The following is a 58131-nucleotide window of genomic DNA, read 5'->3' on the forward strand; positions in this document are numbered from 1 at the left end:
TGCTCACAAATTGTATTGAATAATTGCGACATCACCTTACTTCCTCAGAGGTTAGACTGCCCCAATCTAGAGCTTTTGGTGCTCAACAGTTCAACGTTTCTTTTAGAAATTCTAGAGGTGTATGTTTTTTTCTCTCTTTAATTTCATAAACTATGTTTTGCTGACTAAGTAGAAATTTTGTGTGTGTGTGTGTGCGCATGCGTGCGTGTGCGCGTGCATGCGTGTGTGCGCGCGTGCGTGCATGTGTGCGTGTGTGCGTGCGTGTGCGTGGACATGAAAAACTTGAAGACAATATGGCACTTCCAATTTGACAAGGTGGAGAGCTTGATGGTCGAGAATTGTGAATCCCTCGTGGTGGTTTTTACTTCTTCAACACAAAATACAATTTGTCCATTTACTATTTTTTGGTCCAATATTTGCTTTTTATTTTTTTTGGTCTTACTCTATCCAATATTACTATGTTATTTGGTTTGTTTTCTTATCCTGATGTCAATTCACTAGTTTAGTATTTCTTGTTACATTTAAGATGATATATGGTCCACTTTGACTTTTTATGCAGCTATGTTAATCATGCATATGGCATGAATATTAAACTGCATTATATAATATTGTTGTACTTTTATCCTTGTGTATTATAGAATATTGATATGTATATGTGGCTTTGTGCAGAATGATACAAAGCTTTAGTGGACAAGCTCATGCCATTGCTACTTCAGCATATGCTACAAGTTATGATAAATGGAATCAAAAGCAATTGTATCATGTAAATCAGTTTATTCGTTAGGGAAAGTTTGTTTAAGCTTAATTTTACAGTGAGCATTTGGCTTCTATTTTACATGAAGGTTGTGTTTAAGACTATCCATGTAACATTACTCATCAGCAAGTAACTTCTTTTTTCTGGTCTCTATACATTTTATTTAGTCTGAATGGAATGCTAAATCATGGTTAATGATACAAGAGCAATCCAATTTGTTCTTTGATTTTGAGAGTGCTTCAATGTTTGATTTGGTGGACCTAATTGCTTTAACTTTGATATAAATATTTTGCTAGATACCTGTTTTTTAAAATTTCAAAAATCGGTTTTAATTTTTCTTTATACCTAAGCAAATTTAATGCATTACAATTTACAAGTATATATCAATATCAATACTAGGAGGGTTGTAATAAATAAAAAAAATGAAAAACAATGAGAAAGGGTAGTGTTTCACCCAAACTAAGTCATCTGCAAAGAAACCTACATTAACAATTCTATTTGCACAACCCATTTTGGCCTAGTGGTATTGGTTTGAGACTTGGGAGTGTGCTCCTCCTCGAGGTCTCAAATTCGATTTTCCCTAGTGCCAATTTAGATGGACTAATTTAACTTCTTAAAAAAAAAAAAACAATGTAACTTCACTAAGAATAAAAAATTTAGTTCAAGGATGTAACATTTTTATGGTTAAATGACCTACTTAAATAGGTTAAATGATCTATTTTAAGGGGTCTTGCTTTAATTCTATTTTTAAATCCTTATCTTAACGGCACAAGTTAACATTTTTCTAAGTTTAAACAACCCTGGTAATTTTGCCTAAAATTTTGCAAGACTTATGGTGCATAATCTTTAAATTCTACACTTACCGCAACCGCACATTATAATGCTAACCAAATTGACATACAAAACAATGACAGATTTCATAATAATTTGATCTTACTTCCTTTTGAAACATTATAGAGGACTTGTGTCAATCATAGACACAAGAAAATGGCAATGAAAAACAAATACAACTGTGATATACCACAAATATCATAAATCCCTGATGTTCAAAACTTAGGCTCAGATAACAGGCAGAAAGGAAAAAAAAAATACCACAAATAAAATTACAAAATCAAATCATCTTGAAAAACAAGAAATTAAATTAATTTATTCTTTGATCAAAACAAATTATAATAGAATGGTCAATGTAATTAGAAACTACTTTGATTACGCCAAATGTGAGGTATTGAAATAGGTTCAAATTTTATTACTGAGTAAAATGTGTTACGTACAAAGACATCGCAAAACATAACATTTTACGAAGACTTAGAGTATGTTTGTACAAACATCTAAGTTAAATTCATGTCTAATGATTATAATTTTTTTTTAATGGCAAAATGAATATTATTAGAGAAAATGAGAGAAGTACAAAGAGTGATTAATCCACCAAGCGGGGAAAAGTACCAAAGGTACTCGACCCGGCAAAAAACAGCTAAAACACCCTAACAGAGAAGGAAAAGGAGAATGTTCGAAAACCACTCAATACAAACAAGGACCCCCTCTCATCCTAGAAATAAACCACCACCATGATATATATAAATAATATAAGAAAACTTATTTTGGAAATTTCTTCTTCGAAATCTATGGGGGTAGGGTGGCCATGTTTGTATTTTGAATGGCATTTGAACCCTTTTCTATGTCTTAATTCTTGATGTAGGGGGTTTGCTTTTTGTGGGTCGAGTACCCCTTGTACTTTTCCCAATTTGTGGGTTTAGTACTCTTGGTATTTCTCTCTTATGGTAAATTTTGATGTTAAACAAAAAAAATAAGAAATCTTACTTTCAAGTTCTTTTTATATAATAGAGAAAAAAAACTTTGCAAACAGCTAAAAACAACTAAATAAGAAATAAGCTTAAAAAATCTTATTGACATATCAGTATATGTTTAACAAACCCTTAAAATGCCAGTGTAATAAGAAAATTTAAAATAAATTTTTCTAAACACACCCTAAGTCAAAGTTGCGTTAACAACAAATTCATTTATCATCAACCCCCTTAAAAAAACAAATTGATTTATCATTATATAAAACTGAAAACGGTAAAAAAGTTCTTGCTTTCAACATGCAAAGACTGTACTTTACTTTTCAGGACTTCTAATGCATAATATAACCAAACTGTGCTTTAGTATTTGATACAAGGAATTACATACACTAATTCATTAACTATCTTATTTAAAAAAATTAAAACACTTTCCCTTCTTTATTTGATTAATCGTGCATCCAAACATAACCGTGATGGAAGTATTTAATAAAATATATAAAAATCCTTCCTTCAAAAAAAAATATATAAAAATTCTTAACAAGTTGTTTAGTAAACGTAGGATTACTTCACTCAATTAACGCAAACAAGCTTCTTATATTTGGGATTTTACTCCTAATACTTTCTTGGTATCTCATCAAGGTGGTGGACAATCTTTTTTATGAATCTACTTATATCTCTATTAATTCCACTTACATCAATAATGCGTGCTTAATTCATTGTCAAAATAATGAGTGCTTAATTAACCGACCAACTATTATTAAATTCATTATAATAATAGTCATAATGTTTCACTTCAATAAACGCAACATGGGACAATTACAGCAAAGAAAGGAAACAAAATAGCTAAGCATAAATTGTATGTGGGGATTTGACCCAAAAAAAATTGCATGTGGGAACATGTGAGGAAATCACTATATAAGCAACACACCCCATTAGCATTTTCATCAAATTTGAGCTTTGGAAATTCTCTTCTTCCATCATATCACATTTAACTAACCAATCTAAACAAGGTTCAAGTGAAAGTTGAAACCCAAAATGGCACAAAAATTCATTCTCACATCACTAGTCATTTTCCTCTCATTCTTCATAGAGTCCTCCTTTGCCAAACATAAGTTTCATACAATGACCTACATAGAGTCCTCTTGCAATGGTACCCTCTACCCTAACCTATGCATTCGTTGCCTTAACAAATTTTCCAGTTCAACCATAAATGGTCCTCAACACTTAGCTCAAGTTGCCTTATCCGTTAGCCTCTCTAGAGCATTGCAAACAAGAGGGTACCTTTTGAATGTGGCCAAGGAACTCAAAGATATTGATCACAACAACAAAAGGATGTACCTAACCGTCCAAGATTGTGTGAATCAAATCAATGATAGTGTTGATCAACTTAGCCAAGCCATCAAAGAACTAAAAAGGTTGAACAAATTTAACACCATCATCAATGATAAAGTGTTGTGGCACATAAGTAACGTTGAGACATGGGTGAGCACGGCCTTAACTGATGCTAGTAGTTGTGTACAATCGTTCCCTGGTCATAGAATGAGCAAAAGGGTTGCGACGATTAAGATTAAGGCGAAAAATGTTGCAGAAGTTACTAGTAATGCACTTGCTTTGTTTCAAAGTTATGCTACAAGGTATCGGCAAGCGACGGCTAGAACTGTCAAGAAGCCATGAAAAACTTTAAATCATACCTTATTTTGTCACCCCTTGTTTGTTCATGTATATGATACATGTTTTTTCTTTGGGTGGTTTTACATCGTTATTTATCTAATATATTGTTGTATTTAAATGTATAATTAACTTAACTATACTTTATGTTAATAATACTTATGCTAGTTTTAACTATAATTTATGTTAATAATACTTATGCTAGTAATTAATTTTCATTCCATGGTAATGGTTATATAATCTGAGAACTTCTAACTAGCCACATTGCATATTAAGAAGCATAATTTATGTAGGGGTCGGAGTTCGAACTCCAGACATCTCACTTATTCATCTTACGATTTGAATTTCTTTCCACTAGATATCTTGATTGGAAAAAAAAAAAAAAGGCTTATCTTTTAATTTAGTGATTGATAGGAGGATTTTAGGTTAAATCTCTTGTTCCGATTCAGATGTGTCACCAAGTATTGGAGAACCCTAATTTCCGATCCAACCTTCGTGCACCTCAATAGATCAGCATCATGAAATCCTCAATTCACGCTAGTCACTCGTCACGTAAACCAATTAATATCTAGGTCTCAAAAAGATGGATCACAGTGGTGTTCCGTACTCGTTGAACCTTTTAACATAGAACCCATTGTTCAATCTTGTCGTCGATCCTTACTATCATTTGAGCGATGAAGATGAAGATTGTTCTCGTATGGTTGGTTCATGCAATGGATTGATTCTTTTGGTTGGTTCGTTCCTATCATTTGGGCTTTTTTGTCTATGGAACCTAGCCACAAAGACAACATTTCCAAATTTTAGCTATTTTCGCCATGGTATTCCCATCAGCAATGCACGCCCCAATTTCCCTTTTCTTGATGATTATAATTTCACCTTTGGTTGCGATAATTCTACCGGCACTTATAAGATAGTGGCGTCCAATTACAATTCACAACACCAGAGAACCAATGTGAGAATTCTCAGTTTTGATCATAATGTTTGGAGAGAGATTCGAACTTCAAAGTTTCCCCATTGTTCCTATTCTTATGACCTTTGCTGGTGAAATTGATGTGTATGATGATGCAGCTTTGTATAATGATGCTTCTATGTGTTTGAGTAGGACTCTTAACTGGTTGGCTATTCACAGTCACTCTCATTCAGGGGCGGACCTGAACTAGGTCCGGTGTGGCAAGTGCCACACCAGCCCTGACCTAATTTTTTAAAAATATTTTTTAGCCCAGACCTAAACTCACATATTTTTTCTGATTGTTCCCAACACCACACAACAACGTTTACTTCTATTGCACGTGCATATACACAACTGCAAAGCACCACCCACCACCGACGACAACCCACCACCGTCCACCAACCGAGACCAACTGTCGCTCTCCTCTCCCAGGATGAAGAAGTTTTTTCCAGATATGTCTAAAGACAAAGCTAGTAGTAGTGAGAGTAACAAACTCATTGACTTCGAAATATTGGAAACAGATCTTTCCCGCAAATCTGCAAAAAATTGTCTCACTGATATTGTGAGTCCATGTCCGCTCATGCTCTCATTATAATAATTTTAAGGATATCACTCTCGATAAGTTTGTTATTGTTTAACTTCATTTGGGGACTGAGACATACAATCAGTATCGGCTGCCTCAAGGTGATTTTGATGACGAAGCACCACCTATGTTTCTGATTGTTGTTATGTTGCAGGGCTTCCTTTGTTGTTCTTATTTTTACAAGGAAACTGATTTTCTTATATGGCAAATGAAGGAATTTGGGGTTGACGACTCTTGGACTCGATTCCTTAAAATAAGTTATCGAAATCTTCAAATAGATTATAACTACATTGGAGACCAAGAGTTTAACGATGACGAGGCAGATTATCATTTTCAATTGTTTTCATTACGCTGGTACTTCATAAGCAATCTTTAACATTCTGTCACGCTCGTCATCACAGAAGCAAAGCTGTTTCTAGACCCTTATGTGTTGCAAATGTTTCTAGACAGATTCACACCACTTAAGTAGACTGGTCCGAATCAAAATGTGCAGATTCTGTCAATCTGAATCATGACAGCAGCAGCATGCATAATTGGAATAAACCCTCCAGTGGAACTTCAAAATGTAATGTGGATGCAGCGTTATTTACATCATATGACATGTTTGGTTGCAGGATGTGCGGCAAAGCTTTTGGAGGCGCTAAAATGGTTATTTTAATTACTTTGGGATAAGTTAATTTTAGAAGACAAGTCAATTGTGTTGCTCACTCTTTTGCAAGGACGTCACAGATTCATGATTCTTTGCTAATCCTAGTTTTTTTTCTTATTACAATCCTAAAAACTCCTTTAGTCGGGGCCAGATTTCATGAAAGGTAGCATAAATCAAAAGTAGTTTTCTCAAACTAAACCTTTGCCCGAACTTCTTGTAGAAAATATTTAGTTGAATTTAGCACAATGACTATTTCAACCCTTAACCAAAACTGACATTTTCAACAAGTGAAGCTTGCAGAGGAACTACAGATGCAGATCATCACAAAAATTAAGTATAATCTCAAAGTTTAGCTTGTGAATCAGCAACAATAAATTCAAAGGGCATGAAAGTATTTTGATTAGGTACATGTCCTTAAGAAAGCTTTCATTTGCATTAAGCAATGTTTTGAAGCAGAGAATTTTATAATTCAATGATCATTACAAAAAATTTGTAATGTAACTTTACAAAGAATAAAAAATTTAGTTCAACTATGTAAACATTTTTACGGTTAGATGACCTATTTGAAACTTTAAATTAAATTAAACAACCCCGAGTAAATTTGCCTAAAATTTTGCAACACTTATGGTACATAATCTTTTTTTTTTTTTGAACAAGTCAAAATGGAATATATTAAAATTTTGCAACAATTATGGTACAAATCTTTAAATTCTACAATTACTGCAACTGCACATTATAATGCAATCAAATTGACATACAAAATGACACATTTCATAATAATCTGATATTACTTCCTTTTGAAACATTATATAGAGGTCTTGTGTCAAAATCATAGAAATAAAATACAAATGTGGTATACCACAATTATCATGAAGCCCTGATGTTCAAAACTTTGGCTCAAATAACAAGCAGAAAGGGGAAAAAAATACCACAGCAAAGTTACAAAATCAAATCATCTTCAAAAACACATTTTTTTGCTAATCATATTTTTGACCAAAATGTTACAAATAAGATACACCAAAATATAATGGCATGGCAGCATATGTTTTCTGAATTTACCCAATTATGAATTTAACCAAGGATAAACATTCGGTGATGTCGGCAACCTCCCAGTTAAAACTTCAACACCAGTTTCTGTCACCTAATTATGGAAAAAATAAATCATTAAATTGGTACCATGTAAATGGTGCAATATGCACTACTAAATGTAAACTTTGGAGAAAAAATATCAAGAAATCAAATTACTAATTCTTTGATCAAAACAAATTATAGATAAGTGGTCAATATAATTAGAAACTACTTTGATTACACCACAGGTTAGGGATTGAAATAGGTTCAAATTTTATTACCGAGTAAAATGTGTTACGTACAAAGACAGAACATTACATTTTTCAAAGACTTTTTGGACAAACAGCTTAAGTTAAATTCATGTCTAATGATTATAATTTTTTTTTTGAACGGCAAAATGAGTATTATTAGAGAAAACGAGAGAAGTACAAAAGTAATTAACCCACAAGCAAGGAAAAGTACCAGAGGTACTCGACCCAGCAAGAAATAGCTAAAACACCCTAACAGAGAAGGCAAAGGAGAGGGTTCGAAAACCACTCAATACAAACAAGGACCCCCCTTTCTTCCTAGAAATAAACCACCTCCACGATATATTATAAATAATATAAGAAATCTTATTTTGGAAAATTTGGGAAGCATGGATTGGGGTCATTTCTTCTTCGAAATCTATGGGGGTAGAAGAGATAGTAGAAGCCATCAAAGTTACTTCTTCGAGATGGTTTCTTGCTAGGAAAAAAGGGGGGCCATGTTTGTATTTTAAATGGTATTTGAACCCTCTTCTATGTCTTAATTCTTGATGTAGGGGGTTTGCTTTTTGTGGGTCGAGTATGGGTTTAGTACTCTTTGTGCTTCTCTCATATAATAAATTTTGATGTTCAAAAAGAATATAAGAAAACTTACTTTCAAGTTCATTTTATAATAGAAAAAAAAAATGAGAATAAACTTTGCAAAAGCTAAAATCAACTAATAAGAAATAAGCTTAAAAAACTTTATTGACATATAATAGATTTCTATGTTTAACAAACCCTTAAAATGCCAATGTAATAAGAAAATTTAAAATAAACTTTTCTAAACGTGTCCTTAGTCGAGAACATGATATAAAAGTTGTGTTAACAAAAAATTCATTTCTCATCAACCCTTAAAAAGGTGAATTCATATATCATTATATAAAACTGAAACGGTAAAAAAGTTCTCGCTTTCAACACGCAAAGACTGTGCTTTACTTCCCAAGACCATGAATGCATAAAATAACTAAACCATGCGACTTTTATAACAGTATTGATAGAAGGCAGGAGAAAATAGAAATGTTCTTACCAAAAGAGTATGCTCAAATTGAGCACTTCGTTTACCATCTGCTGTAACAGCAGTCCATCCATCCGGCCACAGTCGATCACGCCAGACACCTATTAAAAACTTTTGTTCATTAGTAAATGTTACATGTATCAATCAAAGTTATCTGTTTGTATTTATTTACATATACCTGCATTGATCATTGGTTCAATTGTAAAGGTCTGACCAGCCTTCATCACACCAACTGCTTTATTTCCTGCCAGTGGTTAAGGAGTATTGCAATTGCAAATGCTCTCTTCCATGAAATCATGGTTTATTTTAAACATGAATCAAAGAAAAGTGAATGCTAACATCCATAAAGAAAGCTGGTTGATTAAAGTAGCTTCTCTTCATTATGGTAAACAAACACCGAATAGCTTGTGCTTTTCTTAATTTCTAAAAATAATCTAAAAATTATTGAGTGCCAAAAATAACTTAAATATAATCTGCAACAAATGGGCCCAAAATCAATTCTACTTTTGCAATACTAATTATATGCCCAACAACTGGTCCATTAAATTAAAAGAAAGGAACATTCAGCTGAATACTAGATCAAACATCAAAGGATACTTCCATAATGAGGAATGTTTGGTGCACAATGGAAAAGCTCTCCAATTCCATGACCACAATATGATTTTACCTGTAAGGACAAAGGGAAAATGTGAGCAAGGAACAAGGTGATAATCATCCAAAAGTGTGACCAGAGAACATTATATAGATAAAAAAAAAAAATGAGATGTGTTACCACTGAGAAGCCTGACATTGAAGCATGACGATTAATAACTTCGCCAATTTCACGGAATCGTACCCCAGGTTTAACTGAATTTGATAGAAAATAACAAATCAGGAACATATAGTTCAATTACATAAAACTTTAAAGTGTTAGCTAATACTTTGGTATTTGAGAAGACAGCAATCACAACATACTTATCAGAGATCGAACCCTACTACCTACGTCAGACACTCATATAATATTATTTGATTTCAGTTACTGAACACGTCGTACTGTAATTTATATTCAAGTTTTTGCATTATGAATTGACAATAAAATTTTAAGGGCCATGTCAAAGAGAAGAGATAAAATTCTAACAATACATTAATGCTCTTAAATCTTGGTTATTTTAGAAACTTCAGAGAGAGACTTAAGAGCTGAAATTCAATGGGGACATACCGATGGATATTGCCTTATCCAAGCACTCATATGTGCATTTGACCAACTGACGAGATTCTTCATCTACGTTTCCCACAAAGTATGTATCATTGAGATCACCTGCATAACAACTCGCATAATTAACCAATTTTACGATTTTAAAGTGTAAAGTGTAATTCAGTATATGTTAATCAACTTACCATGAACACCTTTATAGTACACGGTAACATCAACATTTACAATGTCACCATCCTCGAGCTTCCTGTAGAATGACTAAATTATTGAGAAATTCTAAATTTGAAAAGGATATAATTCACTTTGTCATGCTTAAGTAGCTCTTGCACTAATCAAGTGTGAAGTTTCTATATGAAAAATTAATTGACAACATTAGGGCCTGTTTGGTTTAAAGAAAACAGTTTCCGGTTTAAAATTGTGTATCTTCTCACTATTCCTTGAAATCTTCAGAAACAGAAAACAGAGTTAAACTTCGACAGCATTTTGAAATCCAAAATTAAAATAGAAAATAAAAACACAATATTTTCTCAAACCAAACAGACACTTATTTTCTGTAATTGTTGTCAGAAAATCCATAAGTGAGATAGAGTACTAGAAACAAAGAACAGTGATAGAAATAGGATAGAAGAAGAAGAAAGAAAAAAACAGATCGATCAACCTTGCATCAGGAATTCCATGGCAGATAACTTCATTAACTGACCTGTTAGAAACAGCAGATTTTGTTCTTAGTAACCACCAAGACAATCTATGAACAATGAAATACATACAGAAGGAAAGTACCTACGTGCAGCAAGATTTTGGGAAGAAATGGTAATTGAGAGGCGATGGGTATCCTCCTGCAAAGTTCAAATTATTGAAATACATTTCATTAATACCAATTGCTATCGCAATTGCCAAATGGCAATGACATCAAGAAAGCAATTATTTCATATTTTTATATTCAAATCACCAGCTACACTGAAAGACATGAATCTAAAAAATAATAGCAAAAATGAAACTTATTAAAATTAGCACCTGCAGCAATAGTTGCCTCGTGAACTACTCTGTCAATTTCATCAGTTGTCACACCAGGCTGAATAATCCGAGCGGCTGCATCCAACACCTCCCTTCCAATCTACGAATCAATTTGCGAAATTAGAGTCTAAACTAAAGTCTGCCACTCTACTTCAATATACAAGACAAAAGATAAAGAAAATAACTTTTTACCAAAAGTTTATCCACACAACACAGCCACCTCAACTATCCTAAAAAAACATAGTTTTTCTTTTAAATCTTACACAACATTTTACTATCGATTCTCGCCCTCATCACACATATCAGATAATAGGTCTGTTGGATCTCATTGTTAATCAACAAAGTAAAAGTAATTCATGTATCACTAAGTCAAGTCTCATACAGTTTGTCTGTAACAAACTCTAAAATAAGTAGTATATCAAGCCTCGTGAAAATGAAGACACCAGTGTTGTTAAATAACGGCTAGAGCTATTTAGTGCAAAATGTTACAAATTGCGTCTGTGGCGGCGTTACATAATTACATCACTCTTGTGTAGTGGAATTTGAACAAACCGCTATTTTTTGCAATTTACAGCACAGGGAATGCATGAACCAGTTTTGCGATAAAATATGAATTGAAATATGAATCTAAAAGGGCATAATGGTGGAACTCACCCGACATGTTTCTCTCATTCTTTCAATCTGGTCTGGTGTCTTGATCTACAAATTAATATCAGTTAGAAAGTGGAATAAAAGAATACAGCCAATGTACAAGCAACTTGATCTTTCATCAATTGAATCCAGGAATTTTAAATTACCTACCTCAACAGTATGCTGAAGATAACTATTGGGCTCATCTTTGGGAATTCCCTAAAAAGAGATAAAAAATAATTAGAAACAATGAACCTTGGGTATATTATGAAAAGATAACTTCAAATTGTATTTACGTAAAATAGTTAAATACTTAAATTAGAAAAAATGCAAGGCATCTAAGTAGGAAGAAGTCAGATAACTCACATCATCGGCCCAATCAGGTATAACAATATGAGCTGGGACAATCCGTTTACCAGATATGGGATATGGCCGCAGTGCCCTTGCAAGAACAGAAATAAAAAGGTGCAAATTAAAAGGTGCAAATATCTAAGATGCTGAAACTAAAAGCATCAACGAAAACAAGGACTATGATTTGCGAAAACATGAACATATTGTTACTGATAAGTGATAACATAATCGTATGTTCTTAATTAAAAAATTGTAATATATCTGAGTTCTAAAATAAGAAGGGACTCAAAGCGGTGGAAATTTACCCAGTCCAATCAAAGTAAGGAAGCTTTGGAGTTCGACCCTGCCCTCTCTTCACGCAGTACAACCATCCTTCACCAAGTGAGTCTGAGTTCTGTGCGCCAACTGAGGATACCTTTGCCTTCAGATGCACTGATTTGTGCGAACTCCATGAAGATTTAAAACATTCCTGAGAGCTGTCAAAAGATGTCAAAATTGGTTCCAAATATATGAAAGATATCAATGCTGTGAGGAATAAAGTTCTGAGTGATTCAACAGTGGTAACTTGTAGCATTAAGTATTTAGTAATCGACTGTTCACTCATTACTATAAGCAACATTGCTCAACCTCACCTTCTATATGGTACCCTTCTGAGCAACAACGCCATCTCTAACACCAAAATGCTAGTCCCTAATAACTAAATCAATCTGTTATAAATATTAAATTAGATCAATCACGGCTTACTACTTTTTTTTACAATAACTAGAACAGTATTACTAGTAACGACCAAATCAAGATTATGTTACAGTTGTAAAACACCAGCAGGTGAAATCAAAGTAACGTTACACCAACAATTCAAATTGAAGGCATATTCGGTGTCCAAACTGTTCAAAACTGACGTGACACCGACATATGCGGTTACATTCAATCACTTCCATTTTTTTAAATCATTACTGATGTCTACGTGTCAATATCATGTCTGATGTTTGTGTCCGTACCAACGCATCATAGAATCAAAATACCAAAATTTGTAGCTCAACTGTTAAACAGCCAGGTAGGTAATACTTAATATGCTCTCATAAAGATTATAGAGACAACCAACATTTATGAGAACCACAATGACCCGTTATCTCTTGGGCAATAATTAAAGAACTCAAGTCTTACATTACATAGAATCAATGGCTTAAAAGAAACACAAAAAATCATCTACGCGGCTCTTGTGAAGACCTTTTTGGTTTGGGAAAATGTTTTTTGTTTTAATCTCCTGCTTTCATTTGTAATTGCATAACCACTTCCTTATTTTCACCTTGTGTACTGTTTTCAAATATTTTTTAACCTATTCGAATCGACTTAAATGAACTTATCTACGGACTAACTTAAGCACTTGTGAGACTGTTTGAGAGAACTTATGGAAACAACTTGTGCATTGCCCGTAAGTTATTTTCAGCTTATTTCAATAAGCTTTTCGTGACGGCTTATGAAAACAACTTATAGCTTGTATAAAACAGTTTGACTTCATTTTAACTTTTGTTATAGAAATAGCTTATACATTAGAATTTATATGATACGGACTTATGTTACAAGCGATTAGTTAAGTTGTTTATCCAAACAAGGCCATAATATTGAAAACACATTTTTTATTTGTGACTGTTTTCGGTATTAACTTTTTCAAGATAGGAAACAAAATGAAAACAAAGGGGCGGTTTTGCAATTAAAATAAAACTGGAAATGAAAACCAAAAACATTTTCTCAAACCAAAAAATCCCTAAAATCTCTAAAAGATAATACACTTTCTCGTTGTGGCTATCCCATTTTATAATTGCCTACTGAGATTCAATGACCAAAATAAAGGAACTGCAAATAACTAATAGAGTATTAAACAATCACATACCAGAATGCCGAACCTTCACGGGGAAGCTTCAATTCCATGCATTTCGGACACCTGAGAAAAACACACAAAAGAAAAGTACCAAAGTTAAAATCAAACACATAATGAATAAACTCATACACTTCCATGTTCTCCAAACCAATATCATCCCATAACAATCCATTGTTAAACTATCAAAACAAACTTTTGACAATCAAATTGACCAAAAAACCTCTAGCGTATAGAGATGCAATGCAAGGCCCTATTTGGATAAAGAGCTTATAGCACAAGCGCTTATCATGATAAGCTTGCATAAGCTACTTCTATAGCAAAACATAAAATAAACTTCGGTTGTTTTTGTATATGTTATAAGTTATTATTTATTTTCATAAGCTATCTTGGAGAACTTATGAAAATAAGCTGAAAAAAGCTGTTTTTATAAGTTCTCCCAAACAGTCTCACAAAACTTATGTAGATAAGCTCAAATAAGCCAATCCAAACAGTCCCAAAAAAATACCCAAAACTACAATCTACCATAAGCAGTAGCTTATTACTGAAACCAAGAAAAACCCATTTGATCAAAGCTAAAAATCAAGTACTTACAACATATCAAACAATTTCAAATGAGAAAAAAAAAATCATTTTTCAATCCAAATTAACAAAATTCAAGAATGGTTGGAACTTATGAGAGAATGAAAAATACATACTGAAGATTTGCAGGTTTGGAACAATTAGCACAAGAGAGTTTATTTACGGATACATCAGATTCATCAGCCATCGATTGAAACCAATTGTGTTCTAGGGTTTTGAAGAGATTGTATTGTGTGAAGAAATGGGAAGAAGAAGCTTTGGAATAGAGAAGTTGAATTTTATAACTTCGTGCTGAGGAAGGTAAATTCTACTTTGGGTTTGGGCTTGGGTCTCTTTGTTTTACTTGATGAAAATTGCTCTTTCCCACCCCGGATTTCGAGAAATAATCCCAACGTGGGTTAAGTCACGCTCGATAGAACCAGCGTGAGTTAAGTCGCGTTGATTCCTGTTATGCTAATAGAACAACTTTTAATGTTTCTAATCAAGTCATTAATGACTTGTAATCTATACACACTCATAATTGATCTAAATTAGACCAATTCAACAACATAATAGTCATCATAACATAATCACTCATACTTGATCCAAATTACAAAAATTTGTCATTACATACACAATCCACAAAAGATTGAATTTCATTAAAAGTGCAACATTACGGATATTTTTTGAACATATTACGCTATTTCACGTCAATACATATTACAATTCAATGGAGCGGACACAAAGATGTAAGATATTGTTTTCAACCGTCAACTTAAACATGTAATCTATATCGTCATTTTCGTTGATAACTTTTGGAAAATAACCGGTATTCCAATTGTCTTCATCTTTATTCGTCGTCAGATTCATGCATGACACATGTACAAATACATGAGATGTTCTTTGATTTTCACCAAGATGAACAAAGTATTTGTTAAGTTGTGTCTTCAACTCATCAAACTTGTAGGTGGGGGTTAAAAAAACATTAATCTTCCTCTTGAAGGCGGAGTATCAGACATGAGCTTCCACTTCAACTTGTGCATCTTCAGACATGTTTCACTTCGGAAAAGTTTATGGAATAACAAGTATAAGAATAAAACTAAATGAAAGATAAAATAAATAATTGAATAATTAGATATGTATATTTTTATAAAATACGAGCAATAATAACAACGAATAAAATTGTCAATGTTTTGTCCATCACATTGAGAAAAAAGTCTCACATATACCTCATTCGAGCGAAACAAACTGAATAACAACTCTATTGTAACAAGCTGCAACAATGTGACTCATGTCTGGTAATATCAACCACTTATATATGTATACAATTTCACCATTATTGTGGATGGGTGTAAATCATTCATGATATATTCAATATCACCTCTAGCTATAGTTTTGATGATGTTCCTTGTCGTAATGTTTTTTCTTTATCATGTTGATTAGTCTATATGTTCTTAGAGTGTAAATAACACCCTTGCTAGTCAAGCATTCATGAACAAAGTAATCATGCATCATGTGTCTCAAAAACTGAGTTGAATAGTTGTCTATTGCTCTCTGACTTTGTGTGAATCGTATCAAATTATGTCTGAATCGATTCATAGGTTCGTAGGGTGTTGCATGCTACTCTCTGACTTCATGTGAATCGTATCACAAATACATTGAATCGATTCAAATATGAATCGTATCATATTTGTTTGATATGATTCATCAAACTCTCTGACTTAGTCTGAATCGATTCATTTTGGAAATGAATCTTATCAATTATCATTCTGGGTAAGTTGAGACGATTCAAAACTTGTTTGACACTTATCATTCTTCATCACATTTTCCTCTTTTCTTGTTTTGTCTTATATGGTTTGAATCGATTCACTCATTAAATGAATCGATTCACCGAGTTGTTTTTGTGTGAAAATTTAGTCTCATCACCCTCCACTATAAATAGTCTCCTCCTCATAACTCCTAAATCATTGAATCATTTGAAACTATTCTCTCTAGGTCTCAAAACTCATTGTTCATACATTCCTCGAGATTAAACATTTTTTCTTAGAATCACTTTGTTCTTTGAGTCACATTGATTCTCTAGGGTGCTAGTAGGGATTGTAAGTTGGTTCTCAAGAAGATTGGTTGGACTAAATCAATGCTTCAAAGTGAAGTGAATAATCTCATTCCACCTCCAAAGGACTTGGGGGGTCTTTCTAACCGTTCTTGAAGTCGAAGGGGATTCGTTTACCGGACGTAGCATCGAAGGCTTGAGTGAAGAGTTCGAAAGGGTGCAAGGGTGATCAAAGATTCAAAGATTCAAGAAGCACCAAATTCAAAGGGTTACTTGGAGTTTGAGGAGTGTTTGCATAAGGGTTGAAGAATTACGTTTAATTTCAAGGAACGCTTGTAAACACATTGTAATTAACATTTGTTACGTAGTGGATGACCTTGGTGAAGGTGTACTTCATCAAGAAGAGTCGACATATCAAGAGCGAACTACTTTAAAAATATAGGTGTTATCTATCTTCCATATCCTCTTTACTCTTTAATATTGCATGTGATCAATTGAATAATTGTTAGGATAATCGTTAGTGTTGATCTAAGTTGTTTTTCATTGAAAAATAATCTAACTCATTGAATTAGGTTTCAAATAAGGATTTGTCTAACACGTGCAATATTGCACATGTTAAAGCAACTAAAAGAATTTGCACATGTTAGAAAAATCCTTCAAATAATTTGCTTAGATCAATTGATTGCAAAATCTATTCAATTCTTCAATCTCACATGTATTGTGTTTTGATTTGATAGCTTAGTAATTTTGTTCATATATGTTTGGTTTGAAATTGTCTATAAGTCTTGTACATTGCTCAAGGTTAATTAAAGTTTGATTGTATAATAAGATTTGTATCTTGAATCTTTCAATTCTAAGATTAAATCTCATTGCACATATATTTGTCTTTTTGGTACATTGTTTTTTTGAGGGAAATATGCTTATAGCATTTCATTAATAATAAGAGATATATTACAATTGGGTATATCAAAATAAATGACGGGACTAGCTAAAGACGTTGCCTCTCTTGCAAGAGCATGAGCAACAGCGTTGGCTTGTCGCCTAACAAACTCCACCTTAGAGTTAAGAAATAAATTATTGAACAATGAACGACAAGATGAAATAATACAACCAAATTCGAACAAGTCGTTCCTGCTAGAAAGGAATGCATCAACTGTCACTTTTGAGTCTGTGTCGAAATCCCCGTTGTCAAGCTGCATATCACTCAACCATTATAAAGCCGAGTGCAACCCTAGGGCTTCACCCACATCCACCGGAACTATACAAGGGTAAGAAAAAGCCTTAGCCAGAACGAACGTACCTTCCGCATCCCGAACACAAATGCCAATTCCTGTACGGTTGGTATGCGACGAGAAAGCTGCATCAATATTACATTTATACCTACCTACCCCAGGAGGCTGCCACGGGATGTTATGTTGATGAGAAGAAGAGGTCGTTGTCGGTTGATGTGACGAGCTGGATGCAAGAATATCTGGAGCATTAGCCAATTGCCAATCTTCAACCATGTTCCGAGCACGTTCGACAACCTTGACACTCGTTTCTGTTACATCATCCCATACTTTGAGATTGCGGTGCTTCCATAGACTCCATATTACAGATGACAGACGTTGTGTTAATTCAACAGACAAGTTTTGGTACATTGTTGTGATTGTTCAAGCACGATTCCAATAGTCAATTACATTAAAATTGGTTTTTATTAAAACTCCGAAAAACTTTTCAAAAAACGCTAATATTTGTGATTTCTTCGATTTTTTGTGACTGATTTACCAATTTAATTCCCGATTTTATAACATAGTGGTTTTCAATGTCCAAAAACCAAACATAAGTTTGATTCCCAATAGAACTAGTTGAACCAACGAATTCAATTCGATTTTTATTACCTTACTTGTATCAATCAATACTTCAAATCTACCTTATTTTCCACTGATCTATCTTCTCATGTACTTTTCTCTCGTCTCAATTTCTCTTACAAACCAAACAAAATCTTTGGTAAGTTCTTATCTTTTTACTTTCCTCCAAACTTTGGTAAATTCACAAAAGAGCTTGTTTACACTCCCCAAAAGTCAAAAAAGAGAGAGGTCGTTACACATTCCATAGACTCTTGTGATAAACCAAGAAATTAAACGCAATAGTTAATGAGTTACCTTGAAAAACGAAAAATGTTCAGTTCTTTTATTCTCAATACGCTTCTTTATTTTCTCCACATTTTCTCCACCGATTCTTCTTCACTGACCGTTTTTCATTTCATCTAAGAATCAATTGATTACGGTAAATGTTTATACCACTGATGACAATTATCTAAATTACTTTCCGTTATTATCATCATTAAGTGATTTAGCATCATAAATTTGACTTAAAAAGTAGATTTTACCTTTGGTTAAGGTTTTGATTTTTCCCATTTTTTGCTGTGTATGTTTAAGGTTTGATATTTCTGATTTGATCAAAGGGTTTTCCTCCTCCAATTTTCACATTGCCCAGTTTTTGCACCTTTTGACCATAATTTTGATTCATAATTTTGATTCATGCATGTTTTCACTCGCACTTGAATCACGACTGTTGCATTATTTTACCTTCTTACAGCTGTTTGTTGTCGATTTATATGATTCTGTTGTGATACACAATATTATCGGATAGCAGATTGTTAAAATTCCATTACGCAATAGTGCCATAGCGGCACAATATTAGAGCACAATACTATCAGGTGCTTGAGTCATTAAACCAGTCTTAATCAAGTAATAGCTAGGCCACTCCCTAAAGCGATCGTAGTACTATCAAATTATATACATTCAAGCCTTCTAACGATAATGTGTTGAGATGCTTTCAATTTTTTTTGGCCGGTAGACGGATTGATGTGCATCGCCTGAAAACTTACACACACAAACACACACACAAATGAGAGATCCCGTGTTTGAACACGGGTAACCACAATAAATGTCCTGCCTAACAATCTCGGCTTTGCCAGTTGAGCTAGGTCTTACGGACAAATGGTTTCCAACCTTAGACTATAGTGCCATACTGATCCCAGCCACTTTTTTATTGCAACACAATCATCACCATAGGCAATGTAATTGTCTTCAATCCTAATGTTTGTAGATGAATCTGTTAAGAAGTAAAAAAATAAAATGAGAAAAACTAGTTGTGGATTTGTAATTCAGTCCTTGTAATTAAACTTTTTTTAATGTGAATGTCATAGTTTGCATTATATTCCTTTCAGTTGCATTTATAAGAGAGTAAGTCAAGTCAAAACATCGTGGCTTAGGGAATAAGGGACTAACATTTCCTTAGCTCTGGAAAATGTTAGTTGTCACACAACCTTAAAGTTGTCCCATGAATAACCTTAGCTCACTAATCAATTATTTAGGTAGGCCGATAAAAATAAGAGTACAATGTGACAATAAAGTAGTTCCATGAATATCCTTCAATTTTATTCTATTCTACAGGAGAGGCAATATGAATAATTTGCCAATAAAAACTGTTTTTTTTTTTCTTACCACAAGGCTTGTATAACCGTGATAGAACAGGAATAATATTTGATTGTAACAGAACAAACATATCTGATATTCTCCAAAAACTACCGAAGACTCCACATAGCAATAATCTAGCAACAGCAGCTGAATTGTATCCTCTGCTTTAGTTGTTCTTGGCTTTGAGTTGTGTTGAACTTTACATTTTTTTAGTACATCATTTAGTTGATGTTTTCATTTGTTTGATTGTGGTTACACCCTATTGGTGTCATGTTGTGCTTGTTTTACCTTTGTTAAATGATCCGTTGTGTTGCAATATTCTGCTGCGTAATATTACCAGCTGCAGAGGTGATGGTAATTCGATATTCCTTTTTCTTTTACTCGTTACTTTTTAGTAAACTCAATTGACGAAGAATGAATACAATTTCCAAGAGAAATCCCAGAGTGTAATGTATGTGTGTATTGCATTTGTGTTGATTTACAGGTTGAATTTTTATCACAATGAAAGTAAATAAGGGAAAAGGAGGCACGCGACTTGGGGGAAAGACAAACAAAATGAATAGTGAACAAAAAGATGATGTTGAGACACATGTTAATGTGAACAATGATGGTATATAATTTTTTTATGTTTGTGTACTTTTTGTACTTTGTTGAAAGTTTGTTTTTCCGGTGATTTAATATATGTATTTTAGTTTTTCCACTACTGTTTCTCTCTTTCTTGGCCTCTAGTATATACATTATTCTTTACGACTGAAAACTATTTTTTTGTTCTTGATAGAGATGAAGAATCCCAAAGATGATGTTTACATCGGTGCACAACTCAAACGGCCCATGCCACCTTGTAGTGGAGAACCGTAAGTTTCATTTCTTGGTTCAGGAACACTATTGCTCCTGCAAAACTGAATTATCAAAAGAAGGAACTTATTGCAATCCTTTTCACCTATTAGAACACATTATGTTTATTTTATTTAGTTATCACAATTTCGACTAATAATTATACTTTTCAATTGATAAAGGTTAGTAGATATTCCGGACATTACGAAGTCCTCTGCTGAATTGAATCAAAATTATAAATGCAAGTTGAGAACTTTTAAAGCAATGAAGCAAAGTTCTAGTTTAAATCAGGGGATGGAGCAAAGTTCTACTTTAAATCAAGCAAAAAATCAGAAAACAGTGATGACTACTATAGACTCTGCTGGGAGATCCATTCTCAAGCATGATCAAACGAAACAACAATCATTGACAGCTGGAAGATCAATCCAAGTTGCAGGTTCTTCTCAAATGCAGCAATCTACTTCAAAGCAAGCAAAAAATCAGAAAACACTGACGACTACTATAGAGAATGCTGTGAAATCCATTCTCAAGCATGACCAAAGGAAACAACAATCATTGACCGCTGGAAGTTCAATCCAAGCGGCAGGATCCGTGCAAATACAACATAAAAAGCAAGATCACAGGCCAGGTTTTCAAACATGCTTTCTCAATCATTACTTGTCCATTATTGTTATTACTCCTTTCATCACTGTAATCTTCATTTGTGAGGCCATTGTGATGGTATTGGTTGCTACATTCTGGCTTTTGACTACTATTGATACAGATTGAGATACTATAAGATAGGTTCTCCATTTGCCACCACCATACCATGCTAGTTTCTCCATCCCACCACTCTATTATTGACTTTATGTCAATCAAGCCACTATGTTTGGCAATCTATAATTTTACTAGATTGTGTTTCTATTCATGCCATTGTTATTACTGCTATTTCAACTGTAAAATGGCCTCCAGGATTAGTATAAATAGGGACAATAGTTTCATGTATTCTGATCATTGAAGTTTATATAAAATTGTGAGCTCTCATTTGAGAGCTAGAGAGTGGATTCTCTCTTGGCTTTTGAGCCAACTATTACAATTTACAATACAATGGTTCAAAACCTGGCCTATGACTTGGACTAGGCTTTTTAAATGCTCTACACATAACCCATCTTTCTTCCTGCACTAACTAACAAGTTCAAATTATTACAGTAATGAGTAGCTTGAGAGTATAATATAATTGAAAATTAAAGAGAGTGCACGTTTGAAAATGGAGGAAGTTTGTGTAATAGGAAGATGTGATCTTGCTTTTCATTTGATAAACCTATTGACTTACTGTTCATGCTATTTTCCCCATACGTTATGGTTTGGGGTATTATCTCCCATGTTATGCTACTGACTTACTGCACTTATTGATTCTTTGTTTCATGTGTTGAAAAACCAAACTAGTGGGCCACTCTCGGTTAGGTGGTGGATTAAGCAACAGTTCTTCTGCTCAATTCCAAAAGGACCTTGTCGATCGTGGATCATTCAAAAAGCAAAAGACTACTCCAAAGATTCCCTCAGTGTCACTTGATCATTTTAAAAGGAATAAGCAACATCTTGAAGTTGAGGATGATATCAACCATGAAAATGATGTTGGTGATGGTGATGGTGAGGGTGATATTAACTATGAAAATGATGATGGTGAGAACACTAATGACACTCCAATGAAAGGTAACACCCCTACTAGTTAACTATGTTTCATCATCATCACTTACATTTCATAATCATCACCACTGATGATATACGTATGATATGCTTATTTTGCCCTTCTGTTACTATAGTGCTATGGTTTTCTTCCTTGTTTCTACTGTTTTGGTGGCCTTTGTATATTCATTTTGTTTCTTTGTTTATTCATTCTGTTTTTTTTTTTTGTTATCTTCCCTTTACTGTTCACTCTTTCTGTTTCAGTTATTGGTTATATTTCTGTTAATATCTAGTTATTTTTGTTGTACATTCAGTTAGGTAGCCCTTTTGTATCATTCAGTAGGTTAATTCATATATGAAATCAGAGGATTTATTCAGAATCATTTGTATACGTGGTTTGCCTTTTTCTGCTATATACTGCTGTGTATCATTCAATTGGTCGATTATGTATCTCTTATGCAATCCGAAGCAAAAAATGACCGTGTACAAACGATGTGTCTGCATATGACCATAGTTATTGATTAACTTTCTTCATCTCAAAATAAATATGTGTAGTAACTTGCATAGGGGCTTATATTTAGGGACAAAACTTCTTTTAAAAGGGGGTTTACACATTTATCTCCTTGTCATCTACTATATACATTAATTTCCACAGCTCAAATTCTTTATTTTTTGTTTTTTTTTTTGGTTCTTGATAGAGACGAGGAAGTCCAAAGCTGATGTTTACATTAGTTCACAACTCAAACCGCCCATGCAACCTTCTAGTGGAGAACTGTAAGTTCAATTTCTTGTTGTTTAAGGAACACTGTTGCTCCAGCCATTGGCTGAGTTGAATTATCAAAAGAAGGAACTTATTGCAATCATTTTCAGCTATTAGAACACTTTATGCTTAGTTGTCACAATTTCTACTGATAATTATACTTTTCAATTGAGAAAGGTTAGAAGATATTCCAGAAAGTATAAAGTGGATGTTTTTGAAAGGATCTTTTTCAAAGCAAGGGATGGAGCAAAGTTCCACTTCAAAGCAACCAAAAAATCAGAAAACAAGGATGAGTACTATAGACCCCGCTAATCGATCCATTCTCAAGCATGATCAACGGAAACAATGTTCCACTTCACAGCAAGCGAAAAATCAGAAAACAACGATGAGTGCTATAGACTCTGCTGTGAGATCCATTCTCATGCATGAACAACGGAAACAACGTTCCACTTTAAACCAAGCAAAAATTCAGAAAACAGCGATGAGGGCTATAGACTCTGCTGTACGATCCATTCTCATGCATGACCTGAGGAAACAACAATCTTTGACAGCTGGAAGTTCAAGCCAAGTGGCAGGATCTGCTCAAATGCAACATAAAACGCAAGATCACAGGCCAGGTTTTCCAACATGCTTTGCCAATCATTACTTGTCCTTTATTATATTTGCTCCTTTCATCACTGCAATCTTCATTTGTGAGGCCATGTTATCTGCTACTTTTTTGTTGTTGAGTACTATTACTACCATGGTTCAAAACCTGGCATGTGACTTTGACTACACTTTTTAAATGCTCTGAACACAACCTAACCATTTTGTTGCACTAACTAACATGTTGAAATTATTGCAGTAAAGAGAAGCTTTACAGTATAAACTTTTCATTTGTTAAACTTATTGACTAACTGTTAAAACTGTTTTTTCACTTGTTTTATGTTTTAGGGTATTTTCTCATGTTATTTTAGCGACTTACTGCTATTACTAATTTACTGAACTTACTAATTCTGTTTCATGTGTTGAAAAATCAAACTAGTGGGCCGGTCTCAGTTCGTTGGATTAAGCAACAGTTCTGCTCAATTTCAAGAGGACCTTGTTGATCATGGACCTTCCAAGAGGCAAAAGAAGTTACCATCAATGTCACTTGATGATTATTTTAAAATGAATAACCTACCACTTGAAGTTGAGGGTGATATTAACTCTGAAAGTGATAATGGTGATGTTGAGGGTGATATAAACTATGAAAATGATGATGGTGAGAAAACCAATGACAATCCAATGGAAGGTAACACCCCTACTACTCAACTATGTTTCATCATTATCACTTCCATTTCATCATCACCACCACATATGACACATATGATGCTCTTTTGTTACTACAGTGCTCTGGTTTTCTCCTTGTTTTTGAATGCTTTGGTGGCCTTTGTTCATTCTATTTATTTATTTTCTTCTTATCTTCCCTTTGTTGTTCATTCTTTCTGTTTAAGTTATTGGTTGGCTTTCTGTTGGTATTTAGTTATTTCATTTGTACTTTCAGTTAGGGTCCTATTGTTGGGTTCCTCTTATCTATATTGAGGTAGCCCATTTGTATCATTCAGTTGGTTAATTCATATATGAATTCATATGATTTATTCAGAATCATCTGCGTACGGTGCTTACTTTTTTTTTTTCTGCTATCAATCAGTTGGTCGAACCTTATATATCTCTTATGCTATCTGAAGCAAAAAATGACCATGTACAAACGATGTGTCTGCATATGATCATAGTTATTAGTTAACTTTCTTCATCTCATATATAACTTGTTGATATTGGAATGTATACTAGGAGAAACATCAAAAAAAAGGAAAAGAGGAAGAGGAAGAACATTATGCTCGAGAATTCATGATCGGCCACTTGCTGAAAGAGAAGAAATCACCTTAAATGAAGAAGGGGAGCCCATTGGTCCAACTCAAAAGATAGTTTCTGAATTCAGCAATTTTTTGGGATCAGTAGCAAGGATGTCAGATTTATGTCCTCTTACTTACACTAATTGGAAGGCTATACCAAAGAAGAAGGAGAATATATGGGCTTATGTCAATGTATCAACTCATCTAGCATGTGTGTTTGAGTACTCTAATAAAATAGTTTTATCTAATCATGTTTGTTTTCTTTGCAGAAAAGATACATTGTTCCTGAAAAAGGAGAGAAGGCTGTCTATGCTATAATAAATGATGCTTGGAGACGGTACAAATGTGTTATTAAGAGAAATCATTTCACGAAGTATGACAACTTGCGTGAGCGGATGAAAAACCGTCCAGACAACATACCAGAAGCAGACTTTAGGAAATTAATGTTTTATTGGGGAATTGAAACTGTTCAAGTAAGATAAATTTAATTTGAATTGTGTATTATTCTACATTTTTATTTTCAGATATAATGAATTTTGACTCTCATTGATGATTTCAGGAAATTGGACGTCAAAATGCTAAAATTACAGCTCAACAAAAATGTAGACATCGAGCGGGTCCCATAAGCTTTGCTATCATAAGGGAAAAACTGGTATCTCATTTTTACTACTATTAGTGAATGATTAAATTCTATTACAAGTTTGGTTACTACTGATTTTTTGCCACCCGGGGCAAGCTTCACAAGACCGAAGCTTGGATTTTAGTCCCACTGAATGGACTTTATGAAAATATGAACACTTGTAGAATGGAACCACCAGCTCCAACTACTAGGGGAACATTCTGATGTTGGTGAAGAAATGGATGACTCCAGTATTATTGGCACTTAAATCCAACAACCTCAGTGAAGCTTGCCCTGAATGACGAATAATTAAATTCTACTGTTAGTGATGATTTCTACTACTATTGGTGAATCATTTTTTGCTATGTGTAGCGTGCAACCAAGGATGATTGTGAGCCTCCTACTCAAGCTGAAGTTTTTATCGAAACACGACAAAGTAAGAAAGGAAATCAGCTTGACCAAGTTACCAGTAACACAATTGTAAGTTTTTATTTATAATTTTATCTATTCAAATATAAATATATATAATTAACTCTATGCTTAACTAATGTTGCTTTTAATTTTGCTAGACAAATCTTCAAGATTTGATCGTAAATTCTGGTCAGTCTTCGGATGAAGCATTCCGAACTATCTTCGGTAAAGAAAAACCTGGAAGAGTGCGCTGCCATGGAAGAGTTACAACACCTTCTCTCTTGAAAAGAAGTAAAGAAATTGGAGAAATTAAAAAAAAGCATGCTATTGAGGTGAAAAATTTAAGTGACAAGATTCAAGAAATGGAGGTAAAACATGAAAAGATGGAGAAAAAACATAGTAAAGAGATGGCAGCAATGGAGGGGAAATTGCAAGTTCTTCTAAGGTTCATGCTGAACCAAAGCAATTCAGACCAAGATATGGGGGATTTGGCAGCTTTGCTGTCAACCCCAAATGACCACAATAATGGGCTACATTCATCTACATCTGCCCATGGCCTAAATAATGATGAGGTATGTTTTCCTTATAGTTGCAACAATAATGGCCTACATTCAGTACCATAAGGAATATTGGTCACCCTCATTGAGAGCTAAAACATTAATTCAAGACTGACATACACTTATTAGTAGCTAAAATACGAGGAATGACTTTAATTTTAAATGCTGATCTTAGTATTTTTATCCTGTAGGTAAATCATGGCCTTGAAGAACAATTGTCTGATGACTTCGAAGAAGATGATGAAGAACAACCTTTTGATGACTTGGAAGATGATAATGAAGAGCAACCTTTTGATGACTTTGGAAATGAAGAACAACATACCGACGACTTGGAAGAAGACGACGAAGACCAATCTTTTCATGACTGGGAAGAAGATGAAGAATATTCAGATTGACTCATCAATGCTGGTGCTTTTCATTTTCTTGTGTGAGTGATAAGAACACAAACCTTATTCCTTTCTACTTTGGGTTGATAATAGAATGTCAAGTTACATCGAGCTTCTTTTTATAGGTTTTGCTGTAATCACATTAAAAGAGAAGCTAATATCATGGTGTGTTTTTTGGAAAGTTTATCCAACTCGATAACGATGTCGTTTGGTTATCAGAAGTTGTTCTTAGTTGCTTATCGGATGTAGTAGAATTTCAAGCAATGCCAGATTGTTGATATGTATCACAAAGGTGATTTTGGATTGACATTTTATTTGATTTGCACTACATATGAATACTTTGCTATTGTTGGATGTTAAAATTGTTCACTCATGTCAATGACAACAATTTTTATTTGTTCTCTTCATAACATAGACAACGATTTAGACTGTTGCTATTATTAGCAACAGAAAGTGTTCTATAAAATTAAATAACAAAACTTTTATTTGCTTTGTTCATAGTTATATAAAATGTTTTAATGTGTTGCAATAACAAAACGTTATTGCAGTGTGTTTTTTATAACCGTTCTCTTATGTCATATCAATGGCTACGGGTTTCCTTGAGTTTTTCGTATATGTAATCAAATCGTTCCCTAAACACCTTGGATTATAGGACTTGCATAATCTCCTTCCAGTTACTCCCTTCCTTCTCCTAACACTCTTAAATTTACTCTCTCTATTGATTAAAAAAAATACAAAAATAATCAAAAGATGGACCATGTTTAAGAGAGAGATAGAGTTAGGAGAGGGAATGAAAGGTGAAGATCTAAAGTGTAGATTACAAGGTTTCTAAAATACGTCCATTGAGATTTTTTAGCTTATTTTTTTAAAAATTCAGACCCTAAAGCTGTTATCTAGTTGAGATTTCCCTTGTCTACTTGTGATTGTGTTTTGAAGAAAATTTTGACTTTTAAATCTCTGGCAACTTTGTAAAACACCTCAACAAATATATGTAGAAAAAACTGAAATTTTTTAGGATGAGATTAAACACTATGCATATTGTAGCATCCGCAACGATTGCATCCGTGATCGCAACTACAATTTAAAACCATGGATCAAACCTTATTTCGGTTGTAGGTTGTTTTCGAGCAACAACTAAGATATTTTATTCTTACTCTAAATAAACAAGTCTAAATATAATATAAAAAATGTTAAATTTTTTATACAGTAGGTCATTATAATTATACTAATTTTAATTTACTCCATATATAAGAATATAATTGTTTACATTGCATATTAGTTTCTTGGATGCCCAACTATGACAGCTGCATATATGTATCTAGGAATACATATATTATATAGTGCTAACTGCTAAGTAGCTCATTTAACATAAGGAACTACTTTACACACCATTATTATTGCATATACTAAAATATCTCCTTAATTTCATAAACTATAAAGCACTTTCCCCAATTTAAATACCAATCCAAACTGGCACCCCTGAAGCTGAAATCCAATGTTCACCTTGCAAAAATCTACTCACTGTAAACTGTGAAGCCTCATCAGCACTATTCAACACATGAAAACCTGGCCAATTAACCCTATTTTGTGTAGATGCACCATTTCCAGTATTCATATACTCACCATAATATAAAGTTGAAAGTGCAAAATTACCCTCCCATTCACCCCATCCTTTAGGATGAATCAAACCATCTAAATCACTTTTAATAAACACTGTCCTTGAATATTTTTTCCAAGGCCTACCTAAAAAGCTCTTTATAGAATCCTTTACCATAGCACAGTCAGAATCCGGTCTAACCCTACAATTTTGTATCGAAATTCCGGTCGGTTCTTTAGGATCATTTCTTCCTTGGGCTGTGATGAAATTTGATTGGTGACTCATTGGTTTCCTAATGAAAATGTCGCAGTTTTGTAATACGACGGCTGCGTCGCCGAAGATGAAATCGATTGTTCCGTATATGTGACAGTCGCGGTAGAATTGTCGATTCGAGTGGACGTAAAGTGTGTCTTGGTAGGCTTTGAAGCTGCATCTGTAGAAGACTGATAAGTCTGAACTTACCTTGAGTGCTACTGCTTGGTGATTTTCTGGTCCTGCTGTGTTCTCAAATGTCATGTCTCTTGCCCAAAATCCATCCCCTGATACATCTGTTTCATGTATATATATATAGAGCCAAATCATGTTAGCATATTGAACTTTTCAATGACATTTTTTTTTTGACAAATCCTTTCAATGACATTTGAAATTGGAATTGAGATAAATATTTGATTTAGATCATATATTTATTTGCACCTAGGTAGTATAAACACTTCAGGTTGAAAGTGTATCTGGTCACTGGTATGACACGGACAGGACAGCACTTGTGTGACATTATGTCACGGTGACATTAAATCTGAGCCACACAACACACATTGCCACACAACATCTGGGCCACACAACACATACAACACATCTGGGCCACACAACACACCACCTTTGTGTGGCCCAGATTTAATGTCACCGTGACATAATGTCACACAAGTCCAATCCGACACTGATATCATGTACTTACATATTGCTTTTATTTTCTCAAATTATTAATAACGTCAACTTGTCCGTGCCGTGTCCAATATTTGTCTCTATGTTAGTGGTCATATTTGTGTCGGTGTTTCGTAAATTTGAATAATAAAGTGACTAAATCACCAAATGTAGTTCCATAAATTATAGGTATTAAAAAAAATTCAATATCTAAAATTATTAAAATTTCAACGTGATCCTTAAAATTGAAAATTCTAAAAATTTAGTCTTTTGAGTTTAAGAACTTAGTTTTGATTAATGAGAGACTAATTTGACCGACAATTTCAAAAATTCAACAATTATCTTGAAATGAGCGGTGCTAGCAACATCCACTCCCTTTTCAACCGTTTACTCCCTTCTTGAGTGTAATTCAAGTGGGTCCCACCAATCTATACGGGTCTATTTCCAAATGGAGAAATATATAAACTTCACATAATATGTGACTTAGTATTAAAAAGAGGTTGTTAGAGTTAGAGTGAGTGTTACTAACATTATTCTTTCGAAATTTCATTAATTATATAGGTTCCAAATTTGTGATCAACTAAAAATTCACATTCTAAACAACTTACCAAACGAGGCTGAGTTAAGAGTGGTAGAACCATGAACAACATTCCTATTTCCAGTGACAATAGTTTTGTCAATGCCATCTCCAACAAACATAACATTATGCAAATTCTTTCCAATCTCCACTTTTTCATGGTACACTCCTGCTTTTACATGTATAATTGCTCTTGAAGGACGATTATGTCCTATTGAAGCAAGTGCATCCACTGCTTCTTTGATTGTTCTATGAGTTCCTGAACCATCTTGTGCTACTGTGATGTCTGCTTTATGGTTTGCTAGACTCCATGATTCTAGAAGACCATCGTTTTCTTCTAATATTGTACTTCTTTGAGGTTGTTCTGAAAAACAAAATTAGAAATAAGAAAAGAACAAGGATAATAATCATCAACATTTGTGCTGTTTTTGTCACAAAGTATATACTTAATTAAGCTTAGAAGTCCAATCGAGCCTAATTCAACCTCTATAAAATCAATTTTTTTTAAAGCTCCGTAAAATCGACTTGTAAGGTGACCATGAAGACTACCCATCACTTATAAATGCATTTTGAGGCCGTCTTCGGCCCTAAAACTTTTGGTGCCTAGACGAACCAATAAAGTTGTGTCATTTTAATTATTTAAATGTTTTTCTTCTAACATTTTTCGTCGCGAAAGATTAATAAGGTTTTACAAAAAGTTATTTTTAATAGAACTAATCAAAGCGAGTTAAAAAGAAATATATAAATATATTACAACTATTAAGTAAAATTAATAATTTTGGTGTCTTTAAAAAACTGATGCTCTGGACGGCCACCCCTCCTGCCCATGCTCAGAGCCGCCCCTGTTGGGAGCAATCTTAGTGTGACCCGATAACGTTAACTTGATAACACTTGGGTCAACAGATCTTAGACAAACTTTGATATATCTTAAAATTTGAGTTGAAACTAGCTCAAACCTCAAAAGCTGAAGTGAGAACGGCCGACTACTTATAAATGCTTTTTTTTTTCATATCATATGTCATCGTATTTGAGACTTTTAACCCACCATTAAAAAATCACAATCAATATCTGTAACTCTAAATGTAGTTATGATTAAAGTAAAATATTTTAAACCTTTTCATATTATAATTGATTAATAATATAAAAAATCTATATCCTCATGAATTAAATCTTTATTCCACGTGCAATTTAGTGTGAATTTTATAAACCAACAATATATCTCCTTATGAGGCAATATTTGTCCTGAACTCTTTGTAATGGAAGAATCACAAAGCAATTGTAACTGTTACCAAATTTCAAACCTTGACTAACTTAAAAATTACTATATCTAGCTTATAATCAAATTATAGTAAGTAGTAACCAAACATACATATAGGAGAATATTTACATCTCCACTACACAACAAGGACTAATATTTAGCTAGTACTACTAACTGATTATATTATTTATAGGTATGATTTGTTTTCATCAACACTACTATAATTAGCTTTCATTTATGTTTGGCATCTAATAAGGTAGAGCAATAAATAGCTTAATGCATATTCCAGTCATCTTTCTTGATTTCTTTTGTTTGTTTGTATCATACACTAAAGAACAAATATTCTGGCATTAGTGACAATATTGACATTATTCAAAATTCTTTTGACAAAATAAGTACATTGTAACTATCCTTTGCTAAATTAAGGTAGATGCAATTTCAAACACGTAGTATATAGAAAAGGACAATTCTGAAAAACATGAAGGACAAGTACAATTTGATAAGCACCTGTATACGCCGCACCGCTTGTGTGTATGAAAAACATACAAATTTATATATAACAATTTTCATCACACGATAATATTAAATTTTAATACTAATTAATATCACAACTGATAATTTGGCACATTTTCCCCTAAATAAAAAATAATAATTTGGCACATTTTTTTTTTTACAACATCTTTTCCTTCACTTGTTTTTGCTCCATCTCACTCTCTTCCCCTAACTGTAACGTTTTCTCTCATTTTTAGTTGAACTTGTCGAAGTTTTATTTGTATAAATTATTTTTATAAGGTGCATTGACAAAATAATAATTTATAAGGTACCTTGAGACATCAACGGTTTCACTATAGTAGTTGTAGAATTAGTGGTTAAATGAGTAATTATGTTTAAAAAACTATGTGATATTATTTAAAAAATTATAGTAATTCAATATATTAAGGTAAAATAATAGAGAAAATATACACAAAAAAATCTTTTAGTTGTTGCTTGGGATGCATGATATTATTTATAATGCGATATTGCCCTAGACAAACTCTTTCAAAAAAATACTATTAAACTATTGTCTTAAAAACTCTTTAATTTGTTGGGCATAATATAAGCTCTTGAATGAATACATAGAGGGAGACACGCACGCACGTGGTGGATCATTTTTCCAATGGAGCTTGTAAACTTGAAATGTTTATACATGTTTTGTTTATAAAAACATGTTTAATGGTGGTATGTGGATGCCAACCATTCTCTCATTTGTATAGAGATTTTCTCTATTTTTATTCTCATATTGTTCAAAAGAAATAGTTTAGAACTTTATTTTTATATATTTTCAAAAGAAATGCAAACTAGTTTTAATTAAAAATGTGTTTTTCTTAACCAAAAGAAACATGTCTCTTAAACACACTACACCATAGTAATGAATGAAGGATGATGTCAACTCCTCTCATTTATTTAGCATTTAGTGCACTAGCAGAACTTAGATGGTGTTTAGTTAATGTAAAATTAATTAAGTTAGGTTCTTGCTAATGAGTGCTCTTAGGATATCCTTTAAGGATTACAAATAAAAAGTATTTCAATCTACTCCATGCGTTTCAAAATGAGTATCGTTTTAGTCAATTGCACACATATTAAGGAATGAAATGAAATAATCATTAGACATAACACTTTACTAAACTACCCTTACTTTATTAGAAAAAGACAAACTTAAAGTTGCATTGAAAATTGTGTGAGAGAAAAGTTGGAGAGGGTAAAGTTGTATTGGAAATGTAAAACGACATTCATTTTGAAACAAATTTTTTTAGCTAAAGTGACACTCATTTTGAAATGGAGGGAGTATTTATTTAAAAAGTTTTTTTTTAGGGAATTTATTTAAAAGGTATATTTCAATTTCTAATGTATTGGATGCAAATATTTTCATAAATCCTTACTATTTTAAACTCTTAAAGAAATCCTTCTATGACTCGTTAGGATTAGTATATATAGATTCTCTCAATTGCTTTAAGAAATGGAAACCTCAATTATTATGAGTAGTGTACACATAAATGTCTAACTAATTTCACAACTTTGTCATAGTTTTTAAAGATATATATTTTATATTGTTTATACATAAAAAACTATAGTAATTAATGGACATTTTTATTTCTTTTGAAAAATAATTAAAGATGATATTTTCTTTCATTATACATATGTAAATTTTCTATCAATAAATCAAAATCATTTGAAAATTCTAGACGAGGCACTTATAGATAGACTAACAAACTTCATTAAAGTTTAGGAAAAATGAAACAAGAACACAAATGAAGTGTTGTAATTTTCGACCACAATTAGAAAAACTACTATAAGTTATAATAACTTATTAATTACCTTTGACTTTGATTTTGTTATTTGAATACAAAACAAGTGTTTGGCCTAGCAACTTTGTCAAGTTTCTATCCAAAACTTGGTTAGCTTGAACATACCCTTTTTCCTCCAATCCATCCAAACATGTCTTATGGTTTGTCATCATTGCACTTACCCATATAAGAGCATCTTCTCTAGTGTAACTACTCTTTTCAACCATCATGTGATTGAGCATAAACTCACTCTCCTCATAGAGTTTAGCACAATCTCTTAGAGCCAAAACACTTGTTTGATTTGATGAGATGCTCATGCTTTCCAAGCCATGCACTTTCATAGAGTTATCAACCCAATTCATGGCTTGTGAAACTTGTGTTTTAGCCATTTGGAGTACCTCCATTTCTTGGAGGCAAAAGGATGTGGTTGTGGATATGGCAAAGAAGAAGAACAATATGGTAGCATAAGTTGCCATTTTGGATATTGAGAAGTTTGATGAGTGATAAGTTACTTGCATGGCTTGGTGTTCTAGGTAGCTTGATTTATAGCCAGCTGAGGAAGCACAACACATGGATTGCTAGCCATGTGTCACTAAGACTTGTTACCTAACCAAGGTGACATTTGTAGTATCTTGGTACCTCGAAATTCCTTCAAAGTAAATGTTTTATTTGAAAATAGTATATTTTTTAAAAAACAAGGAATATTGTTTTATAAAGATGGTAAACTCGATCGTATAAGGAATATTTGTTATTATTAAAACAATAATTGTACAATAAATAGAATTAATCACCATATTTTAATACAATTTTTTTTTTTTCAATAAACGAAACGTCACTATCAATTAGAAACTCACATATGAATGGAAGAGACTAAGTTTAAACTTCGATCATGACATACTTCCTCTGTTTCAAATTGTAAGCAAAAAAAATGAAATTACACTTATTAAGAAAACTAAAACATAAGAATTTTGGGTATAGTTTTTTTTGTTTTATTTGAAATAAGCTTTTATAGGAAGATATAAAAATAATTTTCATTGGCTATTGATTATGAAGAAAATGGAAAAGGGAGAAAATTGAATGTAACTTGCATTTAATTTCATGAGAATACAAAAAAAAAAAATTCTTGGAAAAGATGGTTTTTTTAAAAACAAGATTAAATAGAAAATTGATCTTTTTTGCTTACATTTTAGGACAATGAAAGTGAGTTTTTTTCTTTCACATTTTAGAACGAAGAGAGTACAATTTAACGATTTTGATATTTTTATCGGTAGAAAAAACAATTGATCTATATTTTTACTAGTACTCAATATTTGACGCATGTTTCGGAAAGTGAGAAAAATAAGCACAATAATGATATGTTGAATTGTAGTTAAAGACTTTCATAAAAAGTTCGTTTTGGAAAGTTAAGTGTAAAACACTTAAAATGAAATAAAGAATCTTGTAAAAACTTTTTCAATGAATGAGTTGTCGAAACTCAAATATGTGTTAAGGGTCATGTTAGACACAAGTTAAGGAGTTTAAAATGAAAATTAAAAATAAATTTTATATTAAAAATATAACTTTTGAAATTTTTAAGACATTGAATACACATTTTTCAAAATAAACTTCTATATTTAGTTTCTTAACTTATGCTCTGTTAAACTTCTAATTCCTGATATGTACTTAACTTGCTGCGCAAGTTTCCTTTGCAGCCCTAGGGTTCTTATTGTGTTCCTACTTTAGATTACAAAACCCTAGATAGGAATTAGTTAGAGTTTGTTAGATTCTATTTGTACTATATATAGAACTTTGTAACAAACTCATCATTATTGATTCAATAATATTCATAGTTTTCTCTCTCTTTTCTCTTTTCTTCTTCACCAAGTTTCTGTTTTCATCATCTTCCACCAGTGGATCATCATCTTCCACCAGTGGAAATGGTGAAGTTTATGATGGTATCAGAGCTTTTCTAAGCTCTGTTGCGCATCGTTTCCTTCACTCTGATATTCGTTCCAGTTTTTTTTTGCTTCCCTGTTTTCCTTCTTTCTCTTTTCATCATGGTTCGTGGTAATGCAAATGGTGGCATTAATGGCGGTCCAGTGGTTGCACCGGTTCAAGATCCGTCGCAACAACCTGGTAACGTGTATTACGTTCATGCTTCTGATGGACCTTCCACTACTAAAAAAACAGTGGTTTCGGACGGAATTTTCGGACGGATTCGAATTTGTCTGAATTTTTCGGACGGATTTGGGACGGTTTTAACGGAGCGGAATTTTTGTCTCAAATCCGTCCCAAAATTGTGTGAAAATTTTAGCACATGTTCAAACAGGGTTTTTTCCCACGGATTTCGCACGGATTTATTTAAAAAAACAATTCCGTCCCAAAACCGTGTGAAATATTGAGACGGATTTCGGACGGCTAATATTTTTGAGGGTTTTAATTGGGAAAATTTCATCTCCCGCTTATCTCACAAAATTTCCCTCGTGTGCTTCTCTCATAACCCTAAAATTTCATCTCCCTCTTTCATAACCCTAAAACCAACTTCAAAATCAATTTCTCAGTGTGCTGCTCTTCAATCAACTTCTCCTGTGCTGCTCTTCAATCAATTTCTTCCAAAAACTTCTCAAGCTGGTCAATCAATCTTTCAAGGTATCCAAGATTCTCTTCTCTTCTCTCCAGATCTGTGGATTATCTGTATTTTTTTTTTTAATTTCTCAGTGTTTTCTTCAACAAATCAAGCATGTTCCCATAAACTTGTACCTGATTCTTGGTTCAATTTTAGGGTTTATTTTGTTTTACTTATTAAGGTTTTTAGTGTGCTTAACTACCTACACTTGGATTCACGTTTGGTGTTGAAAATAATTGTGATTGAATAGTAATTTGTGGTACTTACTTTTACTAATTTGAAGATTAATTTCGTTGTCAAAATTGAAAAGGATTAGAATCTCTTTTAGTTACTGTAGTTTATAAAATTTCATTTTTTGTTTCTTGAGTATTGTTATTTTCCCATCTTTCTCTGGTTTTCCTTCTTTGCAATAGTTGGTGTAGAGTACCAGTATCTTCTTAAATCTCTTCACAACACCATTAGAAAAAATTGCTCTAGTTTTCCTTGTTTTGTGCCACCTTGTTTCAATTCCTTCTTATAGTTAATAAAGACATTTTTGTAAAAATGCAATATTCTTTTATTTATTCATTAACTATGACATTAACAACGATTATTTTAGAAATGAAGAAGAATTTGTAAAGGAACTCATATGGTTAGATATGGAACCCTCGGGAATGCTTACTTAGATAGCTATCCGGTGTTGATTTTTGGCTTTGTTGTTAGAGTGCTGCTGTTGTGGTTGTTTTAGTGCTGAGTTTTCTTTCTTTTTTTAGCTAGTTTTGGTGCTTTAGCAGCTATGTATGGGGTGCTGATTTGCTGCTGCTGTTTCTAGGTGCATCTAGTGTGTTTGTGCTGCTGTTTTTTTTCTAGGTGGTTGTTCTTTCTAGGTGCAATTAGTGTTTTTGTGCTGCTGTTTTTTTTTTTTCTGTTTTGGTCTGCCCTGTAAGCTTTTGCGATGGGGTGTTGTATTGTGTTTTCGGACCAACTTTCGTCTTGACAGTTGTGGCACAAAATAGGGAAAACTAGAGCAATTTTTTCCAATGGTGTTGTGAAGGGATTTAAGAAGTTAGTGGTATTTTGTGTTAGAAAACACCTCTGCCTTATGCAAGGTAGGCCTCTTCCATATAAGTGATGGTCAATCTCTGATACACATCTGTTACCTTCATCTGTTACCACGAAACAACTTTGCCAGGCTGCTATTTTGTACCGTTGAAAAGAAAAATTCATATTAACATTTTGACATTTTTATTTCAGGGGTTGTATCCTGGATACATTATATTCTTTGTTCAGTCAGCATTGATGATTGCTGGTTCCAGAGGTATAAATATTGAATTAGGCTTATTTGCATTTCTTTCTTCAGTTAATTAACTTGCGCTGCGGTTTTTCTTTTCAAACAGTCATTTACAGATGGCAGCAAGGCGTGCCTCGAACAGTTAAAAATGCCCTGGTGTTTGCTAATTTTGCTTACACACTTTTGGTTCTAAGTTATCCCTGTGTTGGCTTCATGGTTTGTTCTCTCTCTCTCTCTCTCTCTCTCTCTCTCTCTCTCTCTCTATATATATATATATATATATATATATACAAAAATTGAATTTGTTTTTACAAGTTTTCTATCTTTTTTGTGTCGTGTGTTTGAATAGGTATTAAGTCTGCATGAAACTCTTGCCTCATATGGAAGTGTGTATTTTATTGGAACCGTTCTACCTATTGTTATCATCCTGCTCATTTGTTGATCCATGACTTTCACTGCTAGGTTTCTTAGTTGTTAGCTTGATAACTTTTTTCGGATCCGTGATTTTGTTTTACTTTATGTAGGGTTTGGGACCTTATTCCACAAGCATAAAAAAAGTGAAGGAGATAAAAGATATGGAGAAGAAAGTGAATGACTTATGTGGTATGTGAACAACAGTTAGTTTGTTTCTTTTTTCTTGAATGCTTTAGTAGATGGTCTAACTTGTAATTGTTTAAAATAAAGAAAATTACTTCTTTTTATTTTATTTTCTTGGTATTGTGGTGTATTATATTCTACGCTCCTTTTCTGTCTATAGTCACTGTGATGGTTACAATTAGTCACTTTGAATTTGGTTCTGCATATTCATGGTTATTAATATTGTTACTATTTTGAGAATGGCAAAGATCACTATTTTCTTAAATCTAGCCTCTTTCTGCTTTTTATGCAGAGACATCGCAAAGGCAACTTGTATACCTGCTGGAAGGGGCACATTGCATTACAAAGTGACACACTACAAGGGACAAAGCTGTAGAAAAACTGCACGCGTTTCTGATGTGCTTTGACATCCTAATATTGATGGCATAAAGTGCTTTGACATCTCAGAAAAATTTGATGAATGTTTTTAATGTTTCGATGCATTTGGTAACTGAAACATGCTGCTGGTGTTGCAGGATGGATCTGATATAACCTGTCTTGGTGTTGACACACTTAATACTGAAACGCTAGAGGTGGGAAAAACAATTATGTGTAATAGTTTGAGACCAAAATCACTTCCCCTATCCCTGCTAGTGCAATTGATTGTGTTACTTTTATTGTTGAGCACTGACTAATGAACAATTTAGTTATGTTATTGTGTTAGAACATTGAGCACTTGTATGAATCTAATTTATATAATTTTGTTTCAGGCAATGGCCATTTGTTTACTCGAGTTACTATTTATTTTTATTTGATTTAGTATGTATTATTGAATATAAATTGTGGCAATTCTGTAAAATAAAAAAATTATAACCACGTCCGAAAAGCATGGAAATTTTGTAAAGCAAATTAAATCCGTCCGAAATTCGTTGGAAAATTTAAATTAAATCCGTCCGAAATCTGTAGGAAATTTAATTAAATTCCGTCCCAAATCCGTTTGAAGTTTAGTCCAACGTGTTTGTGTGAAAACCGTTCGAAATCCGTCTGAAATATATTTCGGACGGAATTTGGGACGAAAATACGATTTGCGACGCGGTTGTTTCGGACAGCGCCCTATCCGTCCGAATTCCGTCCGAAAACGGATTTTCGTCCGAAATCCGTGGGAAGTTTCCGTAAATTCCGTCCCAAATCCGTCTGAAATTCCGTTTGAAAATGACTTTTTTTTAGTAGTGTTCCTCTGTCGCCATTACACCAAAGCTTAGCCATTCCAACTACCATTCTTGGGCGCGTTCTATGCGTAGAGCTCTAGGAGGGAAGAACAAGTTTGATTTTGTGGATGGTTCTATCCCTGTTCCAACTGAGTTTGATCCGAATTTCAAGGCTTGGAATCGTTGCAATATGTTAGTTCATTCTTGGATTATGAATTCTGTTGAGGATTCAATTGCACAAAGCATTGTTTTTCTGGAAAACGCCATTGATGTTTGGAACGAGCTCAAAGAACGTTTCTCCCAAGGTGATTTCATTCGTATCTCTGAATTACAGTGTGAGATCTTCAGTTTGAAGCAAGATTCAAGTTATGTTACTGAATTTTTCACTGCTTTGAAAGTGTTGTGGGAAGAACTTGAAGCTTATCTTCCTTCCCCTGTTTGTGCATGTCCTCATCGTTGCATGTGTCTCACTGGTGTGATGAATGCTAAACATCAACATGAGATCACGCGTTCAATTCATTTTCTTACTGGTTTGAATGATTCCTTTGATTTGATTCGTTCTCAGATTCTATTGATGAATCCTTTACCACCTATCAATAGGATTTTCTCCATGGTTATGCAACATGAGAGGCAGTTTAGATTTTCACTTCCTGTTGATGAGACAAAAATCTTGGTAAACTCAGTGGGTAAATCACAAGGAAGAGGACGTGGTAATGGTAACCCTAATGGTAATTTTCCTGGTCAGAAGCGTTCTTGTTCCTTTTGTGGAAGGGAAAACCACACTGTTGATACTTGCTATAGGAAACATGGTTTTCCTCCAAACTATGGAAAGAAGAATTCTGCAATGGTCAATAACTCTTCTCTGGAGATCAATGAAGAAAGGGAAGATTTGGATGACTCAAAGAGTTGCAAAGGAACAGGCAACTCAGAACCATCTTTTGGTATCACTAAGGAGCAATATGAGCAACTTGTCACTCTTCTTCAGTCTCATCAAGCTTCCACAAGCAAGGTGAACCATGTGACTTCAGGTATAACTAGAATCTCATATTCTTTGAATCATTCCAGTTTTGGAACTTGGATTGTTGACTCTGGTGCTAGTGATCATATATGCTCCTCCATCAAGTTTTTTGATTCATATGCATCTATTATCCCTGTGCACATCAAACTACCAAATGGTAATATGGCAATAGCAAAGTTCTCTGGTACAATCACTTTTTCACCAGGACTTGTTGCTAGAAATGTACTATATGTTGCAGAATTCAAATTGAATTTGTTATCTGTTCCTAAACTATGCATGGATAATAATTGTATAGTAACTTTTGATAATGATAAATGTTTTATACAGGACAAGAGCAATTTGAAGATGACTGGTTTGGGTGAATTGATTGAAGGATTGTACTTCCTCAACCTTAACCCACAAGTTCATCAACCTGTTATAGCTTCATCTCAAGCCAGCTTTTCCACCACTTTTCTACCTCAAGAAGCCCTGTGGCACTTTAGACTAGGGCATTTGTCTAATGATAGGTTGTTTAGCATGCAACAATCTTTTCCTTGTATTAAAGTTGATAGTCATTCAGTGTGCGATATCTGTCATTACTCTAGACATAAAAAGCTTCCTTTCAAGCTCAGTGTAAATAAAGCTAGTCATTGTTATGAACTAATTCATTTTGATATTTGGGGTCCAGTTTCTATTAGTTCAATTCATGGTCATAAGTATTTCATTACTGCTCTTGATGATTACAGTCGTTTCACATGGATCATGTTATGTAAAACAAAATCTGAAGTTTCAAAATGTGTTCAAAATTTTATTCTTAACATAGAAACTCAATTTGACTGCAAAGTTAAAACTGTTAGAACTGATAATGGTCCAGAGTTTCTCATGCCTGAATTTTATTCTTCCAAAGGCATAGAACATCAAACTAGTTGTGTTGAAACTCCCCAACAAAATGGGAGAGTAGAAAGAAAACATCAGCATATCTTAAATGTTGCTAGAGCCTTGCTTTTTCAATCAAAACTCCCAAAAATTTTCTGGTCATACTCAGTTTTGCATGCCATTTATATCATTAATCGTATTCCTACTCCCTTATTGCAAAATAAGTCTCCTTATTTTCTTAGATATGGTCATGATCCAGATTTAAATGCTTTCAAAGTGTTTGGTTGTCTCTGTTATGCTTCAACCTTACACAATCATAGAACAAAATTTGATTCTAGAGCTCAAAAATGTGTTTTCTTAGGTTACAAGCAAGGTATTAAAGGTGTTGTTTTATATGATTTAAATCATAGAAACATTCTTGTCTCTAGAAATGTGACCTATCATGAACACATCTTACCTTACTCCACTCCTAATCAATTGTTTCAGTGGCAATATCATTCTAAACACCCCATTACAGAAGCCACTGAACAAGCTCCATCCCAGTTTGAACCAACTGAACAAAACCAACCTGAAACCAACAAAGAGCCTGACCCAAACCTTTATGAACCAGATGTACACATAGATAACAACATTGCAATTCAAAACCCAACACAAATTGAACCAGAACCACAACAGTTGAACATTAGAAAATCAACTAGAATCCCACATAAACCTAACCACCTTTCAGACTATGTGTGCAATTCTTCAAGTAATTCAACCAATCAGGCTTCTTCAGGTATACTCTATCCTCTTAAGCATTATCATTCACTCAACAATATTTCTGCTTCCCACCAGAAATTTGCTTTGGCTATTACTGATGCTTCTGAACCAGCTAGTTACAAAGAAGCCAGTAAGCAAGAATGTTGGGTGAAGGCTATGAATTCTGAACTTAGTGCTTTAAATCAGAACAAAACTTGGATTTTTGTTGATACTCCACCAAATATAAAGCCCATAGGGAGCAAATGGGTTTATAAGATAAAGCATAAGTCAGATGGGACTATTGAGAGATATAAGGCAAGATTGGTTGCTAAGGGTTATACACAAGTTGAAGGGCTTGATTTCTTTGACACTTTCTCACCTGTAGCCAAGATAACAACTGTGAGAACTTTACTTGCCTTAGCATCCATAAATTCATGGCACCTCCATCAGTTGGATGTAAACAATGCATTTCTTCATGGAGATTTAAATGAAGATGTTTACATGTCAGTTCCTCAAGGTGTTCATAGTCCCAAGCCTAATCAAGTATGTAAATTGTTAAAGTCTCTATATGGTTTGAAGCAAGCCAGTAGGAAATGGTATGAGAAGCTAACTGGTTTTATGCTTCATCAAGGGTACAAACAGTCTGCATCAGATAATTCATTGTTCATTCTACATAATGATGCATGTTTTACTGCCTTATTAGTATATGTGGATGATGTCATATTAGCTGGAAATTCCATGATTGAGATAGATAGGATCAAAACTGAACTTGATACTGAGTTTAAGATCAAGGATCTTGGAAAGTTGAAATATTTTTTAGGCATTGAAGTTACTCATTCCAAGACAGGCATAAGCATATGTCAGAGGAAATATTGTCTTGATCTATTGAAGGACACTGGGTTACTTGGTGCTAAACCTGCTATAACTCCTCTTGATCCTTCTATCAAGCTTCATCAAGACAGTTCACCACCTCATGATGATATTCTCAGTTATAGGAGACTTGTGGGAAAACTGATGTACCTTACAACTACAAGACCTGATATAGCCTTTGTGGTTCAACAATTGAGTCAATTTCTCAATGCTCCAACTATCACACATTATGATACTGCATGCAGAGTAGTAAAATACCTCAAAGGGAATCCTGGTCAAGGATTACTATTCAGAAGAGATTCCAAACTTCAGTTACTTGGATTTACTGATGCAGATTGGGCAGGATGTGTAGACAGTAGAAGGTCCACATCAGGTTATTGTTTCTTTCTTGGTTCTTCCTTAATCTCATGGAGAGCAAAGAAACAACATACCATTGCAAGGAGTTCATCAGAGGCAGAATATAGAGCTCTTTCTTTTGCAAGTTGTGAACTACAGTGGCTTCTCTACTTGTTGCAAGACTTAAAAGTTAAATGTGACAAGCTTCCAGCTCTCTATTGTGACAACCAAAGCGCTATACACATAGCCAAAAATCCAGTATTCCATGAAAGGACAAAGCATTTGGAGATAGATTGCCATTTTGTCAGAGAAAAGATTCAACAAAACATCTTCAAGTTGCTTCCTGTCAAGTCTCATTCACAGCTTGCATATTTTTTCACCAAACCCCTACCATCTAAGAGCTTTCATTCTTTTTTGCCCAAGCTTAACATGATTGATTTATACCATGCTAAGGTTGAGGGGGGATGTTAAACTTATAATTCCTGATATGTACTTAACTTGCTGCGCAAGTTTCCTTTGCAGCCCTAGGGTTCTTATTGTGTTCCTACTTTAGATTACAAAACCCTAGATAGGAATTAGTTAGAGTTTGTTAGATTCTATCTGTACTATATATAGAACTTTGTAACAAACTCATCATTAATGATTCAATAATATTCATAGTTTTCTCTCTCTTTTCTCTTTTCTTCTTCACCAAGTTTCTGTTTTCATCATCTTCCACCAGTGGATCATCATCTTCCACCAGTGGAAATGGTGAAGTTTATGATGCTCCAAAGACAAAAGTTAACATTTCCCATATTTTAAATAGAAGAAAATATTGTAATGTAGAAACAAGAATAAATAACAAAGACACATTTTATTTCTCTGCATGTTTCTCCCCATAAAAGCTATACAACACACACCTCAGTTACTTCTTGATTGTACTCAAATAATTAATGAACCATATTAAATGATGAATTGATCAAGAGCAATGTTATATACTGTGAACAAGTTTCTCGCGAATAATCATGAACTCTTACATGTTGTAGTGGAATTGGCGTCGTGAATCATTCGCTATTCTATTTGTTGGGAAGTTTAACATTACTGATTGATAAAAAAAAAAACTTAAATTTAATTATTATGTGGAACTATTCTTGATAAAACTATATTTATCTCAGAAACGAATTCCATATCAAGAGAGCCCCACTCTCGTGGGATTTGGAATGTCAACACAGAAAAAAAAGTGGCATACAACAGTTTATAATAGCTTACTATCCAATTGATAACTGCGTATGGTTCCTTCTCTTCATGATAATTTTTCAACTATTCAATCACATTATTGAATAGACAAACTTGTGAGTATCTTCTTATGATCACAACATATATTTTGCAAGTTCTTAACAACCTACTAAGGAAATTGCATATATTTACTAGGCATATGCAACAACTATAAGAATATGAATTTTGCTTTTAAAAACATCAATAACTAATTACACATGAATAAAAGATAAGCATGCAACAAACTGCGATGTAGACCTTTTTGGATGGCAAAATCAATCTTCGTAAACATTACATTCATGGTCTAGGAGACATGACATTTCTATGCACGACCCTTTGATATAAAAGCATGTTGATTGTCAAAACACACTTTCTCATTTTTGCCACTTTGCTTGACACAACTTTTAGGAGTGCTTGTCCTACCGTGAAAACCCTGACCCATAATCCAATAAGTGGTGAAACCCTACTCAAGTCCATACATGCATGTTTTCGTTCTACCCACCCGTACACCATTACATCTGTTGGCCTAAGTGTCGATCTTCTATCTAGTGGGTCAGTCAATAAGTTCACAAGCGTCTTCTTCTTCTTCTTCTTCTTCTTCTTCTTCACTGATACTCCCGCCCGCTTGAATATATAAAAAATGACATCCTTAACAAAGTCATGTATGTACTTAAAGCTTGGAAGCTCCTTACAATGAACCACATGCTCCTCAAATGTATCCAGACACGCCTTATAGCAAATATGGCACATCTCATCAATATGAAATAGTGGAATAATAAGATGATATCTAAGGACAGTACAATACTCCCCTGGTGTCATATGTTGATGATGATTAAATTTAGCAAGTGCACCAAACTGTTTTCAAGTAATAAAGTAGTAAGTAAAATCGTCTCCACAAAGATTGTCATTTCGACTACACAACTAGCTAGACTTATTAAAACAGCAGATAAAAAACAAATAAATGAGCAAAGTTTGCAAGTTTGATTTGGTTGTGCAAAACAATTGAGTTTGTTGCAGAAAATTAAAGGTTTCGATTGTAGAGTTTAGCGGCGATTAGGATTCTTCGAATTTCCCACATTTCTTTGTTGGGATTAATGTAAACAATGATCACTTATGAATAAGAGTTCTATTTAAGTGATTAGTTTAGTGGGAATTAACTTCCTTCTATATGTCATTTTGCTCCTCAATCACCCTAAAGGTTATCCATGCTATATTGTAAAGGGTTGTCAATCCTCTAGGTTTCCATATGCTCTACAAATTCATCTAAGGCGAGAAATTACATTGTTAAAGGTAATTATAACATAGGTACAATATATATTCCTAAATTGTTATCTAAAGGAACCAATTTTACCTATGAATCTTATAATTTCACCCCATACCGTAACTTGTCCCTAATGAATTAAATGGATATGCCTAACGCTATCTTACTAAGGGAAAATAATAAAATTCATATGCAATAATTTTGATGTAAGCCAGACACAAATCTACACTCACTATAAGTTTATTCACACTTGCTAGGGTTAAGGAAGCATTATGCCCGATGCATAGAAAGATTAAGTAGGTATTAAAACAGAACTGAATAAAAGAGTTACATTAATAAAATTCAATAATTAAACAGAGGTTCATCTTAAAACTCAAATCAATAGGTGTTTAATTACTCATGCCAACTAAAGACAAATTACAAAAGAAATAAAACATCACTATAAGAACAAAGATTGAGGAAAGACTCATTCGTTGATGCTCATAGTGCTTCCCTTCATTTTGAACCATCAAGTTCTGAATGAATGTTTGTGAATGACAACTCCTGTATTTATATGCAAGTTTCCACCTGGATTTCGGTTGAAAAATTGGGCTTTTTCCCCAAACCCACATGGAAAAAACAACATTTTGCTATTTTTTCACTGAACCACACGCGCCTTGCAAATTCGAATCCCCCCTAACTTTGAGGCCATGTGCTAAGGGTCTCATTGCACTTGCACATGACCGACTCTACACAACTGACACTATTTAAGTTTGTGTTTCATCTACATAGTATTTTATAGGGTTAATTATGTTTCTAGTCCCTATAAAATAGTGACCTTGTAAGTTTAGTCCTTACTTAATTTTAATAGCATTTTTAGTCCCTAATTTTGTTTTTTTGCCCTGAGTATTAGTCCCTACTCAATTCAAATTTGTTTAATTTATGCTTAAACTCTTAAATTTTTGAACAATTTTTTGCAGACATGTTTAGAACATTACTAAAAGTTCCTCCGCAAAAAATTATCGCAAAATTTGATTTCTACATCTAGATTTTATTACTTTTTATCTTTAACTTTTGTCGTTTTAAAAAATTCATATTTAATTCATTTCATGTCTGAAAATTCTAAATTTTAGTAAACGAACCTTTCATAGTGTTCTAATCTTGTCTCAAAAAAATCGTTCAAAAATTTAAGAGTTTAAGGATAATTAATCAAACTTTGTTTTAGCAGGGACTAAAATTATAAGTAATTTTTTTTTATAGGGACTAAAAATGCTATTAAAATTAAGTAAGGACAAAACTTACAAGGTTGCTATTTTATAGGGACTAGAAACATAATTAACCCTATTTTATATGTAGGTAAAAATAATGTTTGATTTATGGATTAAATATATTTTTGCTCCCTACACATAGACAAACTTTTTGTTTTAGTCCCTCTAAAATTTTCCTTCAACTTTTAGTCCCTATAAAATTTTCAATCACTAATTTGGGTCCCTATTTTTAAGTTAATTTTTGTAATTTTTAATGAAATTATGTAGAAATGTGTAGAATATTGTAAAAATATCTCCCTAAAAAATTATAATTTTTTAACAAAACATAAATTAAAGATGAATTTTTAACCGCCACAAATTTAAAATTCATATTTAATCCATATTTTGTTAAAAAATTCTAATTTATTTTTTTTTGAAGAGATTCTTATAATATTATAAATTTTTCTGCAAGATAATTGATGACATCTTGTCATTACGTAATTTTATATGTATTTTAGCACAAAAATGGAGTTCACAAGGAGACTTATGCAGCAAAAGAGCAGAAAAACTGAAGAAAATACAAAGAAAGAAAACGTGTCACGATTTATCAGAAACGCGACACGATTTAAGAGCTTCAGAAAGGTTTGGTTCGACATTATGAAAACGTGTCACGATTGGTAAAACGTGACACGATTTAGTGAAACCCTAATTCAGTTTCTTGCTCCAGAAGGTAAAAACGTGTCACGATTCACTTAAAACGTGACACGATTTGGGCGATTTTCTGTGCCTATTTATGCTGAAGTCTATTCCAAAAACAAGGGTTACGAATTCTGGAGAGCCAAGTGCGATTTTGCAACTGCAAGGAAGACCAGGAGGACGATTTCTTCATCTTCCAACCACTTTGTGTATGTTTTATTACCTCTAATGATTATGTTATTTGTAAACACTATTATGAGTAGCTAAATTCATTAGAGGTTAGGTCTGAGATGATTCGTTGTAACCCTAATTGTGATATTATGTTGTGAAACTCTATTTATTGTGAATGATATTTTAGTCTTTATTCAATTCAATTGTTCTTAATGCTTTTTATATCCTGATCAAATATAAATATGATTTTGTGAGAATGAATGACTACTGACCATAGCTTTCTACTTTGACCTATTGAATTGTTCTAATAAACATGGTTAGTCTAGGAATGGATAATCGTTTATTAGTGATATTGGGTTAACGTGCTTTAAACCTTCAAAGATTATTAGACCACCTAAGGGATTAGGGGCTGTAGTTTAAGAAGAGGGTCCTAACTCAAGGGATTGATTAGGACTATTTTGTTAACTATCGTGGGATTAGAAGATCATTCATACGAATAGGTGCAACATAACAATTAGGGGAACATAGATGATTCGAAAGACCTAAACTCATCTCTCTCTTATTCTTGAAAACCAATTTATTTTTAGCAGTTACTTTTATGCAATCAAACCAATCTACTGCCTAGTGGCAAATCAAAATAACCTTTATACATCCTAAAATACAACGTAGTTGAATTATTGAGATTAAAAACAGTCCTCGTGGAATCGATATTTTTACTACTTCGATAGTATTTGGTGCACTTGCCAGAGATCTATCAAGTTTTTGGCGCCGTTGCCGGGGACTGTTGAATTATTTCAACAAGGCAATTACGTTATAATTTTAGGGTTTTTGCAATTTACTTTTCTGTTTTTAATTTTTATTTTTTTTCTGTTTTCATATTCACTTGATTACTTTGCGTTGTGCAGTGCTACTAAGGTATTTTGCTGTTTATGCGAGGTAAACAGAGCTCAGACGACTTAGAGTACGATCCAGAAATTGAAAGGACTGCTAGAGCACTTCGGAAAGCTGTCTGATCGCAAAGGTTAGCTCAGTCCGTTCCACCGGGTGTTCGAGAACAAATACCCGAGCAACTCTCAACTGAATCTGAAACGATCTCTTCTCCTAAATCTGCAACTATGGAAGGAGAAGGTGTTGTACCACCAAGACCTAAGCTAGGAGACTACGGGTTAGCCACTCATCGCGGTCAACTGACCCACACTTTTCAACCAGCTAACCCCGTAGCTTTCGACATCAAGACAACTGTCCTCAACGGTTTGAGGGACAAGCAATTCGATGGGACTGAAGCTATGAGTCCTCATGAACACTTGAGCCGCTTTGCTGAAACCTGCGAGTTTTGTGTGCAACCAGCCACCGTAACTGAAGCACAAAAGAAGCTAAGGCTGTTTCCTTTCACCTTGACGGGAAGAGCAAAAGATTGGTTGCTAACAATACCGAACGGGACTGTCCAAACATGGGAAGAGTTAGAGCTGAAGTTCTTGGAGAAATATTTCCCTATGTCTAATTATTGGGAAAAGAAGATGGAGATCTCTAACTTCAAGCAAGGAGAAAGTGAATCATTGTATGATGCTTGGGAGCGATTCAATTTGCTTCTTAAGAGATGCCCTAATCATGAGTTCACCGAGAAGCAATACCTCCAAATCTTCACTGAGGGGGTAACACCAAACACTAGAATGTTCTTAGATGCTTCCGCGGGAGGTAGTCTCAAGAGCAAAACTGATCATGAAGTGCAAGCTTTGATAGAAAACATGGCTGGAAATGAGTATCGTGATCAAGCTAAAAAGAAAGAAAGAGGAGTGTTTGGGGTGAGTGAACAAACTGCTATTCTTGCTAACCAAGCAGCTATGAATAAACAAATCGAAGCTCTAACTAAGGAGTTTCAAGGCTTCACTTTGGCTCATAAGCAACAACAAGTGGCTGCAATCAAATGTGACTTATGTGGTGAAGAACATCCCAACGGTGAATGCGTTCCGGAAGGATCAAGTGAAGAAGCTAACTTCATGGGAGGCTATCAAAGGCAGAATCAATACTACAATTCAGGCATTAATAAGCATCCAAATCTAAGCTACTCAAATAACAATGCTTTGAACTCTCAGATGCTTACTCCTCCTCAACAACAACAAAGGAAGCCATCAGCTCTTGAAGAAACTATGATGAACTTCATGAAGATGACTCAAGGCAACTTTGAAGAGATGAAGAAGAGTCAAGAAGCTGAAAGAAAGAACAATGAAGCTTCTAGGAAGATGCTTGAAACTCAACTGGGGCAATTAGCTAAGCAATTGGCTGAACAAAGTAAAGGTGGATTCTCAGGTAACACTAAAGATAACCCTAAGAATGAGTCTTGTAATGCTATTGAATTGAGGAGCAAAAAGGTTTTGACACCTTTAGTTCCAAAAGCTCCAAAGAAGGTTGATGAAGTAGTTGAGGTGGAGGAGAACGATGTAGTTGAAAATGAAAAGAAGAAAAAAATAGAGGGAGATAAAAGTGAGAAATTGATAGATGAAGACTCAATCTTGAGGAAGTCAAAGAGTCAAATCTTGAAAGATGGAGACAAGCCACAAATTATTCCATCATATGTGAAGCTTCCTTACCCTCATCTAGAGAAGAAGAAAAAGAAGGAGGAAGGACAATTCAAGAAGTTCATGCAACTTGTCTCACAACTTCAAGTGAATATTCCTTTCAGTGAGGCTCTTGATCAAATGCCTTTGTATGCCAAGTTCATGAAAGATTTGCTAACGGGAAGAAGAAAGCCTAAAGATGATGAAAATATTTTTCTTTCCGAGAATTGTAGCGCTATTCTTCAAAAGAAGCTACCACCTAAGCTGAAAGATCCTGGTGCTTTTACTATCCCTTGTTCCATTGGACCGGTAGACATTGGAAGAGCTTTATGTGATCTAGGAGCAAGTATCAACTTGATGCCTCTTTCAATGATGAAGAAGCTTAAGTGTGGGGAGCCAAAACCAACAAGAATGACCATTACTTTAGCTGATCGGTCAATCTCTTATCCTTTCGGTATACTTGAAGATGTACTAGTCAAAGTTAATGATCTTGTGTTTCCAGCAGACTTTGTGATCTTAGACATGGCTGAAGATGAAGATATGCCACTCATTTTAGGAAGACCTTTCCTTGCAACTGGTCGTGCTTTGATTGATGTTGAGATGGGAGAGCTAATGTTGAGGTTCCATAATGAGCAAGTGGTGTTCAATATCTTTGAAGCAATGAAACACCGAGAGGAAAACCCCAAGTGTTACCGGATTGATGTTGTTGAAGAAATAGTGGAAGACAACTCTCGTGAACCTCAACCACCACAACCTCTTGAAAGAGCAATTGTAAATTCTATAGAGAGTTGTGAGCATGATGAAGATCTTGAAGTAAGTGATTGTGTGAAGCAACTAGCAGCAAGCAAGCAAGAGTTGGGTCCGGTAAAAATAGAAGAATTAATGGGTAAGCACTCTATGGATGCTCCTATTTTGAGTGGAGAAGGAGAGAAAAATCCAGAATTAAAAGAACTCCCTTCTCACTTGAAATATGTTTTTCTCACTAAGGATGCCTCTAAACCAGTAATCATCAGCAATACCTTGACACCTTTGGAAGAAGAAAAATTAATGAGGGTGTTAAGAGACAATCAAGGAGCTTTGGGGTGGAACATTTCTGATTTGAAGGGTAATAGTCCAGCTTATTGCATGCATAAAATACACATGGAGGCTGAATACAAACCGGTGGTTCAACCTCAAAGGAGACTTAACCCAACAATGAAGGAAGTGGTAAAGAAAGAGGTGCTGAAGTTACTAGATGCAGGTATGATCTACCCTATCTCTGATAGCTCATGGGTAAGTCCGGTCCACGTGGTACCAAAGAAAGGTGGAATGACGGTGGTGGCTAATGAAAAAAATGAATTAATACCCACCCGTACCGTTACTGGTTGGAGGATGTGTATAGACTACCGGGGGTTGAACACCGCAACAAGGAAGGATCATTTCCCTTTACCATTCATGGACCAAATGATTGAGAGGTTGGCTGGCCAAGCCTTTTATTGCTTTTTGGATGGGTATTCGGGGTACAATCAGATTGCGGTAGCTCCAGAAGATCAAGAGAAGACAGCCTTCACTTGTCCATTTGGTATATTTGCTTATAGGAGGATGCCCTTTGGGCTGTGTAATGCGCCGGCGACCTTTCAAAGGTGTATGCTCTCCATCTTCTCTGACATGATAGAGAAGAATATTGAGGTATTTATGGACGACTTTTCTGTGTTTGGTAAGTCTTTTGATCAATGCTTATTTCACCTAGATGCTGTCCTTAAACGATGCACCGAAACTAACCTTGTTTTAAACTGGGAAAAATGTCACTTTATGGTGACCGAAGGTATAGTTTTGGGGCATAAAATAAGTGCGAAGGGCATAGAGGTGGACCAAGCTAAAATAGAGGTTATAGAGAAGCTCCCTCCACCTGTTAATGTTAAGGGAATAAGAAGTTTCTTGGGGCATGCTGGTTTCTATCGGCGTTTTATAAAAGATTTTTCAAAAATTTCCAAGCCCCTCTGTAACCTCTTGGTCAAAGAAACTGAATTTAATTTTGATGATGAATGTTTGAATGCTTTTTCTTTGATTAAAAACAAGTTGGTAACTGCACCAATAATCATTGCACCCGATTGGGATGTACCATTTGAACTTATGTGTGATGCAAGTGATTATGCTGTTGGTGCAGTTCTAGGCCAACGCAAGAACAAGTTTTTCCATGCAATTTACTATGCAAGCAAGGTTTTAAATGAGAATCAAATTAACTATTCCACAACTGAAAAAGAGTTGCTTGCGGTAATTTTTGCATTGGAAAAGTTTCGTTCTTATCTAATAGGCTCCAAAGTCATTGTTTTTACAGATCATGCAGCTCTTAAATATCTCTTGACCAAAGGGGATTCAAAGCCTCGGCTGTTGAGGTGGATCCTTTTGCTACAAGAATTCGATCTTGAGATTCGTGACAAGAAAGGAGTAGAGAACGTAGTAGCTGATCATCTATCAAGGCTGGAAAATGATGAGGTGACAAACAAAGAGAAGGCCATCAAGGCCGAATTTCCTGATGAACAACTGTTTGCTATTGAAGAAAGGCCTTGGTTTGCTGACATTGCGAACTTTAAGGCCGGTAACATAGTTCCTGATGATATGACCTATCCTCAGAGAAAAAAATTCTTCAAGGATGCAAACCACTACTTGTGGGATGACCCGTATCTGTTTAAGATAGGAACTGACGGTTTGATAAGACGTTGTGTTGCAGGTAGGGAAGCTCATAGTATCATGTGGCACTGCCATAGCTCCGCTTATGGGGGCCACCATAGTGGAGAAAGAACCGCGGCAAAAATTTTGCAAAGTGGATTCTGGTGGCCCACCCTTTTCAAAGATTGCCACGACTTTGTTGCACATTGTGACAAATGCCAAAGGACAGGTAACATCTCTAAGAGGAATGAGATGCCCCTATCAGGAATCATCGAAGTTGAACCATTTGATTGTTGGGGCATCGACTTTATGGGACCTTTCCCTTCCTCTTACTCTTTTCTTCATATTCTTGTCTGTGTTGATTATGTCACTAAATGGGTTGAAGCGATACCTTGTGTTGCTAATGATGCTAAGACAGTTGTTAACTTCCTGCATAAAAACATTTTCACTAGGTTTGGAACACCTAGAGTCTTGATCAGTGATGGGGGGAAGCACTTTTGCAATAATTTTCTTGAAAATTTGCTCAAAAAGTATAACATAAGGCACAAAGTTGCAACTCCCTACCACCCACAAACAAGTGGTCAAGCAGAGGTTTCAAACCGTCAGCTGAAACAAATCTTAGAGAAAACAGTTGCGTCAAATAGGAAGGACTGGTCTAAAAAATTAGATGATGCACTATGGGCATATAGGACTGCCTTTAAGACTCACCTCGGGCTCTCACCCTATCAGTTAGTCTATGGAAAGGCATGTCATCTACCAGTTGAGCTAGAACATAAGGCATATTGGGCCATTAAGACCTTAAACTTTGATCAAGAAGCCGCTGGTAAGAAAAGACTCTTGAAACTTAATGAACTGGAGGAGATGAGGCTTAGAGCATATGAAAATGCGCTCATTTATAAAGCCAGGACTAAAAGGTATCATGACAAAAACTTAGTGTCTAGGGATATTAACTGTGGGCAATTAGTTTTGTTGTATAATTCCAGGTTGAAACTGTTTCCTGGAAAGCTCAAGTCAAAGTGGTCTGGACCGTTCTTGGTGAAAAGTGTGTCACCTCATGGAGCTGTCGAGTTGATGACACCTGAAGGTGACCGAAGTTTCAAGGTAAATGGGCAAAGAGTTAAGCCATATCTGGGTGGCGACCTACCGAAGGCAAGGGTAGGACTTATTTTGAATGATCCTTAGGGGTCGTCATGAGTCAAGCTAGTGACGGTAAAGAAGCGCTTGGTGGGAGGCAACCCACATTTAGATTTCAGGTAGTATTTCTTATTTCCTTTTTATTGCTTTCAAATATTCAAAAATACAAAAAGATTTTTGCTGAAACAGACAGAGGAAAGAAAATTTTTGTTTTCCAATACTATGCAAATCGTGACACGTTTTGGGCCAAACGTGACACGATTTGCCCCCCCTCTGAAGCTCCTCTCAGAAATTTTTCTAAGTTAAAAAAGGTGCCATTCGACATTTTCAAAAACGTGGCACGATACTGAAATCGTGACACGATTTTTGGCACCTAAAAATTTTTCTAAGTCTCAAACTGGTGCAATTCGACAATTGGTAATCGTGACACGTTGGCCAAAACGTGACACGATTTCTGGGCAAGAAAAATTTTCAAAAAGAGCAATCGTGACACGTTTAGCCCAAACGTGACACGATTTTAGCAGTTTCAAAAATTTAACCGTTACAAAACAAAATCGTGACACGTTTTTGGCCAAACGTGGCACGATTTTCCCAGCCTATAAATATATCCAACACGATTTTCATTCCATTCAATTCCAAAAGTAGCCAAACTCTGCCAAAATTTTCCCAGAACCCTAACCTACGATTTTCTAACCCTTTTCTACCAAAAATCTTCATCTTTTCATCTTCTAATCACCAAACCATTACCATACACCTTCATCATCACCAACAAACAACCAAACCCATTATCTCCATCTTAACCCTAACCCTAATATCCATTTTTCATCTAAACCCTAACCCTAACCATGGTTGAGACCCGCAACAAAGGCAAGTCCCAAGCCACATCCCAACCAGCCAAAAAGGCCAAAATAGCCCCCAAGCGCAAACAACCTGTCAAACCTAGCCCTAACACCGCACCCCCACCGTCCATCAACCACCGGTTTTATAATACTGCTGCCCGTGACCGTTTCAAGGACATCCGAGGCTATAGGGTGATCCCGGAGAGAGGTTTTGATTTCACCAAACTCATCTCCAACCCCGAATTCCATCAAGTGATCACTGAGAGAGGGTGGGAGTCTCTTGTGAGTATGATATTTGAGCAGGCCAACAAAACGATTGGGATAGAATTTTATTCCAATGCTAGGTATATGGGGAGGAAGTATGTGTCCTATGTGAGGGGGAAGGAGATAGACTATAGCCTGGAGAGGATTAATCAGCTGCTGGTGGAGCTCAGTCTAGGCAGCACTTTGGGGAGGATACCTATGCAGAGGAGGACCCCAACACTTGGATTCCGACGGACCAGATGCAGGATTGAGTGGCTACTGATGGCCCACCTTTTATTCTTTTTCTGTTTTTGTTTCAGCACTTTGGTTATGTAACTTTAATTTTATGTTCGAACAATTTTATTTGCTTTCATTAAGTTTAACTCGGTTTTACTCCCCGTTTATGTAATTATTCCTGCACTTGTTTATTATTGATGAATTTGTTTGTTTAGTTGACTTTTTGCAGTTTGATAACAAATAGTTGTTCAAGTGGTATTCCAAAAGTTCAAAAGGAGGAGTGACTTGGTTTTCAAAGGCGAAGTGTACGGCGTTGCTAGGTAGTCACATACTCCCAGAAATCTCAGCCATAAGGTTCATTGCCATATTTTGTTTTTCAATTTACTTATATTTAGCTTAGTTTTCCATGCAACTACATTTCTAGAACTTGCATTGTTTCTCTATTATTGATTGGTCTTTGTTAATTACACACTGAGGCAAAAGTGCTTGGTCCTGTGAGCCTTTTGAAGCCTACCCTGATTATAATTGTTAAACTTTATCCTTTTCTTAGCCACTTTGAGCCGGTAGGATTAGAACTTTTTGTTCGGTGACAAACTACATTACAAACTTAGAGACTTTTAGGACTTGTCCCTTATTGTTTTTCTGAGTTAGGCATTGTAGAATGTTGCTTAAAATTAAGTTTGGGGTTGCTATTGGAATTTGCAACCAATTAAGTTTGGGGTGGGGGTACTAGAGAATAAGAGAACAAAAAGAAAAAGAATTGTCATGCAAAATGCAAAAATACATTCAAAAATTGATGTATGAAAAAAAAAATATGAAATGAATGATGAAAAAGGGACCAAACTTTGAAACATGCGAGTAACTTCAAACTCGATTGTCCCTAAAAGTTATAATTATTCTCTAGTACCTTTGCATTGATTGTTATTCCACAAGGTGAATGATCGTAGGATTGAATTTGTTCTTTAACTTCCGTAGGAATGCCTAACTCAAATTTTGTGTAGCCTACTTATCCAAATATGTCCCACCTTTCACCTAAGCCCCGTTATAACCCTAAAGACCTCAAAAGTGTGTAATGATATTGACTTTGATTGATATTTAGAAACTTTTCAAGCGTATGGTGATATGTAGACCTGCATGTCGACTGGTAGAACCCTATTTCATATTGATGCGCGGAGTTGTGAATTGGTGGATGCGAACAAGTCAAACTAGCTCATCTTTAGCTAGTAAGGAGTTGAACTTTTGGGTACTATCGCTTGATCAGGTAATTGTTATTTCACCGTCGATTGTCAGCTTTGCAAGCAAATTCCTTGAGGACAAGGAATGGTTTAAGTTTGGGGTTGTGATGACATCTTGTCATTACGTAATTTTATATGTATTTTAGCACAAAAATGGAGTTCACAAGGAGACTTATGCAGCAAAAGAGCAGAAAAACTGAAGAAAATACAAAGAAAGAAAACGTGTCACGATTTATCAGAAACGCGACACGATTTAAGAGCTTCAGAAAGGTTTGGTTCGACATTATGAAAACGTGTCACGATTGGTAAAACGTGACACGATTTAGTGAAACCCTAATTCAGTTTCTTGCTCCAGAAGGTAAAAACGTGTCACGATTCACTTAAAACGTGACACGATTTGGGCGATTTTCTGTGCCTATTTATGCTGAAGTCTATTCCAAAAACAAGGGTTACGAATTCTGGAGAGCCAAGTGCGATTTTGCAACTGCAAGGAAGACCAGGAGGACGATTTCTTCATCTTCCAACCACTTTGTGTATGTTTTATTACCTCTAATGATTATGTTATTTGTAAACACTATTATGAGTAGCTAAATTCATTAGAGGTTAGGTCTGAGATGATTCGTTGTAACCCTAATTGAGATATTATGTTGTGAAACTCTATTTATTGTGAATGATATTTTAGTCTTTATTCAATTCAATTGTTCTTAATGCTTTTTATATCCTGATCAAATATAAATATGATTTTGTGAGAATGAATGACTACTGACCATAGCTTTCTACTTTGACCTATTGAATTGTTCTAATAAACATGGTTAGTCTAGGAATGGATAATCGTTTATTAGTGATATTGGGTTAACGTGCTTTAAACCTTCAAATATTATTAGACCACCTAAGGGATTAGGGGCTGTAGTTTAAGAAGAGGGTCCTAACTCAAGGGATTGATTAGGACTATTTTGTTAACTATCGTGGGATTAGAAGATCATTCATACGAATAGGTGCAACATAACAATTAGGGGAACATAGATGATTCGAAAGACCTAAACTCATCTCTCTCTTATTCTTGAAAACCAATTTATTTTTAGCAGTTACTTTTATGCAATCAAACCAATCTACTGCCTAGTGGCAAATCAAAATAACCTTTATACATCCTAAAATACAACGTAGTTGAATTATTCAGATTAAAAACAGTCCTCGTGGGATCGATATTTTTACTACTTCGATAGTATTTGGTGCACTTGCCAGAGATCTATCAATAATTATATTAATTTATCATATTGTGAAGATATTGTACGTACTTTTGTCTAGTGTTATTTAATAAAATTCTTCTTTGTTGTTAAAAAAAACTTAATATGTGTGATTTTGTTTTTATTTTTGAAGGGAATATGTGTGATTTTGTTGTTTTTTTCTTCCCGACAAGTGCGAATTTTTGTGGCTATAACTAGACATTTATCCGATAGAATTT

The 58131-nt window shown here is 34.4% G+C and overlaps 7 protein-coding genes and 2 pseudogenes across 10 annotated transcripts; 6 read left to right on the top strand and 3 right to left on the bottom strand.

Moving 5' to 3' along the window:
- Positions 1–3428: 3428 nt before the first annotated feature.
- Positions 3429–4397, top strand: LOC146927184 (pectinesterase inhibitor 9 pseudogene; annotated as a pseudogene). The gene has a single exon (XR_015005603.1). The product of XR_015005603.1 is annotated as a pectinesterase inhibitor 9 pseudogene (transcript).
- LOC146927185 (uncharacterized) lies at positions 4277–5381 on the top strand (annotated as a pseudogene).
- A 1770-nt stretch (positions 5382–7151) lies between these two features.
- Positions 7152–14673, bottom strand: MAP1A (methionine aminopeptidase 1A). Its single transcript, XM_085700537.1, has 16 exons — positions 14534–14673; positions 13851–13901; positions 12265–12435; positions 11975–12050; positions 11780–11827; positions 11633–11677; positions 10979–11078; positions 10749–10800; positions 10623–10664; positions 10150–10211; positions 9971–10069; positions 9545–9618; positions 9370–9439; positions 8951–9016; positions 8785–8873; positions 7152–7543 (listed from the first exon to the last, which is right to left on the bottom strand). Exons 1-16 carry the CDS (start codon positions 14602–14604, stop codon positions 7466–7468), a joined length of 1194 nt encoding a protein of 397 aa, XP_085556663.1. The 5' UTR covers positions 14605–14673; the 3' UTR covers positions 7152–7465.
- Positions 14674–17660: 2987 nt separating this feature from the next.
- LOC146927187 (uncharacterized) lies at positions 17661–18089 on the bottom strand. The gene has a single exon (XM_085707028.1). The coding sequence runs from the start codon at positions 18087–18089 to the stop codon at positions 17661–17663; it is 429 nt and encodes a 142-aa protein (XP_085563154.1).
- Positions 18090–18562: 473 nt separating this feature from the next.
- Positions 18563–27424, top strand: LOC146927188 (uncharacterized). 3 transcript variants are annotated; one of them, XM_085700532.1, is made up of 15 exons: positions 18563–18717; positions 20398–20523; positions 20692–20767; positions 20930–21375; positions 22173–22439; positions 23111–23186; positions 23350–23789; positions 24197–24445; positions 24985–25238; positions 25316–25519; positions 25606–25698; positions 26038–26145; positions 26235–26648; positions 26825–27060; positions 27145–27424. In XM_085700532.1, the coding sequence occupies exons 2-14, from the start codon at positions 20415–20417 to the stop codon at positions 27026–27028; spliced, it is 2940 nt and encodes a 979-aa protein (XP_085556658.1). In that variant the 5' UTR covers positions 18563–18717; positions 20398–20414; the 3' UTR covers positions 27029–27060; positions 27145–27424. The 3 variants fall into 3 exon arrangements, with proteins under 3 accessions (XP_085556658.1, XP_085556657.1, XP_085556659.1); XM_085700531.1 differs by having other exon boundaries at positions 26825–27424; XM_085700533.1 differs by having other exon boundaries at positions 22173–22409; positions 26825–27424.
- Positions 27425–28239: 815 nt separating this feature from the next.
- Positions 28240–34202, bottom strand: LOC146927189 (Plant invertase/pectin methylesterase inhibitor superfamily). Its single transcript, XM_085700535.1, has 3 exons — positions 33725–34202; positions 30143–30475; positions 28240–29164 (listed from the first exon to the last, which is right to left on the bottom strand). The coding sequence occupies exons 1-3, from the start codon at positions 34167–34169 to the stop codon at positions 28473–28475; spliced, it is 1470 nt and encodes a 489-aa protein (XP_085556661.1). The 5' UTR covers positions 34170–34202; the 3' UTR covers positions 28240–28472.
- A 1660-nt stretch (positions 34203–35862) lies between these two features.
- Positions 35863–38927, top strand: LOC146927190 (lysophospholipid acyltransferase 1-like). Its single transcript, XM_085700541.1, has 5 exons — positions 35863–36321; positions 37532–37595; positions 37675–37784; positions 38093–38171; positions 38458–38927. The coding sequence occupies exons 2-5, from the start codon at positions 37577–37579 to the stop codon at positions 38514–38516; spliced, it is 267 nt and encodes an 88-aa protein (XP_085556667.1). The 5' UTR covers positions 35863–36321; positions 37532–37576; the 3' UTR covers positions 38517–38927.
- A 510-nt stretch (positions 38928–39437) lies between these two features.
- Positions 39438–39952, top strand: LOC146927191 (uncharacterized). The gene is made up of 2 exons (XM_085707029.1): positions 39438–39825; positions 39918–39952. Exons 1-2 carry the CDS (start codon positions 39438–39440, stop codon positions 39950–39952), a joined length of 423 nt encoding a protein of 140 aa, XP_085563155.1.
- On the top strand, positions 39934–40862 carry LOC146927192 (uncharacterized). The gene is made up of 2 exons (XM_085700540.1): positions 39934–40380; positions 40698–40862. The coding sequence occupies exons 1-2, from the start codon at positions 39963–39965 to the stop codon at positions 40730–40732; spliced, it is 453 nt and encodes a 150-aa protein (XP_085556666.1). The 5' UTR covers positions 39934–39962; the 3' UTR covers positions 40733–40862.
- Positions 40863–58131: the final 17269 nt, after the last annotated feature.

This window comes from Medicago sativa, chromosome 4, assembly GCF_051527215.1.
Source record: "Medicago sativa cultivar Bolivia chromosome 4, Bolivia_mono, whole genome shotgun sequence".
In the NCBI taxonomy this organism is placed as follows: domain Eukaryota; kingdom Viridiplantae; phylum Streptophyta; class Magnoliopsida; order Fabales; family Fabaceae; genus Medicago; species Medicago sativa.

Bases quoted from the DNA above. Each gene is read 5' to 3' on its own strand.
- LOC146927190 (XM_085700541.1), top strand. The intron at 37,785-38,092 runs GTTTGTTCTCTC...TACTTTATGTAG, and splicing joins ATCCCTGTGTTGGCTTCATG to GGTTTGGGACCTTATTCCAC. The intron at 38,172-38,457 runs GTATGTGAACAA...CTTTTTATGCAG, and splicing joins GAAAGTGAATGACTTATGTG to AGACATCGCAAAGGCAACTT.
- LOC146927191 (XM_085707029.1), top strand. From the start codon at position 39,438: ATGCGTAGAGCTCTAGGAGGGAAGAACAAGTTTGATTTTGTGGATGGT. The intron at 39,826-39,917 runs GTGTGATGAATG...ATTCGTTCTCAG, and splicing joins TCGTTGCATGTGTCTCACTG to ATTCTATTGATGAATCCTTT.
- LOC146927187 (XM_085707028.1), bottom strand. From the start codon at position 18,089: ATGTACCAAAACTTGTCTGTTGAATTAACACAACGTCTGTCATCTGTA.
- MAP1A (XM_085700537.1), bottom strand. From the start codon at position 14,604: ATGGCTGATGAATCTGATGTATCCGTAAATAAACTCTCTTGTGCTAAT. The intron at 11,678-11,779 runs GTAGGTAATTTA...ATTAATTTGTAG, and splicing joins ATCTTCAGCATACTGTTGAG to ATCAAGACACCAGACCAGAT. The intron at 10,070-10,149 runs GTAAGTTGATTA...GTTGTTATGCAG, and splicing joins GTACTATAAAGGTGTTCATG to GTGATCTCAATGATACATAC.
- LOC146927189 (XM_085700535.1), bottom strand. From the start codon at position 34,169: ATGGCAACTTATGCTACCATATTGTTCTTCTTCTTTGCCATATCCACA. The intron at 30,476-33,724 runs GTAATTAATAAG...TTTGTTTTTCAG, and splicing joins TAACAAAATCAAAGTCAAAG to AACAACCTCAAAGAAGTACA. The intron at 29,165-30,142 runs GTAAGTTGTTTA...TACATGAAACAG, and splicing joins TCTTAACTCAGCCTCGTTTG to ATGTATCAGGGGATGGATTT.
- LOC146927192 (XM_085700540.1), top strand. From the start codon at position 39,963: ATGGTTATGCAACATGAGAGGCAGTTTAGATTTTCACTTCCTGTTGAT. The intron at 40,381-40,697 runs GTATAACTAGAA...TGTTTTATACAG, and splicing joins GGTGAACCATGTGACTTCAG to GACAAGAGCAATTTGAAGAT.
- LOC146927188 (XM_085700531.1), top strand. From the start codon at position 20,415: ATGAAAGTAAATAAGGGAAAAGGAGGCACGCGACTTGGGGGAAAGACA. The intron at 20,768-20,929 runs GTAAGTTTCATT...CAATTGATAAAG, and splicing joins CCACCTTGTAGTGGAGAACC to GTTAGTAGATATTCCGGACA. The intron at 25,239-25,315 runs GTATCAACTCAT...TTTTCTTTGCAG, and splicing joins ATATATGGGCTTATGTCAAT to AAAAGATACATTGTTCCTGA.